The 72,089-nt window shown below is 46.5% G+C and overlaps 1 protein-coding gene and 1 non-coding gene across 2 annotated transcripts; one reads left to right on the forward strand and one right to left on the reverse strand.

The window, feature by feature from the left end:
* Nucleotides 1–17,958: 17,958 nt before the first annotated feature.
* Nucleotides 17,959–38,833, reverse strand: LOC144118660 (serine/threonine-protein kinase PLK1-like). Its single transcript, XM_077651530.1, has 10 exons — nt 38,642–38,833; nt 35,960–36,067; nt 34,299–34,415; nt 29,091–29,404; nt 28,055–28,254; nt 26,912–27,031; nt 26,117–26,197; nt 24,830–25,139; nt 19,809–20,052; nt 17,959–18,216 (listed from the first exon to the last, which is right to left on the reverse strand). Exons 1-10 carry the CDS (start codon nt 38,753–38,755, stop codon nt 18,031–18,033), a joined length of 1,794 nt encoding a protein of 597 aa, XP_077507656.1. The 5' UTR covers nt 38,756–38,833; the 3' UTR covers nt 17,959–18,030.
* Nucleotides 38,834–71,757: 32,924 nt separating this feature from the next.
* Nucleotides 71,758–71,829, forward strand: TRNAE-CUC (transfer RNA glutamic acid (anticodon CUC)). Its single transcript has one exon. It is a non-coding gene; the product is annotated as a tRNA-Glu (tRNA).
* Nucleotides 71,830–72,089: the final 260 nt, after the last annotated feature.

Genomic DNA, 72,089 nt, shown 5'->3' on the forward strand with positions numbered 1-72,089 from the left:
TCTTTTTTTTTATTGTTCTCCTCAGTTGTCTTTACTTAAATTCCGGTTGAACAAGGAAGCTGGTTGCTTGGACCAGCGGGCGTTGCCCCGGTGCATCTGCACAACATTTCGGCCGTAAGGTTGCACTGCGCGAGGTCATTGACACCAAAAAAAATCATGAAAATGAATTCCTCACTTTGGTTTTGTTCTTGGTGTGTGTTCACAGTGCAAGCAAATTGCTACAAACAAAATGTCTTAGGGACTGAAGATGCCATGATGCCAAACAAAAAATAAAAATAAGTTGCGTGATTTGCTCGTTTGGAAAAAGAAATTTCTTGTGGGCCGTAGTGCGATGATTTGCTTACAAAATTTCGCTGTTCTTTATTTCCCATTGGAACATTATTTGACGACCGCCACATTCATCTAATGATTGGACAATTAAATACAAATTAAGTCAGAGGCAGATATAGGTCGCTCAATTGCTCTTGTGTGTGAGTGTGAGCGTGCATGCGTGTGTGTGTGTGTGTGTGTGTGTGTGTGCGTGTGTGTGTGTGTGCGCGCGCGCGCGCGTGGTTTTGGTTTTATGGGGTTTAACGTCCCAAAACGACTCAGACTATGAGGGACGCCGTAGTGGACGGCTCCGGATAGTTTCGTTTTCAGTTCCGAATGTTAAGGTAGAAAGCGCCGGGTTGATATTGGAGAGACACGGGTTCATACTCTCCTAATGTCGGGAGGGACGAAAAGAAACTATGTCGTTGGAAAGGACGATAAGAAGGGGAGTCAACTTGAAGCAAAATTGAAAGTAAAGTTAAATGCTTTTTTGCACAAGCCCTATGAATGCCACTCGCTGATTTCGCCGATGGTCTGAAGAAGCATGCTGGGCCTGCAATAAACTAAAGCATTTTACGGTCGCGAGTGGGCTTTGTAACCCACGACGCGAACAGGTCAGCTTCGTTGGCAACTGCCTTAGACCACTACGCCATCAGCGCTTTTTTAATTCTTTAATGGCTACGCCATCGGCGCAGTGTTTTTTATTTATTGCATTGAATTTCAATAACACTGACAGACTTCTAGCCTTGCTAAGCCAGGCCGCATCGGATTCAGTCATACATGCAGGTGTTACTACGTCATTGCCGCACCCGGTAATCCCACGTGTTTAAATGCCAGTCTTTCGTGCTCGGTCTCGCTCCCAGAATGTCCAAAGTGTAATCTGGAGTCAGCGCCAGTTGGAGACAGCGCCTGTCCTGTGTACTTCTTCCTGTGTCCTTGTGTTTTTTTTTGTAGCGCTATAAAGAACTTCGAGAAACTAGGCTTCACCAACTAGCCCCACAACGCGTTTTGTTATGTAATTTACTATACACAATCCAATACTACATAGAAAGCTGGGCGCAGGTACTCATGTACGGGCCCGACCCCTGCCGGGGCCCTCAACTCCAAGTCCAAGGCCGGTCCATGACCGAAATTTCAAGAGCGAGTCCGGCCCGGGTCCGGTGAAACAGCTTATTTTCCGGCTCGTCCCGAGCCCGTGAAGTGCTCTAATTGCCAGCTGCAGCTCTTTGGCACGCTGGCCAAATCCACGTTTGCGAGCAGCGTTGTGAGTCGAGGCTAACGCCAACTCTGTAAGTGGCCACGGGTTTATGGAGAGCTTGTTCTTATTTCAGTGCAACCACCTCCCGGATGCGGGAACAGCAACAGGTTTACGTTATTTGCTTTCTTTACACACAGAGGAAAAGTTAAGAGGTAAAGTTAAGCTAAGTGACATGTACGAAGAAGCAAAGCGGGTCAGCGAGCAGCCTCGTAGTGTGGTTCGATCCCACGCCGAAGAAAAGGGAGAGTCCCGCCAGCTGTTTGTATAGCAAGCAGATGTTGACGTTGCCGTCGATTCGGATCCTTCGTGTGATGAAAGAGTGGCCGCGAGAAATACCGCAGTATTAAACCACGATAACGCCAAAGTGATGTTATAAAGGAAGCTTGGTTTTATCGTGTGCCATCCAAGATCGTCAACTTTTGCAAACTTTCAATTTTCATTAGAATTTAAGAGCTACGTTCTTTTTGGTTTGAATGCAACTGCGAATGAAGTACCATAAGCCCGAGAACACAAGACGTTTAGCAAAGTCTGTTACTTTTCTGAGTTGTAAGAAAATGAGAATAATTATTGCGAGAAGAGCATGTGATTAAGGGCCACGCGACATAGCATGGTCTAAAACGTAAGAACTAGGCCATGAGACGAGACGTAAAGCAGAAGTAGACAGAAAGAAGGCAGACTTTCAACCGCCATGCAAACGTGCCACCGAGATCATCTGAAACAGGAGATTGCACTTGCAGAATCCAGTCCGAAGAAGATGAGGAAGATGGTGCAGTTATGTTACCAGAGATTCTTACTGCGCTGTAGGAAACACTAGAGAAACCACTAAGCAGCGCGCAACAGTTGGCCGACCCGTTTTTTTCTGTAATTCATATGTGCTGCCGGTACATACAATAATATTCGATTGATATTAGGGACTCCGCGTTTTTTTCAATTTTACAAAAGCTTGTTTTGCCTGTTTTGAAATCAGCAAGGTTAAATTTTCATGTCGCGTAATATTTAATTCAGTGCGGGTCTCCCAACGACTCCACAACGTGAGGGGCGTAGCTTCACTGTCGACTATAGCGGCATTAGCATTTCTCATTGCAATGAGCATAGCGTGAGAGACACGTTGAAACGCTCAGACATCTAACGATTTGAGGCGTGCAGACTGGATAAGATACTTTGAAGCAGGCTTAGCAAAAGAATCTAAAATCATTACAAGTAAAAGTACCAATTGAATTCGCGAAATAACTATTTACGTACCGAAATCAAATTGAATTATGTTGTGGTTATAAATTTTTGCGTTGTGCTAGCCTTCTTCAAGCTATATTCTTTGCTTACAAACCCACAATAGTGAATCGAGGCATCGCATTCATGGAGTGAGCAGTAAGATGATGTTGGTGTGGGTTTAAACTCTATAAACACGTATTTTGGTTTAGTAGGACAATGAGCATGCTGAAAGGTACACTAGAGTCCTATTTAACTGAAGAGATCATGGCAAAAAAATTTGGCATGAACGATAAATGACTCTTCTACCAAACTTGTTTCCTGGACTGTTTCTTTCCATTTGATGCGGAAGAATCAAAAGCGGGCAACATGCTGCCGCTGGAGGCTGGTAAGTTACGCATGAGATCAGATGCAGAAAGCTTTTTCGTGATGTGGAATCCACTGCAAGAAACCAACCAGTGAAGGGTGGGATCTTTGCTTCTTGTTTGACCCACGCCTGACCAGCAGTTGAATTCCGAAGATGGATAAAATGAACCTAGCCTTTCTTGTTTTTATTTTCAGATGGTTTAAGTTTTGAAATATTTCAGTAGGACGAAATTACGGATGCATTTGCCCAAGACTTTTCTCATGTACTTTTCTCGTGTTTTTCACCGAGGGTTACCGCCTTTTTTTTTCTTACAGGAGATAACATCAAATATTTTCCGGGTGCCGCATTTGTACGTATAGCTTCCATTGTTTCGTTGTCGACTTAGACATCTGGACACGCCAAGAAGCGCTGCTCATAGGCGTCTGAGCGTATACAGAGGCATTAAAAATGATATTGGCGAGAACTTTATGGCGCTATTTTTATCAGAAACATTGAACCGATATCAACTGATATGTTTTTTTTTATCAACCTCGCGTGCATCAAAATGCCGCCGAAGGCCATTCTGCCTTCCCAGCTCTAAGCAGAAAGACTGCTCCTGGAAGCGCTTCGGCATTCAATGGTTAATATTTCAGGAAGTGGGTTGTTGACGTTCCCCTTAACTCGTAGTGCTTGCGCGGGGATGTCTAGAGGGAACGCAAAAGGATAAACGCAGGCATAAAAAAAAACGATAACAAAAACTCTGCGTAATTGACAGGGATCGATTGCTTCTTGAATCCGTGGTTAGTTTTGAATCGAAGGGCGAATTCACAGTTTTGGCCCACATGGTATTCTTGAACGACTAACGTCATCCTGTCCAATGTTTCTACCTTATCAAAGTTAATCTAGTAATTTCGTGTCCTATTCTGCCCCTTCCCATCAAACCGAATAAGGCTTATCTTCAACTCTTTATACAGTGCTGCATATCTGGGCTGCCAGCTTGGATTCAAAACAGTTACGCTGACGTGCAGTACATTTCCATTAAATTAAGTTAAAAATCTTCTGTGGTATAAAAATACACTTTGGGCTCTTACCACTGCTTTTATTTTTCATTTCCGGCTGAAACCTTTCTATTCGGCACCTGCTAAACCAGCGCATACAAGAAGTTCACTTTAAGAAATGTAAAAGATTTGAGCTAGTAGCTTGTGTTTATTTGAAGTTCCAATATTTTCATGTTGGGAAGTGGAAACACAAAATTCCGACTACCTGTTTGATCGCTAACCTTGTGGAAGAGCGCAAAAAAAAAAAAACAATCCGTTCTTTCTGGTACGCCACCAGTGCAGAGTACTGCAAAGGAATTACTTCTACAATATGATGAAAACTCTGAAAAAGCGGCATTGATACCTGTTCATTGCAAAGCTGCTCCTTAAGATCCGTTATCACATCCCTTACTGCGAAGCATTGCGCTTTACTCTTATGGCGCCTTCATAGACATTAAGCGCCCGTGTGTTTAATATTATCACGGGCAGATAATGTTCATGAGTAGAAGCCGCACTGCGAAGGTGACGATAGTATTATTAAAATAAATCAGCAGTGCTCGCACGACGTACAGCAAGAATGAGTATCAACAGGTATCATTATTTCAGTGCCCTCAAAAATGCAAAAGTCCTTCCGCAAAAAGTAGAGCAACAGAAAAGCTGAACAAAGAAAACCGAAATAAAAAAAATCGTTCTATGGACGTTTGCGCATATATGCGCACGAATGAGAGCATGTGTGTTTCTTGTAGAGCGCGTTATGAAAGAGATAACCCTTGTATTTTTACTATTATTGTGAGAGTCACATCTGGAATATTGGCCCGCCTTATCATCGCTACTGCCTTGCTACATAACTCTGTTCATTTGAGCGCCACAAAAGACCACCAACTTGGCGAGAAGTAGAAAACAGCTAGAAGATCTTGTCATGCGGCCTCTGAGAAAACGACATAGTGCAGGTGCCCACGCATTCCAATCGCAGATCAATATCGCGAGTCACGCACGCCTCGCTGACGCATACGCGACGTCTTTCCTCTCTACAGCGTGCCAGCATCAGCTATCTGCCGTATGGCTGTAATCTTGCGGGCTACTTCGCAGCCGGCCTATATAAATAAGCAGGCGGCGCAACGCTCTCACTCAGTGAAAAAAGATGAAAACGCTGACGAACGTGGATGTCGCAGGCCTTCGGCTCTAAAATCAACGACACATGTGATCAGAGCTCAGGCCGACGTCAAGGTGTCGTCAGCGTCACAATCATACGAGAGCGTCTCTTAAGAAAAGTAGCGAGACGCGCGCCAGCGCGTGCTGTGGCAACAAGACGTTATGGACAGTTCTCGCCAGGATTCATGCCGTCGCTGCGGAGACTCCTTCACATCGGGAGCCGAGAAGGAAAATAAAATAAAAGTCTAGATTGAGAATCACCAGGATGTTTAAAGATGTTGCAAGTAGTCCGTATTTTGCAAGGAAAAAAACGTTGTTTTTTGGTGAGGCGAAACCAATATTTTGGGGCAACATAGCATATTTGCCAAGCCGGTGCACTCAAGCCACCGAGCCAAGCGCATCAAGCGCATTGCGGGCGCGACAATAGCGAGAACAAGTGCAGATTCGTTGCGTAAGGACTTGCATTCTTATCTCCATGAAACCGGTACTAAGACGTCTGCAAAAAATTACCGAAAATTTTTAATGGGAGCTACATAAGCATTCTTATGTGTGTCTTTCTCAGGAAAGAAACAACCGGTTTGGTAAGGACTTTTCGAGATTACTGCGCCGTCTCCAATTTTGTTTTAGCGCCTGCGGTAGTAACAAAAATCTCACTTATTTCTCATCTTTTACATTTGTTGCGCTGCACCTCTGGGACTTCGTACCTGAACTGTACCTTGATTTTGTGCTTAATCATGATGATGAGTTTATATAACGCAAAGACATGAGGTATATTTGTTAACGCCAGATGGGATCAAAGACCCATATTCAATGTATTTCACTCTAGATAATCGGAGCACCAGGCCAGGGGAAAGCTTGTAGCCCCTGTATCACTGGTGGGTATGTATCAAGCTGGCCTGGGGAGCGAACCCCACACCTGCCGCGTGCAGGGCGGATGTTCAAACCATTAAGCCACCACTGCAGCCCGTGTTGGCATAATACGAGCAAAGTGATAAATATTGTGTGTCATATGGCTTTCTTTTCTGTTCTTGCATCATTGTTCTTGCTCAGTCCCGCCTAATTAGCTTATTTCGTGCTCCTGTTGCGTTTTCGTGGAACCCAGAGAAAACGGCTTTGAAAAAAGAGCGCTGACTGTACAAGGGCTCCCGAAAATGTGCTTCTACGGCCCAAGGCTTTGCCATCGTACACACTCCTCTGTGCCCCGCATGCTCTTTAAGCGTGCCGGTCGCTAGCCATCCTCGTATCCCCGGCCCGTAAAGTCCAGGGACCACAAGTATACAGCCATTTTCAAGTCTTAAGCTAAAGTTTTCGTTACGCCGCAACGTAGTGTGGTGCAGAATGCGAATACTTTAGATGCCCGTGTCAGAAAAACCGTTCTGCACATAACCTTATAAATTTATCTGGAACGTTGTACCGCATATTTCATTGGTTTCTCGCATCTAGAACACTATTTTACTCAAGAGGAGCCAAAGTTCGACTAAGTGGTCGCAGCCTATGTGGAACCCAATTAAGCTTGTAGGTAATAATGAATGTACTGCCGCTAACTGCCACTCGTGATTCCATGTTCTGATCACGGGCTCACCCTACCTCACCCACCCACCTAATTCTCTGCTGCATTTGTAAACACTTACTAGCAATAAACTTTTAACAGTTATGCCCAGTTGAGAACTAAGCTTGAAACAACGTACTTTCATGCTCTCTCAAGGCCGGCACGTAGGAAATGAAGCAGGAAGAGAACAAATGTCGGACATTAAAAGCGCTTGAAATACGCAATATCTGTTCGCCTCCTAATGTGGTGTGGCGTCTCGTTTGAGCTACGTGCGCCCTAAATCTAGCCGAACGAAAGTACGAGTGCTCGTGTTGCTGTGAGCTGTCTGGCCGGGAAGCTTACACTATTCGCCATTGATCTCTTCTGTTATTCTTCCCACTTCTCGTGCTCCCTGGCTGCTATCCAGCCGTGCGACCTAACGAAGTTAGACAACTTCGATCCGTAGTTCTCCGTTGCGGGTAAGAAAGCTCCGGGAGGGCGAGAATTGGACACGCTTGGCCTGGCCCAATTCTCTTGATTAGTTTGCGCGCCGCTCTTTTGCGGCTGAATGTTTTCATCTCTTCACCAATAGGCTCTGCACTTGAACTAGATATTAATGCCTCCATGTCGCATAATGATATTAAAGGACTGTTGGAGCCACGCTGTGACTCATGGTATTTACACCGAACAGTCATATAGGTAAGCCGTCTCCCTGTCTGTAGTGCGCTTATGTGCGGATAAAATAGTGCCGTCGGGAACTGTCTGCAGCACAGAGCGTTAGCTACGAATGTAAAGAACACTATAGCGCTGCCTATAATGCTCCTGTAACATAGCGAGGATTGTAATGAACTTTTTTTTCCGGCGCTATTCTGTTACTGCCAAGTTCGTGCCAGTACCTGTGCTGAGATTAGTAGCTGCAGCAGCGTCTTCACTGGCACTGAAATTGTTGCCGGAGCTGCCTTATAAAAACAACCGGATATATTGCATGCTGCCATATGATTAAGATAAACATTCACCGGGAAACCAAGAAAACACGCTATTCTCGACGAGTTACGCGTAGCATTCATCGCTTTAGATACTTCTCTTGCGTTCTGTGTTAAAATTGGAGGAGTTGCTCACGAAATATGCACATAACGTGCTTAGCGCTTTTGCGTTTCCTCTGGTAGGTGGTAATGCTCACCGCTCTGCGCTGTCCGCATAACGACTTCTACATACACGCAACAGCAAGTACGAGTATAAAGGTAGACGCGCATTGTCCGATTTTTTAACGCTACAGCGTTAAAAACACGACAGTGTTGTCCATCAGGGTTCTGTCGAGATACTCTGGATTGGGCGAAAATGTAGCTACATACCACATGGAGCGGCAGAATGAAGAAAAGATTGAAGCCTTAGAAAACTGCTCATTAGAACCTGCGTCATTGGGACCTATATGTATATAAAGTAAATTGATTGCGCTGAAAAGAAAGTTAGTGTAATTAAATGTCAGTGCAAGTTAAAGATCCCCAGGTGGTCGAAATTATTCCGGAGCCCTCCACTACGGCACCTAATTCTTCCTTTCTTCTTTCACTCCCTCCTTTATCCCTTCCCTTACGGCGCGGTTCAGGTGTCCAACGATATATGAGACAGATACTGCGCCATTTCCTTTCCCCAAAAAACCAATTATTATTATTATTATTAATTAGTCGTGAATCCAACCCCCGAGACAGTTACTGCGCCGTTTCCTTTCCTCAAAAACCAAATTTCAATTTTTTCTTGGGTTGCGAGTCAGACATGCTAACTATAGCCTATAGGCTCTATGCAGGCACGTTCGTATGGCTTGGCTAAAGCGGGGCTTTATGCAGTCATGCGTAACCTGTGGACACTGAAGGAGCAACGAAGGTGTGGGAACGCGGATGAAGAAACTCGGCATCTTCGCGCTGACGCACCGAGCTCTGGTCGACAAGCCTTTCTATACAGTCTATGTAAATAGAACCTGCAACAGTGTGGTGCAGGTGCTGGTTCGATCACCACAAACCCCTTTTGACATTGCTATAGGCCAACACTCGACGGACTGCCCCTGTTGTCGGTGAAAATGACCCAATAATGCGACGCACGTCAGCCACGAGCAGTGGCGCCCACTTGGCAGCCCTACCGCGAGCCTCGGACCTTTCCTGGAAAGGCTGGCGAAGATGTGGATGAGTGGCTGACTAATTACCAGCGGGTGTGCAGATACAACCACTGGGATGCCACAGTTAAGCTGAACAATGCTGTTTTCTTTCACGGTACTGCGTTAGCATGGTTTGAAAATCATGACGTGTCCTCAACGAGGTGGTACCGCTTTGTGGAAGAGATCCAAAACTGCTTTAGAGATGCCAATGCAAAGAGTAAATGCGCTGAGGAGCCTTTGCTTCAGAGAACGGAAGTGCCTGGTGAGATGTACATGCCATACACAGAGGGGTACTGAAGCTCTGCAGAGTAGTGAATCCATGGATGTCCAAAGAAGACCGAGTTGGCCATCTCCTAAAGGGCTTCGCAGAGGACGTATACAGTTTTCTTATTAGTAAATAACACATGGACACTGCCACAGTAATTATCAAGCATTGCCGCACGTTTGAAGCTCTTAAGCTGCGTCGCATTACTCTTAAAATTCAGCCGATTGCATAACGTCCCCACCGTTTCAAGCTTGGAAGCATGGATTTCCATGAGCCTGTGAATGCTGTGAATCCCTATGACGTGATTCGCCAAATCGTCCGTGACGAGCTCTCCCGGCATGAAAGTCTTGGGCGCCGCAGTGAAGTTCTGTATGAGAGCAGTTCTGTGCAGGCAGCTCCTGCCCAACGCTGCTCACCTTTCGGTTTGTCCAGCGACGCCCTACCTGTGAACCTCGCATCGATTCCAACGGATCACCCGTTCCAACGCCAGTGCGCCAGCTCGTCCGCAACGCCACCAGGGGCTGGAGTGCGATGGCTGCTTCGACACGGCTACGAGCAGTGTTATCTTGAACATGATCGCAACTAAGCAGTTTGTGACGGATGTGGTCTGAGTGAAGGTATATCCAGATTTTGCCTTCGCCAGGGGAGAGATTTCCGGCTACCAGCGGCGATGTCCGAACCCTCGCACGAGTTTTAATGCGCATGTTCCTGAACTTAGTTTTATAATATGTATGTTGGGTGGCATTTCACATGACAATAGTGACTCGCACGATGATAGCAAGAAGAGCCACTGACAGGGCTAATTAACGCCCTCGCGTCATACCCTTGAAGGGGGTGCTTAAGTGCCCTTATTTTTTATTTATTGATGTTAATACTACCAACGAAGCAAGCGGAAAACCGCGGCGACTGCGAACGATAAAGAAAGATATTGATATCTACAAGCGAGACCATTTTGAACACGCTAACAAACATGCTATCTTAGTGTGCAGTTAAAGAACTCAGGTGGTCGGCATGCATTTCCACTACCGAAAAGGCTACGTGGAGACAAAAGGGGGTAGCAAGCTTCAAGAGACATGTTTATTGAATGCCTTTTTGCCTTTGGGCTGGTGCCTTAAGCCGTCAACTGCACTGCTGACATTGGCTTCAATTTTTAATAGTAATTAGGTTCCGCGCTATGTTATTTAAGCAATGTGGCTTCACAACTCGTGCGCTCTTTCTTGCTAAAGTGCCTTACAAGCGAACAAAAGCTATAAATGTGAAGCTTTGTCTATTGCAAGCACTGGTATTATTAACATAGCAGGCACTACTTAAAGCAAGCTATTTCACGTGACCATGAAGGCGACAGCGAAAGCTCCCATATTCCTGCATCCAGCAAGCAGGCGAACGCGGCAATCGCTAGTCAATGCCTATTTGCGACACATGCGTCGGAATGGTCTACACCGTAATTAGCGAATAATGAAACCAACCCTTGCTCAACATGCAATAATCTCAAAGCGTTGTAAAAAGTGTTCATTTGCAAAAGAAGCCATTGGCATGGTGATGATCGCGACGTACTATTGTTCCAAATACTAAATACGACGGCGCATACAGATGTTTCGCTCACAGGACTGTCACTTGCAAGCAGCGCCAAACATTTCAAAGTGTTCCGACAGATTTGCCGACAAGTTTTCCGACAGCTACCGGCAGGAATACGAAGGCGTTATCGCGCTTCGAGCGGCAAGAAAAAGAAAAAAAAATAATGGAGTACGCCCGGTCGACACGGCTTAGGAGAAACGCTGGGGCACACGCGGATGAGAAAAAAGAGGAAGCTGATAGCACAAGTGTTTGTGCGGACGTCGCTCCGTGTTTTCTCCTGAATTCTATAAATACGTGCAGCAGTAGCGTTGCTCCTAGCTCCGAAAAAGGTGCACCGTCATCAGCCGTTGGAAGTGATTCTCCAGCTCTGCCGATGTCAGGCTGTTACAAGTTGGTTCGCACCCACGTGGAAATGGCGACAGAAGTGCCGCCTTAATGGGTACACGTCCCACGTTTCTACTATAGTTAAAACGTCTGGAGCTGCCCGTTAAAAAGCGAAAAAAGCTGCGAGGAGTGCCAACTCAAATTGCCGTTCTGTTTCGTTATTCTGAATGCATCTGAAGCGAGGGATGCTGTATGCTCGCGCAGTGCATCGAATTGGCGAGACAATGGGGGCCGGAGCCATGCCGCCTCGCTTCGGTCGTTCCGTGGATGAAGTGCCTTGTCAACGTCACTTGGCAGACTCGATTACGGGCTTCGTTGACGCGACCTAATTGTGCCCCGTGTTCTACAGAGGCTAGCAATGTTAGCGACAAGAAAATGTCTCGGCTGTGTAAATAAGGCAGGACTGGAAAAGCATAACGGCAGCGGTGGTGATGTCAGTGGCGGCGTTGCGGATAAGCCAAATAAAATAGATCTTACTATTATTACTAGGAATGTAAAATTGAGCACAGGTAATTAAAGGCGGCGTCCGAGCAGGAAATTGCCTCGTGGAGCTTTCCTGCCGAAGGTCAGCTCGGTTGGAAATATCAAAGCCCTTCGAACCTTGAGGCGACATTTGTGGAATACTTGTGGATACATCGTGAAATACACAGTGCCGGCAGCCGGCAGTATCATGGCTATGACAACACCAGCGTAAAATAGAGAGACATTTCAGCTGGTAATTGCACCCGAATTGAATTGGGCACAGCATGCCCCCTGCTCATGGCAAGGCAGGTGGTTACATTTTGCGCATGCCGTAGATTCCCACAATCGCATGTCAATGCGACCATGCGCTCTGGCTATAATTGGTTTTTGGGGAAGGGAAATGGCGCAGTATCTGTCTCATATATCGTTGGACACCTGAACCGCGCCGTAAGGTACGGGATAAAGGAGGGAGTGAAAGAAGAAAGGAAGAAAGAGGTACCGTAGTGGAGGGCTCCGGAATAATTTCGACCACCTGGGGATCTTTAACGTGCACTGACACCGCACAGCACACGGGCGCCTTAGCGTTTTTACTCCATGAAAACGCGTCCGCCGCGGTAGGGTTCGAACCCGGGAACTCCGGATAAGTAGTCGAGCGCCCTAACCACTGAGCCACCGCGGCGAATCGCTCTTGCTATCAACTTCAAATTTCAAGACAATGTCGAGTGTGGTGTAGTGGGGTTTCGTTGACGCAAGGTGCCAGTGCAGGTGAAAGGCGTAAGCGGCGCCGGGGGCAGCTTGCTTGTGTCCGCTATGGGAACGGATACCATGTCACTTACTAGTTCCAGGATGACGTTGGAGGCGAGGATGGAGGCACCTCCACCAAAAAAATACGGGATTTAGAGGCGGGTTACGGCGGCCAACACAGGCAGCAGTTAGGGCACGGCAGAAGAGAGTGGACAGCCGGAGGCAGCAGGTACAGCACGAGACTCGCGCCTCAGTCGCCAGTCACGGCGATTAAGCGTGACTGCTTAGGGTGGTCCTCATATTCTTCTTGCAGCAGTAATTCATTACTAAGGCGAAAGCCTTTCTAGGCTCATCACTGTTTGGAACACCTCTCCGCAGGAAACGTGTACAAGAAGTGTCCGCTCCACCTCTCAATCAAATCAAATGCCACCCATGGTAATAAGTATTAATCAATAATTGACATAATAGATCATTAATGATGTCTGGTAATCAATATAAAATCATAATTATGGTTTAAAAATTAATGATAATAAATGACAATAAGCTCTTGATAAATAATTAACTCATTTTCAGGAGCGTTCTAGAGAACTCGACAGGAAGCCACAAAGACTTTCGCCTTGATGCACATGAGGTAACATAAGCACTACTATGAATTATTACACACCGCTAAATTGTAACAAAGAGAGAGATAGGAAGTAAGAGGAAGATGTGACGCCGGAAACTGCAGTTATAAGTCAGTAAATAAATACTGAGACCCTTTAACTTCGGTGTGATCTGCACATTGTTAAATAAAAAAGCAGCGGGGTCTCTGTGCCGCTACTTCGCATCTGGTCCCCTTAATGATGAAACACTTATTCCATCAGAAGTACCAGTCCTCTAGGCTACTGAAAGGGAACGAAAGGTCACCATTCGAGGTTGAGAAAAAAAACAGTCATGGTTTTTTGCGCGTATCGACATAGATATCGCACATCGAGTGAGCTGAATAGCGAAAGCTTCGGGCTTCGCTGGTTTTCCTGCAGGGAAACACCGGCAGGCGCTTGTTTTCGGAACTGTGTGTCACTGGGAATTTTTTCCACATCCGGCTCCTTCAGAGAATGCGCCTCTGAGTGTGAGTGCTAAATTTTGTCTAAGCTGACACCTGATGCCGTCAATAAGTATTGCCCACTTCCGTCTCCGAGACCACTAAATCGTCGACACACATGCTATTAAAATGATTCCCCTATTCCATTTTTAAATTTAGTGCGCCTGAGACCGTGTTTTTTAACCACTTGATAAGGCTTCTGGCCAGGGTTGCGTGATGCTGAGAGTTTGAGGTTGTTGCTGGCTGCTAGTGCGACTGGACTTGCATTAAACTGTGCATAATATTTGGGCGTAGTGGCTTTCAAGAGTATTGCCAATTATGATGTTGTAGATCACCAACGCCTACAAGCTGTACAAGTCGAAAATGTTCGCCTACTTCGTTCTTGGGTAGCTGGCATGTAAAGTTGTATTGAGTCAAGTCCATGTCATGTGCTCTTGTGCACCATCCTAAAAGCGCTGCTAACATAAGCTTGATGTAATTAGAGCTCGGCACCCGAATTAGCTTTCGTAACTGGTCTGATTTTGTTCGTTGCTCGAAAACGATAAAATAATGGGTGGAGGAAAGATGGTTTTTTCTGAGAACATGGAATTACTTCAGTGCACGAACATAGATTGCACCAAAGAGGCAAACACCAAAAGGTAATATCTCGGAATAATTTCATCAAGCACAGTGCGCACGGCGTACACAGGCTGCGAGAGGAACGGTGATGTCGTACTACTGCCAGGTTTCACTAGTGCGATTGCTGTGCGCACTTATTTCAACAAAAACGGCCCCCTCCTACAGGACGGTACAATTTCCGCCCCTTAAAGTCGCATCACATCTCGTTTAATTGTGCGAACAGACGCACGTTCCGGTAGCAATGTACGTGAAGTAAACATTTTTGTGCGCATAGGACAAAGGTTGCGACTGCATGGTTACGTAGGCTTTCGTCAGCGGTCTAAAACTTTCTATATTTGTTACGTCAGTATCAGTATACTTCGGAATGCAGAAAATACTGAGATGCCATTTAATTTCTCCATCCCGTTTGCCTTCTGAGCGTATAGTATACAAGCCAAGCGGGACGATTTCAGCGGGACGATTTCACCGGAACAAAGAGACTCAAATCCAAATATCTGGTCCCCGCCTCATCGTGTCACGAGAACTAGGTAGCAGCAGGGGTCCCGAAACATAAAATACTGTGCTCTGTCGTGTTTCTCTTCATTTAGGTCGGCAACACAGACAGGAAAGCACACGTGGCCTGTCCGCCTATATGCTTTTATTGCGCTAGCACTTAGAGCGGCGATTGCCCGCATTTAGCCATTCTGTGCTTGCACGTCAGACGCCCGTTTCTCGCAGGTGGCAACCTGCCCAGGTGTATATATATTGGGAGCAACTGCTTGCACAGGCGTCTTTATTCGGGAACAGCCGGGCACTCAGCGCGCGATCCCAGGAGCCCGGGCAAGAGGTGATGATGATAAGGATATACAGATGAAAGAGGTGAAAGTTGGCGTACAGCGCTCACACAAATATTCCTCCGGCAGGAAAGCGTCCACCCTGGCCGCGGATTAAATAGAAGAGGGGCGACTGGTGTAGAGCTTCATACGCGATACGTAAACCACCTCTTCGGAGCGGCGACGGTGGTCGATGACGGGTGCGAGAGAACAACGGCGTAGTTAACGGGAGATGTTTGCTGGACTACAGCATAAGGTCCGAAGAAGCGCGGTAGAAATTTTTGCACAATCCAGGCCCGGCGGTCGATGTTGCACCGTACCATGGTAACTTAGGCTTCAAACAAATATCTCCCACACAGTAACGCAATTACCTCAGGGGCATGATCACACCGCTAGCAGCTAAAATCCTTCAAGACAGCGACACCCATGAATATAAACCCACACACAAACACCTAATTTGGGTACCAGGCCACCAGAGCACCCCAGGGAACTAGTGCGCACATGCCTCAGCCTGAGCATCTCTCCCTCGGGCACCCAGTACGGATGCCGTGGAACCTTCTACCCCACTACTAACGTACACCGACATACTTCAGCACTTAATATTATCCCATCGGGTCTACACTCTACCCGCTAAGACACTAGACAAATGGGACGAACTACACCTCGGAAAGGTACACACCAACTCTTACAACAACCCACGAAGGCTACACGCAATAGATTCGGAATCATTTGACTCACAATGAAAATTCTACGGGGAGAAGGCGGACCTGTACCGTATGGTATGGGCCTGCCAATAAAATCAGGCGGTCACTATCAATGACCAGCCAACGCAGCAGGGGTTGGAGGCAGCTCTGACCAGCTCGGACGAAATGAGTCACGAAATGAGTCAGCCTACGCCAATGGGGTTCCGGGCTGAAAGCTCGAACCGCTGCTGCAACCTCCTAAACTATTTCAGTAAAATATTTTCACCACCACGTACAGCGTCACCAGAAATAAATTGCAAGGAGCGTTGTCCTGTGTCCCTCTGTGTCCGAGTCCTTCGGCTGGTTTTTTCTTTAGAACTATGTGCCAACTGGCCGAGCTCTCTATCCTACTAAAAAAAGCAAAAGCGCAGTTATAAAGAACTATGTTGAAAAAGAGTGCTTAGAGTGATATAAGAATGCAGCACTATACTCCTAAAAGTACGAGCAATACAAATGGAATCTTCGTCAAAGTAATGAATCAACTTAAAAGTAAGTGATCAAAACAGATGTTATGTAGATACAAAAGCGCACCGTGGAACTGCACATTGACACAAAGTAAATATGATACATATTGCGAGGACACGGCGCGAACGTAAATGACGACACAAGAGGCTCGAAAGTAGTTGGCCTTCATGTCGCTGCAGGTCGCACCGCAAGGCAGACTGTGAGCACCACGCTATAGATGGCGTGCCTCACGCCGAAGCTCACGGATGAAAAAAAATCCTGAAAAGAAATAACAGCAAAAAAAAAGGCTATCAACCCTGCAATACAACGGGAGCTGTAATTCACGAGCAAGCGACAAGCGCCCTCTTCATCTCACTGAATGTGCTCAAGTTGTGTCAATACAGGCAAGAGCAGAACATAGAGCCCTCAATTCAAAAACAGCAGAACTCTATTCGGAAGAGCTCGCTCAATATTGTGGTAGTGCGAGTTAAGAAAATGAATGTAGATTAGCTCAGCCAATACAGGATATACAAAGCGAAAGCTGTCGGCGTTAGTTGTGTTCATTGGCGTTGGCGCTGGCAATGTTCTAGACACCTATGATTTTGAAGGAAGGAGGGGCGCGTAACTGGCTACCTGGGTCAGTGGACGCCTCAGTCGCATTTGAGTCACGTGGTGGTGGTGGGAGAGAGATGAGGGCTGCATGCATTAGCGCTGACAACGTTGCGGCAGACAAGCGGCTCAGCAGCAATAGGCCGCAGCGTTCATTGGGGGACCAACCTTTCGCGATGAACCATTAACAGCCACCTGCCAGGGTGGGCGCGCTGTCTATCCATTGTGCGGAATGCACTCAGCGCTACAGACGCCAAGCCGCGTCTGCTCAGCTAGATCACGTGGACAGGAAGCAGCCTCTCCGCGGCTGTGGAGCCCCCGGCGCAGAGACGGCGAAGACTCGGCGCGGCGGCGCAGCGAAGTCACGTGATGCGTTGCTATGGCAGCAGCGCAGCAAAAAGGTTCAAAGTCAAACTGCAGCTCACGGCGAAATCTGCGCCGATAGGCCAGTGAAGCTTTCGCCTTAATAAAGTTGAATGTAGCAAAAGGCGGGAACGCAACTGACAGTCTGAGCAATGAGGGCCACGGTCCAACCTGCATACCTGTTTAATAATAATAATAATAATAATAATAATAATAATAATAATAATAATAATAATAATAATAATAATAATAATAATTGGTTTTTGGGGAAAGGAAATGGCGCAGTATCTGTCTCATATATCGTTGGACACCCGAACCGCGCCGTAAGGGAAGGGATAAAGGAGGGAGTGAAAGAAGAAAGGAAGAAGAGGTGCCGTAGCGGAGGGCTTCGGAATAATTTCGACCACCTGGGGATCTTTAACGTGCACTGACATCGCACAGCACAGGGGCGCCTTAGCGTTTTGCTTCCACAAAAACGCAGCCGCCGCGGTCGGGTTCGAACCCGGGAACTCCGGATCAGTAGCCGAGCGCCCTAACCACTGAGCCACCGTGGCGGGTCCTGGGCACTGCAAAACTGATGACGGTGACGCAACACGCCATAAAGGGCGTCGCGTGGGTCACTTGCATTGAGAACCACGCGCGAATGAAATTAGCGTTTATGAGTATGAAGGTAAGAGAGACGAATATGGAAGAGATTTATCGCTAAAGCTTATTGTAACAATACATGAAATTGAAATTGGTGTTTGGGGAAAGAAAATGACGTAGTATCTGTCTCACACCTCGGCGAACACCTGAACCGCGCCGTAAGGGAAGGGTTAAAGGAGGGACACTACAATACGCGCATGTGAGTCGGTGACCCCATGCGACAGGCACCCTTTATTCTTGAACCTACGACGGGCACACTGCTGCCAGCTTGTTGCGTAGTACAGCGACCCTGCTCTGCTACCGCTATTCAGAGGCCATTTTACCGAGCAGAGAGCTTGTGTACTGGAGGCCCAGTAGCAGTTTTGGTGGACAGCCTTGCTGAAGAGTTTTGAGCCGATAAGTGTGGAAAACACGATCCGCATCGATGTATGTAACCGCGGCCATCAACGGACATAGGATAATCTTCGTGTGGTCTTGGAAAAAGTTGACCTGCGAAGAAGCAGTACAATGACAAGTAGTTTTGCCGTTGTAGGCTATTAAAGTTATTACCATTCGAGAAAAAATTTGATAAGCGCAGTAACACCGCATATCGACACCTTGATCCACTGAAAGTTAGAATAAAAGAACAAAATTTCAATGCTTCAACGCTAGTCCTGCGTTGCCTATTGCGCCCGCTTCATCTTAACTTTGCGCAGTGCGGGATACGATGTTGTGCAAACGAATGACATAATGTTAACCGATGACATGATACCCAATGTTACCCAATGTTATCCCGTCAACCAGTGACATGATGCTAACCATTAGCATCATGTTAATCAATGGCAATGGCACATTTCAACGTGAGTACAAGAAATAACTTTGTGAAAACATAGTGAAAACTTCGTACGCTGCTCTCGACAAAAACTGCCATACGCAGAGACAAGGCGGTACTGATTTCATAAATAACTTATTTAGAATGGGCCGTTGGTTGGTTTATGGTGTTTAACCTTCCAAAGCCACTAAGGCTGCGATTGACGCCGTAGTGGAGGGCGAGCCCGGATAATTTCCCCCACTTGGGGTTCCTTAACGTGCACTGTCGTCGCACAGCGCACGGGCTTCTATCATTTCGCCTCCATAGAAATGCGAGTGCCGTGGCCGAGATCGAACCCGCGCCTTTCAGATCAGCAGACAAGCAAAACAAGCACTGAGATCATGTGGCGGCTAAGGGTTTAGAATGAGGAGCAGGGCACCACGACTGATGCCTAGCAAGAGTTCTCTAAAAAGAAGCGTTATAATACTAGTTTTCAATTAAAATACGTATCTAGATCCTTGCTTATTTAAAAGAATGTTTGTGCAAGAAGCAACTGTATAGCATACAGTGGCTGTGCAGCAGCACTTGACGAACCAAACCACGCCTAACCGGAATAAATTGTGTTGCCGCTTGCGGTCTTTTGTTTTTTAGTGATCTGTCTTGATTCGTGAAGTACAGCTTTCAAATATGATATCTGAGTGAATTTTTTTCTTCTTTGCTTCTGCTAAGAATTTTCCGCGTGGTCTTCCAAGCCGCCTACCATCGAAACGACTCCATAAAAAATACTGATTCTCTTCAAGAAAAATGGACGGGACAGTTAAGCTCCGCCATAAGGGAATGACGCGATATCCTTAATGCGTAAATGCCCACATACGCGGAAATGATTATGACTGACCGCTGGGGTTTCCTTATTCCTTTCCTTTACTTCCTTTACTAGCGCAGTGGTGCAGCGGTTAAGCGATTCCCGACGTCATGGTCGTCGCCGTGGCTGTGTTTGAAGACGCCGCCTAACGGGGCAGTTACTTTGGTAGGTGGCTGTTTCAAACACACTCACCGGTGGGGCTCTGAGAGACCCAGGCTGCGCTTCCCGAGAATCCTCTCTCGAACAATGACTATTTTAACTGCCACCTGCCACGGCGACCAGCTTGTGATGACATCACAAATTCACGTCACAGGTGGGCCGCCTGCTTCTCAAGGGATTTTTCTCTAGGGATCGCGGCCCTTACCACGATCGCTTTAAAACATGCAGTGATGTAATATGAACCGAGAGAACGAACGCGTTCATCTTTACCTGTACTGTCCCGTTAGTCAGGTAGAAGGACATGGCGTGACGGGTTCGCAGACATGAACCCAGGTAGGGCAGCCGAACAAGGTCATCGCAGTCACGCGGGCTGACACCTAGGCCTGTCTTTGACAGACCCTTCATAAACGTCCAAAAGTATTTCAGCAGTGTAACTTTCTTCTCTAGCGTTGAAGGGTACTGTTTCATAGTATAGTTGTACTCAAGGCCATTCTCGTCCACGTATGTAATACTCCTGTAAAAAATAGGTGTAAGCGTCATAAATGAATACACAGCGGAAAAGTGCACATTTTAAGCCTCCCGGTGTTCTTAAAAGAAGGAGATTGAATATTATACGCCCTGATGGTAAAAAAATGAACTTCATTAAATAGGGCACACTGTCAACAGGTAGAGCTCCAGAAAGACATTCTGGAAGCAGCGATTAGAGGTCTATTTGAAACCATTCAAGAGAAGCTCCGGCCTTATAATATGATGCGGTGGTCAGCTTATTATTACAATTGCCTCCGTTCGAAAAAGTCTTGTCAGCTGACCTTTTCGTGCATGCCTGCGTGTTGGGTTTCATGCCGCAAAAACAACTAAGGCGCTAACGTGGGGAAAGTTCGTTTGTGCCATTAGAAGAATTGAATGCCTTGAAAGTTGGTTTAAATCATTTGCTTCTTTTAGAAAGCGGCATATGCATAGATGTGTTCGTTCTGTAATAGTGTAAATTGTTTCTTGTAGTGATAGCTACATTACGGTAGCATTTCGAGCCTTCAGCGTGGCGGCGCCGCCACCCTCGCCACGCTGTCACGTGGTGCGGAGCAGCTGCCGATGGCGCGGCGCCATGGCTGATCACGTGGTTCGTCACGTGGTTGGTCACGTGACCAAGTTCCGCTCGGCCAGCTGTAGCTATCGCGTCACTCCAGGTTTAACCTGAGCTAAACCACCGCCAATTGTTTCGCTGTTTAACGTCCTAAGCATGTATATAAAATGTGCTTTACTGTGACGATATGTCCGTGTGCTTAACTGGTAGGTTTGTTTTGTTTCATTACCAACATGAGGTGTGCAGGGTGTGTGTTCAATGTGACGGCGGCAAAACATGAAATATTCTTAATGTCTATTTCGTATCAGTCACCTAGGATAGGCTCTACTATGTCGAGGTTGTTGTCTCTGCTTTCCCACTCAATGTGCCTCTCGCTTTATAGCTGATGCTGTATTACTGCATGCAGTCTTTGTAGGCGATGTTTACTGCCTCGGCATTTTTTTTGTCCACCATATACGTCCGCTCTTTCCTTCTGTCTGATTCTAGCATGATTAGAGGCTACGGTGAAAGATATTGCAGGTGGGGAGACAGCGTCACACGCCGATGGCAAGTGAAGAACCACATTTCGTCTAGTTACCACGAAATGAATCTTTGCCGAGCGGCTCATTTGTGCTCTTAATGTGTACACGTTGCACGGACCTAATCCGGCGCAATCATTTCTAACTAGTAACTCTCGCCTCGTGTTGTCTCGTTTTTTTTTCTCTCGTTCTTTGCCTCCATCGTTTGTCGCCGCCCCATGCGCCTTTTACGATGCTCACAGCCTGGTGAACGCGTAAAAAAAATAACCCACGTGTGTGGCATGGTTGCATTAAACTGTGGCCGGCAGGTCAAACTGTAAGTTAAACATGTCTAATGACGGCATCAGGTTTCTATGGGAACGAGATTTTTCTTATATGTTAGTGTTTCTGCTGGCGAAGTTTCGCTGAATGAGTGATAGAAGACGCCGCAATCAGAGGTCCGAATTGGAGGAGGGAGAAAGGTACTTGGGCACTGGCGTCCAATGCGTTTCCCATGCTATGCTATCATTTGTATATTTCTCACCAGGCTAGGGACAAAGAATAATGCGGTCCTTATTCTGTGCTGTGGCTGTTGTATTATCGAGATCTCCAGTCAGGGATTGGACTGTAGCTGAGCGATGTTGTGCTTTTTATATGCACAACGATTCAATGTAACTAATTTTCTATATTTCTTCCAGGATTTTCTCGATCGCTTCATTCATTACTGCACAGAATTCGACTTTAAAATTTGATGTGCATAATATTAATTGGGCTGCTTTCTACTATATCTCTTATATTATTCTATTGGTATAAAATGCGATGCAGTTCTCATAATGTCGTTTTAATAATCAGTGCTCTTGTGGGGCTTGTTTCCTGTGGAACAGTGTCAGTGAAATCGCAGGCAGGTCGTAACTTGGAAGGCAGTGGGTTAGCTTTATGAACGATACATGGTAGTGCCTGATAGTGCATCGCATTAGCACCGGTCGGAGTGCTCTGAATTTACTGTAAAATATTGTTGCCGAGGGGTATATGGTCAAAACGGGGCTGCACGGAAGTCTCGGCAGCGACCGCGTTTTAACGATGAATCCATATGCGAGCTTGGTTCTTCTGTCGGCAAGAGGTGGTTCATTTTTTTCAACTTAAAGCCTATATATGGGTGACGTCCTTTATACTTCAGTTGAGAGACACAAACTTATGTTACGCAGTTGGTCCAGACAATTTAAGTATGAATGCCTGGCTGAACCATACACAATGCACCCCTAACCTAAATGGAGAGAGAAGCTCACCAGAGATTGGTAAATATGTAGCAGGCGTGTCCTGTGAAATCCACGCCAATTTTGTGAGAGTACCTTAAGGAAATTCAGATTTCCAGAGGATTTTAATGCACTGATGGCGCTCAGGAAAGTTGGTGTCCTGTTCAAAATCATGCCTTAAATTTTGTGCTGCTCCTTTGGTAGAGAAATTGCTTTAATTTCAATGTGCGATTAGTTTGCAAGTCACGTCTGAGCCAGAACAATGATTTTTCCGCTAAAGCTTGAACAGATGTCAGCACAAGTAGGTCGCTCATTAATCATCATTTGTATTTATTTCACACATTGATGCGATGCCGAACGTGCATGAAATTTGGAGGTGATCTACATATCGAAAACGTAACGGAGTTGTAAATAATTTTTTTTTGCAATGTAATGCAATGTCACGATGAAAAGTATTGCAGCTAAAATACAGCCTTGGTATTATCAGTCTCCTGGGCGAAATGCATTGGAAGGGAAGCACGTATGCGAACTTTAAATGAGCGGCCGACCAGAAAGCCGAAAATGTTCAGCCTCCTTCCGCGACCGCCTAGGCTTCCTAGGGTGCGGAGGTCTTGGATCCTTCCCCTATTGACGTAGACCATCTTTAGGTCGAAGACTGCAATACTCTATTTACTGTGTACATGAATGCCCCATAAAAGACTGTCAGGAGACTGTGTTTCGAGTAAGTGGCATTCTTTTAGCCTCTTTGAATGAAATGTTTCTTATGTATTCTGTGTTATAAACTATTTTTTTCCAGTCTTCCAGAAAATGAGGAATGGAGAGTGCGGGGCGTTTCCAGTCACAATTTCGTTTGTGTGGTGCAGCGTTACACGTTGCCATAGGTTTGGCACATTACGCTGATGTTTCCCAGTCAAGGAAACTCTGAGAGCCCTGGCCATGCGTTTGGAACTCTGTCGGGGATTTGGTATACATATAGTCGGACATGAATTTTCATGCAGCCTGCTTCAGTCGAATCAGAGAGCGCACTAGAGTTTAAGGTGAGGAGAATATGCTGGGCTTTGCATTCCAATTTTCCAACATTGACGCTTTTTTTGTAACTAAGGTCCCCTTACATTTCTTTCTTTTTAAGGTGGAAATGAATCTCAGAAAAGACACCGCGTGCTGTTGAGTGATGTGTGGAATGTAATCGTAAAGTGGATTTACCTGAAATATGCACTGTTTGGGAGCTTTTATCAAGGATTTCGAGTAATCGGTCTCCACTAGCTGTTTTGGTCCTCTTGTAGCTTGAGGCAAAGGAATCTGTCACACATTTCTCAATGAACGGGGATATCATTTGAGATTTTCGCGTACTTCATATTGAACAACACGGTATTTTGGGACGGTTACTTTCTTATTCTGGAAAAACTGCAGTGCTACAACGATTCAGCAATGTTTCAAAGGACAGTCGCCAGAAACGGAGATGGAAGCATTATTGTAGTTGGGCAGTGATGTCAGCCGCCCACCATAGAAACCGACGAGGCGACAAGTCCGTGATTTAAAACCAAGCAGTCCTCACGACAGCCGTACATTCTAGCTATAATAGAATATGGCTTAACTCAGGGCAGTTTGTCACACGAGGTTAACCCCAGCCAAGCAAATATGAAAAAAGCAAAGAGTTATGAGACAAGAAAGTTTCGAGAAAGAGGATAGGAAAGTGAAAGATGGAGAGGAGGTTCCCCCGTTTGGGTCGGCTTTGGGAGAGGAAGGAGTCTACGGAAAGTGACCGCAAAAATGGTGCGTTGCCTCCGCCGAGGGACATTAAAGGTCCATGCTCTCTGTGTCGACTGAACCACGAGGATAACCTTTTTCCTGTACACAGCGAAGCAGCATGTGTGGCTAGACGTGTGCTCGGGAACCTGCTGGGTCAAAACTCACCATCACCAGCAGATGCTCTTGGGAGGTTTTCTATGCGTGAAATAGGGTGGAATAAGAAGCACAAAACGTGATTTTTGAAAAGGTGCTTTGTACCATTTAGTGTCTTTAAATAACGTGAAACCCTGTAATGAAGGATTCTGTTAGAATATTAGCTCATACAGACTGCGTAAATCAAGATATACTACCGTTTGCCAAGACTCTCTGCTTACCTCAAATGGCCGACCAAAAGTGAACCGCCACGCTTAAAGTTGGCTACCGCTCACAGTTCATGCCATTCTTGAAGAGACCAGACTGGTCTTTTAACGTCGTAACCGTTTGTCTTTAAGAGCTCAGGTAGAGACGCTCTCAACCATGAAATAAAAAAAAAGCTAGAAGGGTCACTTAAGCTCCGATTTTATGCTATGACGCGATAGAGTTAATGGGTTAATTACCATTATGCGGAAATGGTCATTTTTTACTTCACATTATAGGTTCTTGGGAGTCGTCATACCGCTCCTGACCCAGTGGTGCAGCGGTGCAACTTTACGGCCACAGGGATAGACTTACATTTCGTTGTTGAGCAGGATGAGGCGCGTGTCGTCATTAAAGTGCACGCCTGTGCTGCTGTCGCACAGCTGGTAGCCTATTCCGTGCCTATCGCTGTAATCCACCCATTTACTAATCCAGTAGACTGGCGTAGAGGCAGGGTCCTCCGCCTGGTCAGGACGTTCAAAGGAGCGCTCTGGCGGCTGTGCTCTGAACAGCTGGCGCAGCAGACGCTGAAGGTTCTCCAGGTGCTGACGTCGATGCCCTTCTGGCTGCGCAGGGCTCTGCATACCTGCTTCAGGTGGTGCTTGAGCTGCCTTCGATCTTGCGGCTGCACCGTTGGGCAAGCCCAACAATGAAATCAAGGAATGCCTACGGCGGCGCGTCTGCACTTCAGCCGAGGTAAAATCGTGACGAGCATTTGAGCAGCGCTTTATTGCGGATTGAGAACCCCTTAAATCTTAGGCTACAAGTGTGCACAACAACAGGAGAATACATAATTGTGGGCAGCATGGGAACTTAGTGGTGTAGGGCGGCGGTAATGTCAACAACACTGTCATCAGCTCGTAAACTAACAGAGACACTTGGCAGAATAAGTGAACATAAGCAGATCACGATGTGATTGTGACAGCATTCCCTGCATGCATGCCTTTGCACGACTGAAAATCTGGGTACGTTTTTAGTGATATATAAGAGAACCGACGAGCATGAGTGCGTAAAGATCGTGCAGCCTGCATACGAGAGGAAGACGGTGCGCATGCCACACTTCTGACTGCGGCCAAAGCTGCCAGGTTTGCAGCTCCTCTTTTCTGCAGGCGTCCGTGTAGAATGAGTTCTCGCTCTTTCAACATCCACCACCCTTTCTCGTGTAATTAATGTTTTTATTGGTCGAGTTGCGGACATGCACTTCGCTTGAGATGCGAATGGTTAGAATATAATGTACCAACAATTTTAAACTATCTGTAGAGTTATTTTTACAATTTTAACATACAATTTACCTGCTTGCCACTTATGTAATGTTATGCAGACGCGATAAGAAAAAGGCATAATATTAGATCCTTGCTAGTGAGATCCGCGATAAGAAGGGTAGCGTCCAGCACGCATGCGTACATACAAGTTGTCCCTCGTCTACGTCAGACACGAAATTTTCTACTCCCACTCAATACCAAAACGACGGACGTGCTATATGCGGAATTTGGCACCGATAGCTTAAGACAGAAAATTAATGTCATCTCATTTGATCATTACACTAATCGGCAACCTGTTCCTTAAGTGCTCAAAAGAAGACGAACAAGAAATGTTACGCACGCTGCTTTGACTTTAGGCTTTGCGCCGGCTTTGCCTCCTTTTTCAGTAGGTTCTTCCCACCAGTGACCTTGGCCTCCGGCTCTGTAAAAGCAATGTCGTGCAACGGTTGTTCTATTTGCGTCTAAGGTCTGACAGACCAGAAGTGCGATGCTCTCGTGCCCATCTACATTCACATTTACGATAAGGCAACGACAAAAGTGTCCGAGAATCTTTTGCCTTTGCAATCGTTCTGTGCCATCGCTCCTTTTAAATAAGTGCTCCAAGAAGGCCGCGAAAATGTCTGGGCGGAACCAGGACGGGATATTTTTTGAGATACGCGAAGAAATATAGATTCTTAAAATACACTTGCAAATTTGAAGATAATTTAGAAAAAACCACTTCAAGTTTATTAGAAGATCATTTGTCCGAATAAAGATACGCGCCAGGTGGAACAGGCACACCATTCGCATGCACTACCCCATGACGTACATGTATTGCTTTAGAGAGGAATACAATTTTGTTTACAGTTTTCACAGGGCTGTAAAACTTTGACCTTTTATCTAACATGCGTCCTCGTGCTTGCCATCATTATAACGTTTGAGGTCCGGGCCGCCATAATAACAGGTTGGGACATAGCGTGATAGAGCCCAAACTTGCGTACTTGGCTGTGAACGTCTATGGCTCAGCGACCACCATTTTGTAGAGGTTCAAGTGTAAGTGCATTGCGTTTATCTACATATTGCATATTGTTTTCGGACTATTAAGAATCCTTATTTTGCCGTTTTGCGCGAGAAACGATATTGTTCGTCAACCCACCGCGTTCTTCGTTTCTTTCCAAGAAAGGCCGGCGGCCGTCAGTGGTCCTGGTGGTATTAACGGTCTCAAAGCGCGGTGGTATCGCGAGGCAGGATGTTGGCAGATGTGATCGTATTGGCCCTATAAACGGAACAAACAGGAATATCAATAGCTTCACCGGGCAGTGCAGGGAGAAACTGCGCATAACAGCGGTTTTGCTACCAGGCAACAATGCCTACACAAGACAACTGGCTGGAAATAGTTGTAAGCATTGATAGCTGTGGCCATCGTGCATATCCGCTACCAAGACAACAGCAAAGTCGCTCGTGTGTTCTTCCACAATTCCTTTCCGGCCATGTTTTCCTCAGACTCGACTCTTCAGTCCTGATTTTTCAAGCGTGTCATGTTCATTGCCCTACCTGGATACCGCATAGCCATTGTGAGGACCCATAAAGAATCGATTCACTTTTGGTGGCAAGTTCAGTTAAAATTTCGCCGCTCTCGTAGAACAAAATTTGTGGACCATCGCTATTTTCTACTTCCGTGCCAGTCTAGGTCATGACATGACATACCAGCTCGATTATGACTTACAGTGTACAGGAAACCTTATCTTAAACACATCGCTTTATAACTGAAAGACTGCTTTCTAGTAACTGATGTAGGTAAAGAATACGCTTCAGAGCTGGAAAGGTGAAAGGTGGCTTTCATTCCAGCCGCATAGCCGGATATTATATCGCGTTTCTTCAACTTTCATAATGTTGCGACGAAGTGGAAGTGGAAGTCCAGGTGGCCTCCCGCGCTAACAGAGAACCACAACAACCTCTTCTTCTTCGTTCGTCCTGTTCACGCGAGAGGCCACTTCGTCTTCCACTGCCACTTTTTCGTAACAAGATCTCTTTATACAAATAGTTCATGCTGTCTCTTGTATTTTGTTACCTACACTGTTATACACTGCTTCACAGCTCTATTTCAGAGTATGATAAGCAGCATAAAATACGATTCTTGTAGTGGCATTGCTTTCTTTCTGGCTGTGATAGTTGACTACATCTCTCTTTATATTAATAGTTGGTTGCGTCAGCGCGTGACACATGGTTAGCGAATGAAGAGAAACTAACACCCGCATAAAATATCCCTGCACTGAGTGAGTATTGAAAAGAAACATACCTCTGTTAATGAAAGCATCCTCCAGGATGGCGTTGATGCTAGGCCTCTTTCCTGGTTCCAGCTGAAGCATCCTCTGGATGAGGGCACGCGCTGGGGCGCTCACCGTGTAAGGGATGCGGTACTTGTTCGCTTTTATGAGGGCATATGTTTCTTCAAGGGTTGTAGCCTCGAACGGTGTGCGGCCCACCAAGAGTGTGTACCTACAGAGAACAGTTCCACTGCAATCAGACACGCCACTCTGGATTAGGTGTACAGCGACGCATTTTGCTCCCTGACAGGCTGGAAAACTGGCAAATGTAAGAACTGAACGCAAGCACTATTCGCGAAAAGTGCGATGCATTAAAGAGAATAGCAGATTCAGACGCACAAAGTGTGCAGACTAATCTTGCAGACTAACCACTAGAGTGGTTTTCATATGCGGGCACCATCGCTTCGTTGTCTCTCAAAGTTCCTTTATTCAAGCTTCCTATTCATGAGTGTGTACGAGACTTGGCACGGCCTCGTTTCTCAATGTTTTTTTTTATCCTGAACGTCTTGTTTCTAAAAAGGTTTGCAATTATTTAGAAAAGAGCTTAAGGTATTGTTGAATGATACATGACACACTTTTTCTTTCTCTCTCCACCAGTTGTTAAATCTACTGCCTAATTTCCTCAGATCAGTGCGTGCACAAACCAGAGAGGTCACGTGAACTAGGCGGCGCAGCTAGTCCGCTTTTCTGGAGATTTTTCGCTCAAATCGCCGACAAAGCTGACGGCGACAATGACGCCGTATTTCCTGCAGAACGGGAGCCTTAACGCTATCGCGTCAAAGTGTGCATTGCTAATGATCAAACAGACCTATAACTTTCTAAAAGCTTTCTACTCGAAATACCCATCTAGCCACTTCTGCAGTCACATGCATCTTGCATAACCGCTCAATTAATTGCGGCCCAATCTTGATAAAAACTGCATCTTGTTTCAAATTTTTGGCAGCCCTCTAGCGGTGCTGCACAGTATTTCGGAAGGAGTGATGAGGCCCAGTGGCGTATAAGACTCACAGAATGCATCCGATCGACCACACGTCGACCTCATAACTATGCCCCTTTTTCGACAGGACCTCCGGGGCGATGTATCTTGGAGTTCCACAAAAGGTCTTCCTGCGCTGACCCTCGAAGCCGATGCGGGTGGCAAGACCAAAGTCTGCCACCTTGAGTTCCATCCCCTCGTTGAGCAAAAGGTTGCCTAACTTCAGGTCCCTGTGGACGACCCGCTGCTCCCTCAGGTACCTACAGGCGAGTAGAAGCTGGCGCATGAAGTATCGTGCCTCGCCCTCCGTCAGTGTTTTCCGGCGCCGAATCACTTCCATAAGCGACTGGAAAATAAAGCAGAAAAACGGCTTACAGCTAGCTCCGCAAAAACCCTGCAGCCCAGAACTTTTTAGGATTGAAGGAATTTGGCTTTGAAATAATGCTCATAACTATACCGAAGAAACGAGTAAGCTAATTACCAGTAAGCTAACGCTATGACCACGCGTTGAGTTGTCGCCTTTCATAAGCGTCAGACAGCCGCTGTCGAGCCTAATTACACGTGGACGGAATATTTACAGTCCGCAAAGTTCTACATTCATGCACTCATGCCCACCTATACGTTACTGAGCCCCGCCGATTACTCATTGGCGATGCCATAAAAGAGTACATGAAAAACTGTAGGGGACATTTAAGATAGCCTTTTTGGGTTAATGCCCATATATGCGGAATTGGTTATCCCCTGCCTTACATGCATTGATCGCTTGGAGCCCTCATGCCATTACTGGAGCAGTGCTACAACGGTTAAGCAAAGCGTCCCTGCACCGACGACTGCACCGGCAGGTGGCTGTTTTAAACTCAGCCAGCAGCGATGCTTGTGAAACCAAGGTTGCCCACAAGCTCTCGCGACCAATCATTATTGTAACTGGCGTCAGCCACAGAGGGCAGGTTGTAATCACGGCACAAGGAAATGTGACTAGGTGGGTCACCTAGGTTGCTTCATTGGAGATTTTTGGTCACGACACCACCGGCAAAAGCCAACGCCGGGTTTCCTGGTGATTGGGACACTTAACTAAACCTCTTTAATATATGAAGAAAACCCTAAAGGATTTACACATAATGTGGTACATGCATGACATGATTTGAGCAGCAAGTGTGCATGTCAAGGGGAATATTAGTTGCAGCTTCGAAAAAGTAAAAAGAAAATAGTAAAGCTCCGCCTTAAGGGCATGGCGTGATAGCTTAACGATTTAATGCTCATATATGCAGAAATGGTCATTTTATACTTAACATTCATTGATCCCCGCAAGACCTCATACCACTCCTGGCGAAGTGTTGCCACTGCTACTGCTCTGCATTAGCAGGCACTGCCAACCGTGGGGCTTGTGCGACCCAGGTTACTCTTGCCGAGCAACGGGGGACACGAAAGAACACCACACGTCAAAACAGCATGCGTCAAAACCGCGCACAGAAACAGCAAAACGACAAACAGCACAAGGAAAAAAACAGCACAGCGAGAAAACAGCACAGGGAAAAACAGCACGGGGACAAAAAGCAGCACGACGACAAAACTGCACATCCGAGTACGGTGTAGCGCTGCTGGAGGGGTGAACTGTCATAGCCATAACCGCAAATGTTCCCGTTTCGCTGGTTCATTAAAAAACAGGGCAGGCTCATTCATTGTGCGACAGCGTTGCTTGAAGGGTGCATATGGGAGAACTAGTGGTTATGTAGTCCTTGCTTGCTTGGTTTCAATGATCTGGTTTCTTTCTGTATTATTTAAGAAGAACGTGGGCAACGAAAGATCAGATAGCCCGGGAATCTGCTCGTAATCTTCAAGGCATAGTGGTCACTAAGCATCCTGTGAAACGAAATTCCCTGCATTTATTCTACAACATGGCTTCAGCAGCCTTCCACCTGTGTTTGTTAGGTTAGATGTGCAGCTTTTAGGTCTTTCTTGTGGTTCCTGAGCAAAGAGGTTAAAGTTTGTCGAACATTCATGATTTAATAAAATCGGCTTCTAGGCGAAAATGGTATCTGGTCAAATGTGGCGAAAATCTATGTTTCGAGATAATTATCTTCGACGTGAAAAAACGAGCTTCAATATAAAATTACACTTAGAAAATGCACGCTCTTGCATGATTTTTAGGTCAGCTTTGATCCCATTTCGCTATAAGTAAAGCAACCGACGGTCAGCCTAGACAACCACTGTGCAGCGTCCTAGTTAAACACTAAACAGCCCAAAGTTGTCGTCTGGGGCAATCTTGCCATCTTAAAAGAAAGCATCACGTACAGGATATTTTCGGTGTATGAAGGCCCTGTAGCTCACTGCAAACGAAATTGCTGAAGATTCAATTGCCGAGAGGGAGAGTTTTGAATAATAACAACTTTTGGCACACCCAGACTCCTATGCGTCGGGCTTCATTGTCAGAATTCAGCATCATGATGGCCAACCAGGAGAATCGATCCTTCTAGAACAACTTCTTCAGCCTTATTTATTTTATTGCAGTCTATAATTGAGATCGCTAATACTTCCCCACCCTGTTTTTTCCCTGCGCTCTTCTTTCGTCATAATGTTTTTTCGCTGCGCCTTTTCGTCCGGCGTGCTGTTTCGACGCGTGCTGTTTTGTCGCTGTGCCGTTTTTTCCCTGGTGGTGTTTTGTCGCCGTGCTGTTTTGAGTGCGCTGTTTTGACGCATGCTGTGGTTCGCCCGCCCCTGGAATTTTCGCTCACGCTCAACGACGCCGACGGCGACGCCGGCTTTTGTGCAACACAAGATCCTTAAAGCTATCGTGTTGAAAACTCCGTTTCAATTCGTCACTCCCCCCACTTATGCGTTGTAGTGAATGTATATCTTCGTATCTCTGATAAAATGAAGCCTCCAATCTAATCTTCATTTGAAGGGCAAAAGGTTGCAACAGTGGGAAGAGGGTTGAACACTGATCTCCACTAGTGGGCTGGATGCCGCATCGGGCACCCGAAAGTGAAGCCATCGGAAGTTGAGTTGCATGTCCCGGAGGTCAGCCTTTGGCAGTGCACGAAATCGGACCTCAGCACGGTTTTTCAGTTTCAGTTCTCGTTTTCCACTTAGCATTTTGTCTTTTCCACATTCTCGTCTTTTTTCGGGACAATGCCTACCTGTTGCGCCGCAAACTGCATGAAGAGAGCAGCAAAGTCGTCGGGAAAGACGTTTCAAAAATAAGGGTCCATTGAATCGCTATGGGACGACACTAGCAGACGACAGAAAGTCGCTGCACACAGTACGTATGGAGCCTCGTCTACTCAACTGTGTCGTCCCGTTGCACTAGCGTCGCCAACTCTGCTCTTTGTTGTGACGCATGTTGTCGCGCTCTAAGGCCAAGTTATACCATCACTGAGGGCTAAATTTAAGAAAGAATGGATGGAAACCTTCATTAGGCAGCCGACTTTGCAGTGCATCATTTTACCGAATTATGCTTAGACCAAACCGAAGCGAGGGCGAGGCCACAATCTGGTGAGGTGCCGTCGGTGTTCTGCTGGTTCACATTAGCGCGCCCAAAAGGTATATGTTACTGCTTTTTAGACGAAGCGTATCAAGAACTGTTTCGTGCTGCAGGAAAGTATGCCTGAATGGGCTGTTATTCGTGCGATGCTTGGCACAGTTTACTTCAAACGGCGCTTGTTACATTAGCTGCTGCATTCGTCTTTCTCGTCAGTCGTTTCTCTCGTGCTGTGTAGGAGAAACATGGCTGTGCTATTGAGTTAGATTAAAAGCACGTTCGGAAAGCGATAAACATCACTAAAGCGATAAAAATCACCTGCCGCCGATGAGAAGAGACATCGTCAGCCACCAACCCGAAACTGAAACAGCGGCAGTTTGAGTTTCAGGATTTCCGCACCATTGCCTTTTCTTTGCAACACGAAAATTCGTTTTTAAGATGACCTAGACTCATCGTCATTCCACTACTTCCCCTAATTACGCTCGGAAGACACGAACCAGATCAGAAAATAGTGTTTAATGCACGTACCCCTTTGCCGCGGCATGGTGAGACCTACATGCCTGTTTTCTTTGGTTTCTCTGTAATTTCTGGGTTCCCCAAACAATGCACACATTTTTCGCATTGAACTTGCTTGTTACTTTGATATTACAGTAGACGTTACACGAAAACAACGCGAAAAACTGAGAACAGAAGGGCGAAAGACGCGACTTTCTGCATATAAATACACAGCAGACATCCAACTTCCGGGACAATGCAACCGAACTTCCGGTGGCTTCACTTGCGCCCACTTCGGAAAGCAGGAATGCGGCATCCAGCCACCTAGTGGAGATCAGTGGGTTAGAAGCATCTCACTTGTGCTGGCGCACCAGTTTTTAAAGTGTTAATTTCTTGGCGATATTTCTATCTAGGAATCTAATAAGTTCTCATAAGGCTGCCATTGCTTTCTCCCCTAAGATTGGGTGTCAAAAAGTATTACTGTGAAATAATTTTTTTCACTTTCTCAAGGTTTCGGTTCGAAACAGATGTGGTTTACTTTGACAGGATCACATAGTTCGCACAGGGGACTGCCGTGTTCCACGAGTATGAAGGTTTGTGTAAGATGCGTATGTGCAATGCGAAAGCAACATAAGATGGCTTGAATAAAGCGCATCTGGCGCTTACACGACTTCTATTCGCAGCTGAGTTGTGCTCATTATGCCAAATGAACTGCCATTTTTTCAACCGTTTGCTCTCTGCCAGTTTCAAGCAATAGCTACATAGAGAACACACCGTTAAAGCACGAAGGGACGGTACGAAGTAAGCGGCAGGACAAGCCCTTTTCCGGTCCCTTGTCTCATGCCCATCCTTTCGTGCTTGCATGCTGTGGTTTCCAGGTAACAATGAAGTACCAACATGTCCAAACCTATTCACTTTTCAACCACTCTTTGTGCTATATATTAATTTAGTATTATTTACGTTGGTCCACCGTTGTACCACATGCGCCGGCCATTTCGTTACCGGGTATGCTGACATGGCTCGAAACTCAGCACAACGTTAATTTTGCCTGCATGTTTTCCTGTTGCTATATTGTGGATGATACCTCCTATTAATGGTTGGACTGCGTTTGCACAGTGCAGCGCTTTTGGAACGCTTAGCGAGTCAGTGCAGATTATACAGTTCTTACACTACGAATTCCGTGATGGAAAGTTAAGAACAAGGAAAGCTTGCACAGTTATGAGCACCAAGCGGGGATGATATGAAGATGCGCAAGAAAAATTCATACCTGCCTGCTGCACAGCTCCAGAATGATATAAACGTTCTCTTCATCTTCGAAGCAGCTTTGGAAAGCGACGATGTGTTGGTGGTTGAGAGACCGATGAATTTCGATCTCTTGGGAGACCTGCACGCATCAAGCAGCGTGTTAGGGATTATTGGACAACGCTGCACAGAGAACAAAAGGGTAGGGAGAAGACAAGCAAGCGATATCATGCGGCGTCTAGAGGCAGACGTCAACCTCGCCTTAAGGGTAGGATTGAAAGAAAAGGGGAACGAATAAAGAAGCAAACTTGTACCGCAGCTTATGATCACCTGGGCACCTTTAAGATGAGAAAGCATGCTCTACAGCACACACGCGTATGTTCCATTTCGCCTCTATCGAAACGCCGCCTAGATTGGTCCCTCATCCTTGGCGTGAGTAGCTAAATGTCGCAACTACCAGCCACAACAGCGGGTACAGGGAGTTGCATGAGCAGTGAAAAGCTAATGCGAAAGGTTGCAGATGGAAAGGAAAGCTGGTGGGGAGTGGGGGGTTTTGCGCTAGAAAGGGGACAGCGCCGTGGCGGCTACCCACTGTAGTCCACTAAAGGAACAAGAATAAATCACATCATCGCATTCGGTTGAGAACAAAAAAGTAGTGAACTAGTGCAGGTCTCACAAATTTTATTGGTGCGTGCATTTTGACGTGCCTGATGGCGATCTTTAGTGATGCAAAACAACGCGCAACCTCTTCGGCATTACAAAGGAGTGACATGATGAGGGGAGTGATTGTATTGGTAATGCGTGAATAAATTATGCAAGAAATCTTCGCGGTAATAACGTCAATTTTTGTAGCCAAGCATTTTAGCTTCGTAGATAATACCTGAGAGCATCCATGTGCTGTCGGTAGTAAATTTCGCATTTAGCAAACATTTACTGATATTTCCTGTAAAGAGGAACGTTATTTTTAGGCCGTGATCCTTATGCGTGGGCTTGAAGTAAATAGCCAGCAAATAAGCGATATGTCCTGCCTTAAAGAGGAATGAGCTGCACGAATAATGCATAAATACGTGGGAGCCAGATATGAGGGATGTACCGAAAGCAACACAAAAGTAGACATAACGTCTCTATTTCCTGACATAGGTGGTCCAAATTATACTTGTTTGTAGAGTAACTCCTCTATAATACTAATTATTTTTGTTCTGCTGGTCAAATGCGCTTTTTTTTTCAGCTGAGTAAGATATCTCTTTCACTGCATGTATCTACGGCTCGTCATGGACAGTTTGACGAAGGAAAGATGCAGGCTGTCCTACATCGAGAGAAGGATACTGAATGTTTACGGAGATGACGCCGATGAAAACAGCAACGTACTTAGATGAATTAAGAAGTTTAAACAACGAATACCATCTTTCAAGACAAACGACGCAATGGGAGAACATCTACTGCGACCCCTGAAACGAATCTTCAGTGAATAGAAGAACTGATACTAGCACAAACATTTTGCGTGTTATAGAGACTGTATTCAGTAGTGCCATTGCATGTAGAAAGAGTTGCTCTACAAGCATGCAGAATTTAAACGGTGGATGTCAATTAATAAAAAAATATACTGAGTTAATTACACTAATTACAACCCTCATATATTAGTGTATCAATCCATGAGCGAAGGCCGATGCCGAAAGTTATACGCACCTTCTCCTTATGGCCAGGCTTCAAGAGAAGCTCTTTAGAAACAACCTTGCCTGCGAAAGTCTTATTGGTTTTCCTGTCCCGAAATTCGTAGCACTTTGCAAAGGCCCCCTAGAAAGCAAAAGAAAAAAAGTTGTATGATCAATGGCGCAAGGAACGAGGACGTAGAAAAGAAAAGGACAAATACAGGACAGACACATCGCAAAAAAAAGGACCGAATATTCAGTTGTGCACCCATTGAATGAGACAGAATGAAACGGTAGGTACACTGATACGTGTGGAAGCAATGCCAAACGCAATTACCTTCTGCGACAAAAAACACACTGCCTCCGTTCTAACTGTGCATATGAGAGTTTGGTGACCCGCCGCTGTGACTCAGTTGTTAGGGCGCTCGACTACTGATCCGGAGTACCCGGGTTCGAACCCGACCGCGGCGGCTGCGTTTTTATGGAGGAAAAACGCTAAGGCGCCCGTGCGCTGTGCGATGTCAGTGCACGTTAAAGATCCCCAGGTGGTCGAAATTCTTCCGGAGCCCTCCACTACGGACCTATTTGTTCCTCTCTTCTTTCACTCCCTCCTTTATCCCTTCCCTTACGGCGCGGTTCAGGTGTCCAACGATATATGAGACAGATACTGCGCCATTTCCTTTCCCCCCCCCCCCAAAAAAAAAAAAAAACCAATTATTGTTATGAGAGTTTGGTTTGGTTTTATGGGGCATAACGTCCCACAGCGACTCAAACTGTAAGGGACGCCATATAGGAGTGCTCAAGAAATAACTTCGACCTCCAGTGGTTCTTTAACGTGTAATGACATGGCACAGTGCTCAGACCTATAGCATTTTGCCTCCATGAAAATAAGACAGCCATGGCCGGGATGGAAACCACGTCTTTCAGGTCAGCAACCGATCATCATAACTGCTGAGCCATCATGGAGGCGCTAATGAAAACAGTAAAACAGCGCCTCTGCGCTGGGTCACTCGTGAGCATGGCAAACCGTAAAAAAGAGTAACATAATACCTTTGTAAAAGAAAACAGGGTGACTAGTATGCTGCTGTTTTGGCTCACGTTTTCCGAGCTTACTTGAGTATTTGAATTTTCATGATCCTTCGTGTTCTTGGCTTAAAACGTTACAGACATCGTGCCCGCCCTAGCTGTAGTGTGAAGCCCAAAGTCTTGCTAGCTGCAACTGCTAGTAAGGGTGTACCCGAGGAGATACACAGGCACAGGCTGTACGCGGCGGTTATCATCACCATCAAGCTGAGTGAACTCATTGAATATGATTTTTGCTGTTCCTTGAAGAGCCGATGTCGAAGAAGTTGTTGAAATTTTGCGGTAAAAGAAATTGAATCTTCCGAGCCCCCAGCCGCATAGTGCGGATTAGAGAGTCGAAGAGAAGTTCATCGAGTGATTGAATCAATGTAGAAAGGCTGTCCGTTGCAGTTGGAAGGAGTGGTGTGCACGCGACAGAAGCCTTTCCCAAACGCTCCTGTAATTCTGACGCGCTACGTGTCGAGAAAACGGTGCGACGGATGCCAGCAAATACCGCAGCGTTCGATCGCACCCAGGGGCGGTATGCGAGCGTTGAAGCATGATCCAATAATAATAATAATAATAATTGGTTTTTGGGGAAAGGAAAGGGCGCAGTATCTGTCTCATATATCGTTGGACACCTGAACCGCGCCATAAGGAAGGGGTTAAAGGAGGGAGTGAAAGAAGAAAGGAAGAAGAGGTGCCGTAGTGGAGGGCTCCAGAATAATTTCGACCACCTGGGGATCTTTAACGTGCACTGACATCGCACAGCACACGGGCGCCTTAGCGTTTTTCCTCCATAAACACGCAGCCGCCGCATTCGGGTTCGAACCCGGGAACTCCGGATCCGTAGTCGAGCGCCCTAACCCCTGAGCCACCGCGGCGGGTGAAGCATGAGCCAAAGACCTAAATTTTGTTTGCGGTCTGCTGAGGGCTGCAACAAGACGGGTACGATACGTCAAGGGCTTCCCACAGAGCAGTCCACTTAAGTTTTTTACCACCGCCACCACTTTCAGAACGAACCACTACCGTTGCATCGGCTACCAGAATCACACAGGGGAAAAATCTTGCAGGCGCGCTACAGGCGACAAGCATCACAAGATAGAAAATGAGCTGGTAATCCTCACGATTGACTCCAATAGCGAGCCAGCCAAGAGGTGTATTAGGCAATGAAATGCGCTAGAAGAAGACTGCGGAGTTGCGAAGCAGAGAGAGGTCTTCTGCCAACACGCAAGCAAGGGGAAACAAGCAAGAAATGTTCGGCTCGATTTGGTTTGGCTTGTGGGGTTAAACGTCTCAAAGCGACTCAGGCTACGAGGGATACCTTAGTGGAGGGCTCTTGAAATTTCAACCTCCTGGGGTTTTTTAACGTGCACTAACACCGCACAGTACACGGGTCTCTACTATTTCGCCTCCATCGAAATGCGACCGCCGCGGCTGGCATTGAACCCGCGTCTTTCGGGTCAGGAGCCGGGTACCATAACCACTGAGCCACTGCGGCGGCACGAACAAGCAATGCGACTGAACGAAATTAAGCTATACAATTAAACGCCGTGCGCCTGAAGACAATGTTCGCTTGCGTTAGCAGTGCCGCGTCGGAACTTAAAGATAGAAGACAGTGGTAAGGAACCATTCGATGCAAATGGTGAGTGCTTACCTTCCCTAGGAATTTCCCACGGGCGTATTCCTTCTTCGTTATTCTATCAACAACAGTATCTGGAACGTCTGTGCAGGCGGCAGTCGTCGACGTTGTTGGCCTGGCGGATGCCATCGTGTGCAAGTGAACCGCACACTTCGAATCAGCAGTACTAACAATCCGACACTGTCCAAGCTAAGGGCTTGAAATGGCCACGAGTGATCACCGCCAACGTTTTGCAGTGTTGGCTAAGGGCTGCAAATGCGTTCGAAACGTGTGACACCGGTCGATCAGAAGGCCGTAGAATCCGCTGGTTGGCTCGCAGTCGGCGCGAGGACATATGCAACGTCACAGTGTTCCCTGGGTCTGCCTAGAGCTGTTGATGACGTGTATCACGCGGGCTTTGCCGCGGCGTTCACTTCAACTTTCTCGAAACACCTGAGCAATCGGCTCTCTCTTTGAAGAGGTTTTTTCTATAATGGGGAAGCGTACTCACGAATATATTTGATAAAAGTTTCTCAGTTCTTGAACGCGAGAAGCAATATTGGTCTTAAGAAAAACTTTGTAGTTGCGGAAAGCGGCTGCGATTAAGGTTCTGTCACAGGTGCGCCACAATAAACGGCAACAAAGCACTCAAACAAGTCTGTAACCATGCCAAGTTTAGTCTTCCTCGCCAGGCTCTGAGCGATCGGATATGACGTCACGTCAGTATTAGTGTTTTATACCTACGGAAAGCTTCAATGTTTTTGCCAGTGTAAAAAAACTGGAGCTCCGCCCACCTACACGAACACATTTTTTTGTATCGTGAGCTACACTGGCTGAGGTTGAGCAGGTTCTCGTAATTACTGGAAAGCCGTGCTGCGCATGCGCGAGAAGTGCTTCACTAAGGCACCTCTTCCGGTGTTCCTCCTTTATCCCTTCTCTTATGGCGCGGTTCAGATGTCCGCCCATATGTGAGGCAGATACCGCGCCATTTCTTTTCCCAAAAAAACAATTTAACCTTACGGCCGCGGACCGCGGTGTCGATCTCCACGGCAGGCGTCGCATGGATCGCACCTACCGTTCCGTTGAACGCATCAAAGTGCACCAGCGTTTTAAGAAAATTTGGTTTTGGGGAAAGTAAATGGCGCAGTATCTGTCTCACTGTATCGGCGGACACCTGAACCGCGCCGTAAGGGAAGGGATAAAGGAGGGACTGAGAGAAGAAAATGAAGAAAGACGTGCCGTAGTGGAGGGCTCTGGAATAATTTCGACCACCTGGGGATCTTTAGCGTGCACTGACATCGCACAGCGCACGGGCGCCTTAGCGTTTCGCCTCCATCGAAACACAGCCGCCGCGCGGTCGGGTTCAAACCTGGGTGCTCCGGATCTTGGAACCGGCAAGATTGACTTCGGCCCGCGCCGCGGGTGGCTCAGTGGTTAGGGCGCTCGACTACTGATCCGGAGTTCCCGGGTTCGAAACCCGACCGCGGCGGCTGCGTTTTTATGGAGGAAAAACGCTAAGGCGCCCGTGTGCTGTGCGATGTCAGTGCACGTTAAATATCCCCAGGTGGTCGAAATTATTCCGGAGCCCTCCACTACGGTACCTATTCTTCCTTTCTTCTTTCACTCCCTCCTTTATCCCTTCCCTTACGGCGCGGTTCAGGTGTCCAACGATATATGAGACAGATACTGCGCCATTTCCTTTCCCCCAAAACCAATTATTATTATTATTATTATTATTATTGACCTCGTGTATCTGAGAGAAAGCAAGCAGTCTAAATAATATGTAGGCAGCATTGAGACAACTGCGTGTTACTTTGCCGATCATCAGGCAGTGTTTATGTCTGTCAAAGCAACTGAATAAATAAACAATGCGTCTCACCGAATACTTCTTCACAGCTTAACATTTTAGTCACAACAACATACTTGACAACATGCGTAACCAGCGGGGAACTACAGCTCTCGCTACGTATATCCTGGCATAACTGAGCTAAGCCACTGCCAATTTTTTCTTGAACAGAGTATAGCCAGAGAACTGCACTTTCTACACCGCTTTTTTGAGGTGTAGCCTAGCAGACGAAAAAGAAGGGCGTTCCAAACACACAACGGAATTTTCTGAGACAGCTGCGCCGTTTCCTTTCCCCCCAAAAAAAACCAATTATTATGACCGTAAACGCCGCGAGTGGTTGGAGGAGCGCAGCCTCGCAAGTCTAAAGTTTCACCGACAGGGCGACGGGAGCGATGTGGCGGTGCACCCAAGCTGCGGAGACAGCGGAAACCTTACCATGTATGAAGATGAAATCGCTCACACAACTGAAATTAGACATTTTAGACTGCTGAAGATTACTTCGCGTTTAGGTAAGTCGCGTTCGTTTGGTTGGTATCACCGCTGAGCGACCCATGCCAAAAAACATAGGTCTTTTGCATACATGTTCACCGACGTGTTTAAGTATGTTAGTGCGAAGGTTCCTACGCTTACAACATCATCTTTCACGTCTGTGTAACAATACGGCGGTGTGTCAAAGCGGTAGGTCAGCCCGCTGGCTGAGAGACAGCCGTCGATATATTCGCACCCCACATGCCGCGGAACGCCGGTTTGAACGCGGCATAGAACGCTGTTCCCTTAGTCACGACAGAAGCAGGGATGCTTCATACTTCACTCGAGGAACTCATCGTCGAACCTGCACCCGGCGATGAACTTTAATAATAATAATAATAATAATAATAATAATAATAATAATAATAATAATAATAATATAATAATAATAATAATAATAATAATAATAATAATAATAATAATAATTATTATTATTATTATTATTATTATTATTATTATTATTATTATTATTATTATTATTATTATTATTATTATTATTATTGGTTTTGGGGAAAGGAAATGGCACAGTATCTGTCTCATATATCGTCGGACACCGGAACCGCGCCGTAAGGGAAGGGATAAAGGAGGGAGTTCAAGAGGAAAGCAAGAAAGAGGTGCCGTAGTGGAGGGCTCCGAAATATTTTCGGCCACCTGGGGATCTTTAACGTGCACTGACATCGCGCAGCACACGGGCGCCTTAGCGTTTTGCCTCCACAGTGGCTCAGCTCGGCTATGCCAGGATATACGTAGCGTGAGCTACGCTGAGCCGCTGAGCATCAATTGCAGCTGAGCAGCAATTTCACTCTCCTCCTCCATGGATATACAACACTCCAGAAACAGCTCATACAAGCCCAAGCACAGCTGATACAGTTCATGACGGACAGGATAGAAGTTACGATGAACACACACTTGGAAAAACATGAAGCCCGCATCAATAAGCTTTTCGAACTTATACCTCATGAGCAATTGAATCGCAAGCAACGCGCAGTTCAACCCGCTGCCTGTCCTGATCCAGTATCTCCAGACCAGCAACATGGCACAGAAGAAAAGCACGCGAAAAGGTCGGCGGCGCCGCCAGTCCACTACATCAAAAGAAACAATTATATGGTAATGGAACTGTCGCAGGATACGCCGAAAACAAGCGCAATTAGCAGCATATATCGCAAACTCCCTTAATCCTCCCCCTGTCATCGCTGTGCAAGAGACGGACACAAATCGCATTCATATCCAGAATTATCACACGGCAGCCCTTACGCCACGCACGGCAATTTTGACACTCGCATCCATGCCGGTGCTAGACCACACACCGATAAACACGCCCGCAAGCAAGGACACTCAGTATACCGCGATAGAGCTCAGCTCACCCGGGCACACACATGGCCTCACTATTCTTAACAATCCCAAAGATAAAGGCAGAGTTATTCCGGGCATCCTGGGCTCCTTTCGTTCCTCAAAACTCCTTGTGGTGGGTGATTTTAATGCACGTCACACGCACTCGGGATACACCTCGGATACCCCCAAAGGTATCCTCATTTCTACTGCAATGGCTGATTACAACCTTGGCCTGATCACAATCCCCACCGTACCCACTCGGATTGGCACAAGTGTTACCCGCGACACCACACCCGATCTCACATGGGCCACACAAAACATAATCGTTCAATCTCACACGGTGCTCCAAGAAAGCCTTGGGAGTGACCACTTTCTATTCTCCACTACTGTTGCTTACGATTCCAAGATATTCGGCCCTCGTTCACAGCGCCTCACTGACTGGGATAAATTGCGCTCATACTTGGCAGCTGATTCTACCAAACCCCGTACTGTCACCGACTGGACAGACCGTCTGGTGGAGGCTATCCAGGCGAACAGCAAACGCATTAAAAACACCCCTGCGGCACGTCAGGTTCATCCGCATCTGGCACATCTATGGGAGGCCCGACAGGGACTTCTCGAGCGCTGGCGTCACCAGCAGCACAATCGTAAATTGAGACTTCGCATAGCCGATCTCATTCGTGAGGCAGAAAAATACACGAACACCTTAGCCCGCGTAAACTGAGCAACCTTTTGTAACGACCTCAAGGGTACATTAAGCACTAAACGCACGTGGTCCTTCCTACGCGCTCTCTTAGATCCAAAAACCGCTAAATGTGAGACAGAAATAAGCACACAACGTCTAATACAACTAGATCTTCAAAAGGGCACATACGTAATTGGGCAACTGCGGGACACTTATACACCCCCCTCCCTTCCGTCAGCAGATCCACTTAATCTACCTCCACCTAACCCGGAACTTGATGCCGACATTACCTTAACCGAAGTCCGCCGAGCACTCTTTAGTATTCACCGCTCTACGGCGCCGGGGCCGGATGGCATAACGTACAAGGCACTACTCAATCTGGACGATGTCTCGCTTCAGGAACTCACGGAGCTCTTTAATAACCACTGGCACGCTGAGACGCTCCCGTCAGCCTGGACCCATGCCAGCATGCGATTTATACCCAAACCGGGCAAACCACTCAGCCTTCAAAATTTGCGCCCCATCTCCTTAACGAGCTGTGTCACAAGCTCTTCGAGCATCTTATTCTCAACTGCCTGCAACCGTTCCTAGAAACAACAGGCTTCCTCTCCAACGTTCTATTTGGCTTCCGTCCAAACATTTCGCGCAAGACGTACTTCTCGCCATTAAAGAGTCTCTCTTTTACACCAAGTGCCGTACAGCCGCTACGCGAGCCATACTGGCTCTGGATATTCATAAGGCTTCCGAAACTATAAGCCATGACCACATCCTGTCGACATTAGCCGCGACCGGCTGTGGCATCCGCACATGGCAATATGTTCGGGCCTTTCTTCAGGGACGCACGGCAAACTCTATCTTGGGAATATCGCCTCCCAGCCTTTCCCTCTGCCTATCCGGGGAACCCCACAAGGGGCAGTCCTATCACCTTTACTTTTTAACAATGCCCTAGCGCCACTGGCGAAGGCCCTTGCTGCTATCCCAGGTCACCACACAGCAATACACGCAGATTATATAAACCTCTGGACAACGGGAGGATACATTGGAACAGCCCAGGATATTCTGCAATCTGCTCTAGAGATCACCACCACCAAATTAGCAAACACAGGCCTCCGTTGCTCGCCATATAAATCGGAACTCTTGCAGCTGAAACCACTGCCCAGTGACACCCCCCCCCCGCCCTCATTGAACTGCACATGTACAGGAATCCAGTGCCCATTGTGTCTCAGGTGAATATTCTCGGCCTCCTCAATAACAACACACTCGATGCTACCCCCCCCCCCCCCCTTCAGCTATTGCAAAGACAGACCAAACAGGTGGCTGCACTAATCAAGCGGGTGGCTGCACGCAATCATGGGCTGTCTGAACGCGAGACCCTCAATATGACCAATTCATTATTCATTTGCCGCATTACATACCACCTACCATACCACATACTCACTCAGCGGCAAACACAACAGGCAGAAGACATCCTAATACGCACGGCTGTCACCTCCGCCCTACGTCTTCCACGGACGGTTAGCACGAAACGCCTCCTGGCCACTGGTACCCACAATACCGTGATCGAATCAATAGAGGCTCAACTCACCAACCAATTAGTCCTCCTGAGTCGCACGGAAATAGGGCAATGCCTACTACGACAGCTTCCGTCTCAATACACCCATTCCAACCCCAGCAAGTCCTACAGCTTACATGATTTCTCTGGGCATGCAGGATCACATATATCAGAAGCCCCTAACGCGCAATATGAGCGCTAGCCTCCATCAGGGTAGGCGGCAGGCTCGAGTGAGCTCTTACAGCAAAACATACAGCAACAGCTCCGATATCCTTTATGTCGACGCGGCAGAAAATTCTAAAGTAGGATTCTTCACGGCAGTCACAGCCTATGAAGACGGCACTGTGGGGCCGCCGCCATTATCCGAACTAATTCACCTGCAGAGGTGGAAGGAGCCGCCATCGCACTTGCTCTGGCCCACTCCATCATTGACATAAACATAACCGAAATTTGCACAGATTCCCAGGCCGCATTCTGCCACTACCTAAAGGGCGAGGCGACTCCGGCCACACACCGTATTCTGGCCACAACCACCTCTCTCGACCGAACGGTTCCTCTGTCGTGGATCCCTGGGCATGCCTCGATCCCCAGTAATTAGCGCGTTCATGCGCTGGCCCGAGAACTCTCCTCCCGGACCCCGGACGATCAGGCACCCAACCCTGCGCAAGAGGCCCCATCGGTCCTTTATACATATAATCAAATCACTGCATTCTACGAACTCAGCCGCATGACATTACCCCCCCCCCCCCCCCACAGTACTTTGTCGCCCTCTTCCAGCGCCACATGGCGACAATTACAGACGGGCTGCTTCATTTCACCCTATCGGCTCTCATGATTTCACCCCACCTTTCCTCCTCATTGTAACACCTGTGGCGTGCCCAGATCCACACTTTTCCACTACTTTTGGGAATGTCCTTCCCCACAGGCAGTAACCCCCATCCCCAATCGCACTCATTCTTCCTGGGAGGCTACCTTACGGAACGCTCAGCCCGCCGGCCAGAAATGGGTGGTGGATCGGGCCTTATGTGAGGCACAAGCCCGTGGACTCCTGGACCAGTAGGAGACCACCCTAGAAGATTTTTTCTTTCCTTTTTTCTAATAAAATTTTTTTCCATCCATCTATCCTGCCACACTGGCAAACGCGCCGCTATATGTATACCCCCACTGATACCTCTGCGTATGCGCACAAAATGAGTGGCGCTGTCAAGTGGCTCCGGCGCATCGTCAGACGTAATTAATTGTATCAGGACCCACGTTACGCTAATGCCTGCACCTTGGCCTCCTGTTACTTTTGTTAAATTTTTTTTGTCTCACATTAAACGCCGCGGTGGCTCAGTGGTTAGGACGCTCGGCTACTGATCCGGAGTTCCCGGGTTCGAACTCGACCGCGGCGGCTCCGTTTCGCCTCCATTGAAACGCAAATGCGCGCGTGGGCTGTGCGATATCAGTGGATGATAAAGATCCCCAGGTGGTCTAAATTATTCCAGAGCACGCCACTCTGGCTCCTCATTCTTCCTTTCTTCTTTAAGGCCCTCCTTTATCCCTTCCCTTGCGCCGCGGTTCGGGTGTCCACCGAGATATGTGAGGAAGATACTGCGCCATTTCCTTTTCCCAGTATCCTCGCGCATGCGCAGCACAGCTCTCCAGGAATTACACGAAACTGCTCAACTTCGGCCAGTGTAGCTAACGCTACAAAATTGCTGATGGCCAAGCTATGTTAGGCCACGATATACGTAGCGAAAGTGCGGGTACTTCTGCATTGGAAGAGTGCATTCACTAGGTGCGCCTTTATTCATAGTTAAAACTTGAGCTGTTGTGGCGGACTCCATTATACAGAGATCGCCACGGCAGGTCAAGTTTTAACTATGAATAAAGGCGCATCTAATGAATGCACTCTACCGATGCAGAAGTCTCCGCGCTTTCGCTACGTATATCCTGGCCTAACAGAGGTAGGCCATCAGAAATTTGGTAGCGTGAGCTACACTGGCCGAGGTTGAGCAGTTTCACGTAATTCCTGGAGAGCCGTGCTGCGCATGCGCGAGGATTTTGGGCAAAGGAAATGGCGCAGTATCTGCCTCACATATTTCGGTGGACACCCAAACCGCGGAGACCAAGGAGGAAATGTTTTAAAAAGAGTAAGGAAAATGGTGCCAGCGGGTGTGAAGACGTTTTTCTTCAAGTTGCACACTGGTACGTTGCCGGTTAGAACATGGATGGAGGAGAAGGGAATGTTTTTACCATGGGGCGCTGACTGGTTGTATGTCACATACCAGAGTTAATAGAACACGTCTTTATTGATTGCTGGGATGCGCTGTTTTATAAATACGATGTAATTCTTTATAAAGATGTAAATCTTTATAAATACGATGTATATTTCCTTCTTGGCCTGCACAGCATTTGGCTAAGGAAGATGGGTATACGACACTGTGATGAAGATGCGCGGTCTGTCCGAGATTACTTAAAAGAAAACATATTTAAGCTGCGTGAACTGTACAAAGAGCTATGTTTTGAAGATGAATTAAGTTATCGAGTTGATGGGAGAGTTTTGTTCTTTGAAACAGTTTTGATTTTATCACGTTAGTGAAACGCATGTCTGCTCTTGATGTTTGGCCCCTCACCTCTTTCATTTCATTTCTTCACTCTGCCTGCTATCCTTTATTTCCGCTGCCCCAGCTCAGGTGCTTCGATATCGATGGCAGATGCCGGGGCTAGCAAAAATCTTTTCCTTCCTTTTTATTATTATTTTAATAAAAAGCACTTACTACTACTACTTCATGTTTGAGAACGTAGCGCAGAACATGTTTGTGATGTGTTGTAAACTGTCCAAACAGTCAATAAAGACAAAAAGAAATAGCTGTCCGGGCGGAGTGGTAGCGTCTCCGCCTCAAACGCCAAAGTACCTGTTTCGATTGCAAGCCTCGGCACAGATTTTTTTATTTTATTCAGTGAGTGTGAGGGGGGTTTCAGTGCCTCCCATAGATGCCGCCACCGAATATGTTGGTTAGTGGTTAAGCCCAGGCTCTGTTAAGGCGCGTTTCTACTCCTGCGTAACACGCGCGCGCGCGCTGCACGGTGACGTCACGTCGGCCAAAGCGAGACCCTCTCTACTCGATATGCGCTTGATCGCCAATGCGTTCGGCGGCTTCAGGGCACTCTGACCGCTCTGGCGGAGACTTGGAGCACGTCTCTATTGCGCGCCGAGTGCGCCAGCCGCCAGTGGCCCAGCCAGACCGGTTCGGCTCCGCGGCGAGGCGCGCGTTGTGACGTCATGTGCCTCCTCAGACCACTGCCACGGCGAAATCGCAAGTCCGTGGCCAGTAAAGCTTTCGCTTTAAAAAAAAGAGGCGCCGTAGTGGAGGGCCTCGGAATAGATTCGACCACCTGGGGATCTTTAACGTGCACTGATATCACACAGCACACTGTCGCCTTTGCGTTTCGCCTCCATCGAAACGCGGCCACTGCGGTCGGGTTCGAACCTGAGAACTCCGGATCAGTAGCCGAGCGCCCAAATCACTGAGCCACCGCGGCAGAACCCACTTTCATGACCTGCTCATACGATGCCACCATGACCTCTGTGAGACCTGTGTAATTTCCTTTCCTTAAAACCAACTTCCATTTCATTTTCTTTCCCTTACGGCCGCAGTACGGGTGCCGGTCTCCACGGCGTGTCAGTACTGTGTAGACAGCATGTAGACAACTGCGTGTTACTTTAGCGATCGTTGGGAACTGTTAATATTTTTCAAAACAACTCAATAAATAATGTTTTTCACCGAATACTTCAATGCTTAACATTTTAGTCACAACAACAAGCTCGACAACTTGCGTAACCAGGTGGAACTGCAGCTCTTGCTACGCATATACTGGCACAGCTCAGCTAAGCCACTGCCAGTTTTTTTTTTTGTCGTGCATGTTCTTACCCTTGATGGGCACATCCCACGCGCACGGACGTGCGCTTGAGCCTGTCTACGCATGCGCGAGAGGGGAGATATGAGTAGATGTCAGATATCCGCGCCTGCGCTCGGGCGCTTGCACGCGCGTCAGAAGCGGGGTCCGGTTTACAACAATAGGAGGACCACGGGGCTCTCGGGGACTTTTGTTTTGTAGCGTGAGCTACGCTGGCCCATGTTGAGCAGTTTAGAGTAATTCCTGGAGAACCGTGCTGCGCATGCGCGAGGATTTTGGGGAAAGGAAATGGCGCAGTATCGTCCTCACATATCTCGGTGGACACCCAAACGGCGGCGCAAGGAAAGTGATAAAGGAGGGCGTGAAAGAAGGAAGGGAGAAAGGAGCCGTAGTGGAGGGCTCCAGAATAATTTCGACCACCTGGGGATCTTTAACATATGCACTGACATCGCACAGCACGCGGGCGCCTTTGCGTTTCAATAGAGGTGAAACGCAGCCGCCGCGGTCGGGTTGACTGACTGACTGACTGATGTTTCTGAGAGGAAGAAGGAAAACGAAAGAGCACTGGCCTGCCTAGTGGCTCAAGCCGATCCGCGCTCGCTGCCGCGTGCTGAAAGTAGGAGGGGTAAAGTATAGGAGAGCAAAGGATGAAAGAAAAGACGCGCCGCGCCCCGGGCTGATACCGGAGGCAGCGCAATACTGGGCCGACCCGTGCCAGAGTGCTTCAAGCCAAGCACTCTGCCATATTCAAAAATACGTTTAATATGTTAGGTCCAAGGACCCGCTGCAGATATTAAATCCAGCATCAGATATGAGCCAACCTGTGGTTAGCGGTCGGGTTCGAAACCGGGAACTCCAGATCAGTAGCCGAGCGCCATAACCACTTAGCAACCGTGGCGGGTGATGTGAGACAAACAAATTATAATAAAAATCAACAGGAGGCCTGGGTGCAGGAATTAGCGTAACGTCGGTCCTGATGCAATTAAGTCTGACGCTGCGCCGGAGACGCTTGATAGCGCCTGTCCTTTTGTGCGCATGTACAGAGGTATCAGTGGGGGTATATATAGAGCGGGGCGTTTGCCAGTGTGGTATAGCCATGAAAAAGGAGGCCGAAATTGCTGCTTAGCTGCATCTGATGCTCAGCGTAGCTCAGGCTATGTATCTGGCACAGCCGAGCTAAGCCACTGCTAATTTTTTTTCAGGGCTTGAAGCTCTTCCAGGTTCCCTCAAATTTCTTCACGGTTTAAGTTGCCCTCTCAGCGCCTCTCAAACACCTCTTCTTCACGCCTTGAAAAATCTTTCCGTCGGCGCGAGAGCGGGAACGAGCCAGCACCGGGAGTACTGTACCGGGATCATGGAGGTGCATGCCCCTTTTCGACGCCCGTCGCAGCGTGGCGCTGGGCGTGCAGGCGCTCCGCACATACACGAGGAAGTGTATGGTGGTAGAAACACACTGTTTAAATTAAGGGGCTCACATGGAGCAATTGCCGGCAGACCACAGTGTGAGTAATCCCGCCTCTACACAGAAACCACCACCACTGCTCTTCCAGCAAGCTGCACAGAGCATGAGTATATAGGATTGCTTCTTGATTCTTTTACGTAGTTATGAAACGAATCCATGTAGCGTTGTTTGCACTTCTTTGTTCAATTATACTAGCCCGAATAAAAGAAAAAAAAAACCGTTTAAACGACATCGTAAGGAAAGTATTCACGCGCGACATTTTCTAATTACTGTGCTGCCAGAGCAGGATTTGGCCACCCTGGTGTAGTACTTGGCCACAACCTTCTATGATCAAACCAATTAACCCTCGGCCCTCAGTCCCCAGCGGCTGCAGAGCAACTGACCACGGCGGCGGTCAGACCTGTGACGCAGCGGAGGGTGCTAAGAATCTCTGGCTCCGGACAGGCCGCCATTGGAATCTGAACCTGGCAACGTTTAACGCTAGAACTTTAGCTAGTGAGGCCAGCCTAGCAGTGCTGTTCGAGGAACTAGCGGGAATTAAATGGGATGTGATAGGGCTTAGCGAAGTTAGGAGGACAGGTGAGGCGTATACAGTACTAAAGGACGGACACATACTGACATCCTAGTCGAAATCAAGAGAAAGAAATGGGCTTGGGCAGGGCATGTAATGCGAAGGCAAGATAACCGCTGGTCTTTAAGGGTAACGGAGTGGGTTCCAAGAGAAAGTAAGCGTAGCAGGGGGCGGCAGAAGGTTAGATGGGCGGATGAGATTAAGAAGTTTGCAGGCAAAGGGTGGATGCAGCTGGCAAAGGATAGGGTTAATTGGAGAGACATGGGAGAGGCCTTTGCCCTGCAGTGGGTGTAGTAGGGCTGATGATGATGATGATGATGATGATGATGATGATGATGTGCTTTGCCGAAAGAAAATATGTCGTTTGTTTAAGTGTAGGCTGCACTTTTCTCAACGTGAGTTGTGTGTGTTCTGAAGTGTACAATGAAACTTTCCTGTGATGTTAACCGCAATCTTCTAGAAATGACAGAAAAGCAAATGGCAAACTATTTACCACATTTACTCGCGTTATGAATCCGCTTCTTTTCGCGAAAACCAAAATTTCAGTCTAAGTTTTACACTTTTGCAATCTAGATATCAGCTTTCTCAAAACACACACACTGAGCGAAATTCCGAGAAATAGAATTGTGAAACCTGCCTCACTCTCATTTTTCTCTGTCCTGTACTTCAAGAAACGAAGAATAGATAACAAGTAAATGCATTGTATGACATACGACAGCCAAGGCTCCTTCAAGAGCTTCTTCCCCTCCCTCCCGCAACCGGTCGCCCCCGCACCGCGTAACAATTGCGCCATAGAATACCCAACACTCCTTCCTTAGATGCCTCGAGAGCCGCCTATGTGTGCCGGGAAAAAGTCAGCTTTCAACAGACCTGTGTCTGCGTACGCCACTGGCGCACGCGTTTCTGGTGTGGCTCGCATAGCATGTGCCTTGTGACCGGGATGGGCAGCAGGTGCTCGTCTTGTGCAAAGCCAGTTTAGAAGAAAAAGTTCGCGATTTTGCACATCGGGCATTTCCCCTTGGACGTCAAGCTGTTTAGACCAGGGATAGGTGTCTCCCTGCTGTAAAGAAAGTGAAATAATAATAATAATAATAATAATAATAATAATAATAATAATAATAATAATAATAATAATAATAATAATAATAATAATAATAACAATAATAATAATAATAATAATAATAATAATAATAATAATAATAATAATAATAATAATAATAATAATAATAATTTATTTCCATCACCATACAGTGTTGGAGGGGATGGGAATAAAAGCGGTTATCGCTCGACAAGGTCCCCACCCCCTGTACAGCAAGTGGGCACTGGCATGCGACGGCGCTTCTTTGAACAGACAAATACACAATCACCAGTGTGTGTTGAAAATAAATACGGGTTGAAGCAAAAAGAATAAAAGCAACAAAAAAACGCTGTTATAAAGATTATAACGAGAGCAACCAATACATGAAAAAAATGTTTAAAATATAATTACTAAGCAAGTGTGTCTTCAGAAATAAAGTAGTCGAGGAGGTCAGAGCAACTAATGTTTCCTATGTCAGTATTTGAGGCAATTAATATATTCAGGAGCGAGGGAAGTTGGAAAGTTACCATTTCGCGTCCATAGTTTGTTCTCACTACAGATACTATACAGTGTGGTTTGCGAGGGCGTGGGTACGTGCACTGAAATAACTGAATCGGGGCTAAGTCTGATATATTTGTTATGCATCTTCTTTGTTCTATTTTATAGGTGCGCAATAGTTTATAAGCATACAGGTTTAAAACGTTAATAATCTTTTGCCTGGAAAGTAGGTTTTTATCTGAGTATCTATTTGGCAGGTTATGAACAATCCTAAGGGCCTAATTTTCAAGAACAGCGAGTTTTTTCAGACTCGTTTGTGTAGCAGTACCCCATACTAATGAACAGTAGCTTAGATGTCAGCGAAATAATGCACGATACAACTGAAGTTTTACCTTTTGTGGGAGACAACATTTAAAACGTGTCATAAATCCTATGGCTCGAGATTTCTTTGATGCGATATGATTTATGTGGTCGTCCCATTGCATATCTTCGGTGAATATTACATCATGCGGTTTGAAAGATTTTACTAACTCAATATGATCTCGGTTGTAACGGAGCTCACCGAATTCACTGCACTTTTTGTTTTTTGGATGAGAGAGTATTGCCTTAGATTTTGTTGCATAAACTGAAAGAAGTTTGTTATCAGACCATGTCTTCATTTTTTCCAGGAGTATGTTCGCATTTTCCTGTAACTACCAGAACCGTCGGATAAAAACAAACTGGTGTCATCAATGTAAATAATAAAGCGAGCGTTATTATCCCCATTAATGATGTCGTTAATATACTGGTTGAATAGCAATGGTCCAAGGATACTTCCTTGGGGCACCCCGCAGGTGACTATTCGAAAAGTTGACTTGTATTAATTTATTTTGACATACTGTTTTCTATTGGACAAGTAAGATTTAAGTAAGAGTAACGCTGTGCCTCGAATTCTATAACATTTAAGTTTTTTCCTATTGGCAAACTTCCTCAATATATATTCCTTTTGGTGTAAAAGAGTAAGTTCCGTTGAGCGGTTTTTTCTGAAGCCATACTGGCAGTCGGTAATTATGGCGTGTTTATTTAAAAAGCTTTCAACTAGTTTAAGAATCAGTTTCTCGAACGCTTTGGAGAAGACGGGCAAGATCCTACTTGGTCGATAGTTTCCAAAGCTGTTTTTGTTTCCTTTTTTGTATATGACTGCTACTCGAGCAATCTGCATTCTTGCAGGGAAGATGGAAGTTTGTATGCACAGGTTGTATATGTGCTCCATTGGCGCAGCGATGATGCTGATGACATATTTAGCTAGACGCATCTGGATATTATCCGCATCACACGAGAAACTGTTCTTTAGGTCATTAAAGTCGACAAAATTGCTTTTGTAGAGAAAGAACAATGAAGGGGGGAAGGGCGCCTGTCAATGGATATGCGAGATGTATCAGCAGAGGGGCTCAAGGCAGGAGTAAAATACTTATTAAACTCTGCTGCGAGACGGTTACCCGTGTATTCTATGCCATTGTTAGTAATTTTATCAGGATTACCAGTCTGTGAAACGCCAGAGTCAAGTGACCGCATTTTACGTCTGAGTTTTTCAGGGCGATTAGATGTATTTGCGAAGTAGTTCTCGTAATACTTCAATTTTGCCACCAGTATGTCAGAGTTTAATTTATTTCTATACTTCTTGAAGCGGTCAAAAATAAGGGTATCTTTCGTGTGAATAAATAGCTAATATAGTTCGTGCTTTTCTTTAATACGCGTATACAGTTCGCGTGATATCCATGGCTTTCTTATTGTTATAGGTAGACTCTTTATTTTTGAAACGAAGTATATGTTGTAAGCATGAGTAAAGTTGTCAAGAAATATGCCATAAGCGCTCTGTGCACCGGATTCTTTGTATATATCGGACCAGTCCATACCTAGAATATGCACTCGAAATCTTTCTAAAGCTCCTTCTGTTATACATTGGCACATAGCTTTTCACGAGGGTCATGCTTCGGAACCTCCTTCTGGCAAAACAAATATATGCCCATATGATCGCTTATGTCACATCGTGTAACTCCTGAATAAATAAGTGAAGAATCAATATTTGTTAAGAATAGCTCTCTGCATGTTTGGGAATTGGGACTTATACGGGTTGCTCTGGTTATCATATTTCTAACGGTATAACATCTAAGTAAGACATCAAAATCCACACTGCTGCTGGTTGAACATTACATATCTATATTAAAATCGCCTCCAATGATTACATCGTATTTATTCCTAATTACAAAACCTAAATAAGATTCCATTGTTTCTAGAAACGGGCCCATATCACCAGACGGTGGACTGTACACCACATGCATTACAATGCTTCCTATTTTAACTGAAAGGATTTCAACGTCATCCAACAGGTAACACAAATTGGTCAAAATTTCGCACTGAAAGTGGGGATTAACAAGTACGCATACACCCCCTCCACGAGAAGTTTTTCAATTTATAGAAAATGTTGAAAATGAAGGCAATTCAAAAGGTATCGCTGTCGGTCTGGCAGGTCTCCGAGATACTAATTACATCGAAAGGGAAGCCAGAGGTATTTAACAAGATAGATAAGTCATCTCGCCTGTTCGTGACTGACTTGGCGTTTAGATGAAAACAATTAAGTATTGACGGGCTTTTCAACTCAAAACAGACGCTGCTACCGATTTCGCACGGGAGAGATGCAATTATGCCATGATGTTTAGTTTCCGACAGGCCTCTTGTGACAACAGGGGAAAAAAAACGCGAGCGTTTGCACGTGATCGCGGATCCTTGACCCTGTCTATCCCTGGGACAAGCCACGGCCGGTCTCGAGAGGGGCGCGCGCGCTCTTTCATACGGCCTTCGCATTCGCTGCAGAAGCAATGCGAGTTTTTCTCCGGGAGTTACGCCGCCCGCTGCCGCTAGAGGCGCGACGACCCCACCGCTCGCTTCCCGCCTGCATCTGCGGCGGCGGGTGGCTTTTGCCTGGTTTCGCGCTGTAGTCCGCTGGTTCATGGTGAGCGCAGCACCGCAAAAAAACAAAAACAAAATGCAGATGCTTAAGCTGCGTATCTGCAACACATTCTACATGTGCACAGATTCGTTGCAACAAACTTTGCTCGATGAAAACATTTAAAATGAGGAATCACTCTCCCATTCCTCACAACTATGTCGAGCATTTGTGGTTTTAAATCCAGAAGGAAATACTGTGAACACTTCCTCTCGTATATATCATGGTCAGTGATTAAATGACATGTTAATGCTAAGGGGAAGAGAATGAAAACTCAGAGCGAAGGTTTTGTGCTCGTCCTATAAAAATGTACTATATCGCGGAAAAAAAAATTTGTACGACGCTTCAGCCGTAAATACGATAGCGCTGGAACGGATGGCTTGAAACGATACTTTTGTCGTTGAAGTGTCAAATAAATTGATTGCTGGGAGGTGTACATAGTACTTAATTACGCCGATATCGCTTTTCGCACGTCCTGAATGAACTTTATTTTCACTCTCAGATACATCACAAGTTCCTTAAACGAGGTGCCTGTATTGATATCTAAAAAATACTAATTACTAATGTGCGAGCAAGTAAGAAGGATTGTAATGCATTGTTTTGTGCTTGAAGCCAATGGCACGTGGCCTTTCCGCTTTCGTTGCCAAACGAGAGGCCACCAGATTTCTCTGGAATGACTGTAGCCGCGTGCAAGTCTCTCGATCTTCATGTTCAAAATTGTCGTAAGCGCATTAGGCGTGTTCCAAATTCCTTGTCACCTTTAAATTTTGCAAGGCCGAGAGCGACCATCATTCTGGCCTTCGTTGACCGAGCACTTGTTTTATCCCTGCGTCGCCGAACTCCTTTCTCTGTGAGTGCACGAGTTAGCCAAATAAACAATTTTCGAGTTGGACGCGAGCTTCCTTGTCGTCAATCTGGCGTGACTATCGCTATCAAAACAAAACAGAAGCAACCTGTAGAAGTTGCGTATGCTGCCACTGATATTGAGGCGTACTGAGTATTGCAATTTCACAAAGTTTGTATGTCCAATGAGTGACTTCAGCTGCCATAAAGAGCTCCATTTTTTGTTGTCCATTTATATGCAACCTGCGGTGTGTCCAGAAACTGCCTAATATATTTGGTTTAAACATATTTGTAAAAGACGTCAAATTATACACTTGAATGCCCAATGCCCTCTTTTCTTTTAAATTCAGGGGCTTAGTAATTACTAACATGTAAGCATTGCAAATGTTCATTTTTAGTTCCTTAGATTGTAAGCTATTCCAGCTGGTATAACGCGCATTGCTGTGGGGTTAGTGGAGCTCCGTTAAGTTGCGGAAAACTCCTTTTTGTGGTGCTACTTTGTTTCCGTAATGACGTGAAGAAAGTTCATGCTCACGGGAGGTTTATCGAAAGCGATGACGAGGCTACAGATATGCAGGAGAAAGTCATTGCCTCTTATATAAGGCTGCTCGCTCGTAAAGGCCGGTTTTTCTTAGACAGAGCACAGTTAATAACTAATTTTGCCTTGCAAGCAGCTCATGCTAGCAGTTACTGTAAACAATTCACTTAATTTTTGTGTCGCCATGGGTGGGGGAGGTCGTGAGGCACCGCCAAACTTCCAAATGCCTTTCCAAACGGAAATATTGGACGTCGCGTGCTTGCAACGTGCTCTGATCATGCACCCAGGGTTGGGTTCCGTCTATAATCTTCCTTTCGCGAATGACATGACGCGTTTTCTTTGATAGCACCATGAATTTTTGCTAATACCGCTGTTGTGCAAACTTAAAGCAGCTGCGCTTGAAATTTCAGGAGCTATATTTGCTCCGCAGAATCCTTTACTCTTTGAAACTTGCCATCCAAGTATTGCATGCCGCATATCATTCTACACACTCATAAAAAACCTACCGCAAGACGAACTGTAGAAGCTGGAAGCCTTGCTTTTTAGCCAAATATAAGGGTAGGACGTGTTGACGTCTGTGCTCGAAGCATACGTTCGAACATACAAAGTCGGGCTCAAGGAGAGAGCGCGCAAACGTTAGGGCCGTTGTACGATCGTTTCAAAGCGCCTTCCGCCTCGTCCGCTTCGCGAGCGGGCCTGGCGGATCTGCCTCGTTCGGCGAACGGATGGAAAGTTGGTCAACTTCAACTTTCTGGCGGACGAGCGCATCCGGCCGACGACCGGATTGCCGCTATTGGCTGCTTTTCCCGTGACGTCAGTGACGTCCGAGCCCCTCCTCCCTCCGCCTCGGTTCTGCCCTGCCGGGGCAAGATGGCCGGCCGTCGACTCAACTGGGGAGCGCGGCCTGGGCAGTGGCAGCGATGTCGCGAAGCGTGTTATGTTGGCCACATCTTGATATTACCAGTGTTCAGAGCGACTGCAAACTTCGCCGCGTTCAGCAGTGGCGAGCGATAGTTCCACTAGTTGAATTCTGTAATCATCTACGTTGACGGAGTTGACAGAGCGCCTCTTCAAAGCGATGCAAGACCTGTGCAGTGGCGGTGTCACGAAGTGTTTACTTCGAGCTGTTTGTGGTTTTTGCATGCGTTTGTAATTCCTGCTGCGGCTCTGCAAACCGACGCAAGACCTCTGCAGTGCAATGGCGGTGTCACGAAGTGTTTATTTCGAGCTTCAACACGCACACCATGGTGGTGCCGAAGCGCAGCCTACTAGGCCTAGGTGCAGGTCGCCGAGGAACGGAAAAAAGTACCACGTGACCACGAAAAGAGGTTATTATTTGGGGGGGGGGGGCGCTCGTACGGGAAATAGGTAGGGAAGGGGGGGGAAGCGCAGTGTGCAGGGATATCGGTGTTTGGAGAGGGGGGCAGGAAAGGAGGCAAGGGAGAAGGTAGTCGGGCGCATACCGATCTGTCCCTTGGGATGCGGGAGCCCGTTTCGGCGCGCGGAGCGATGCTGGCGGTGCGCTCGCGCCGGCGAGGTTGCCATCAGCCGGAGAAGGCTATTGGACAGACGGATATGCCCGGCGCGCCAATCGGCATGCTGGGACCATCCGCCTCGCTCGCAAGCGCCAAAGTGATCGTACAACACCTTTCCGCCTCACGTCCGTCTGGCGGCCGAAAACTGGCGGACCGCTCGCGAAGCGGACGAGGCGGAAGGCGCTCCGAAACGATCGTACAACGGCTCTTAATCCGTTGTTTCAGATTTCTCCCATATGGCAAAGGGGCTGAATACGCGGTCTTTGCGTAAAACGTAAGAGGCAAAATATTAATTCTTGACGGTTACCACTGACGCGATCCGAACTGGGAGCGAGCGCGCGTTATACTTCGGAGTGAATGGCGGTCGCAGCGGCGGAGCGGTGGGGCAGTGGCGACACCACCGAGGTGCGGCGGGAGGCGGAATCAGACCCCTTGGAGAAAGCCGTAAGAAAAGCGCGCGCTCCCCTCGAGGCCGGCCGTGCGCAAGCAAAGTGAGGGAAGCTTTGGTTTACACAAAAACCTGTTTCCTCATAAGTTAAAGCAGAATTCCAGAAATACAATTCTGTGGCAAAGATTATCTTGCGACAGGCGTCTTGTGACAAAAGGGAAAGAACGTGAGTGTGCCACCGTGATCTCGGATCCTTGACGCTCTCTTTATGCCGTCTAGTTCGCTGGCATGCTGTCTGGATGGCATGCTATATATAGAGTACCATCGAAATGCTGAACCACATTCGTACATACCCTGCAACTACAGCCGCACTTTTCCTTGTTTGTTGCATGATTTACCAAAGTATGCGATAGTATTGTTCAGTGAACTATTTTCACGCGACCACAGATATAAGAGCTGTTACAGGCAGAGTAAACTGGGAACTGGGAAAAGCTACAGTGAAATAATACAAATTCGTTCGAGTACGGGCTATGAGGGACAGCGCAGTGGAGCCTCTTCGAACAAATTCGACTCCCTGGGGTAAATAGCCGGGGCATTGTTGCGTTTCGTGCCCGCTGAAATGTGGGCATAGCGGCTGGGTTCTGAGCCGGAATTGTATCATTCGGCGCCTTGTGCAAGACTTTGCCGCCCCCTCTCTCTCTTTGACTGTTACTGTGGGACAGTTTCTTTTTGATTTTTATTGCCAGTCCTAACGAATGCATTGCGGGGGGGGGGGGGGGGGACACTTCTAGTTTTCATGATTTTAGCATTCGTATTGTAGTATTTGCGCTGGCGACGGTAGAACACTTAGTTGATCTCTATTTTATTTCGCCCTCTAACTTATGTCCCTTGACATCCTTTGACCTTGCTTGTCGCGTACAATTTTTACACGTTTTCATAGCATTTTGAGGATGAAGATGAATCGTAAAAGAAAGCTGCTTGAGGTAACGCAAATCATCTCTTATACCGGTAAAAAGAATAATTTATTCCTTAAAATGAATACAGCACAGCCTCACCGGACAGATGCAAACGCTGCTCAAAGGAGGCCTTCAAGCCAGTGGCGTCAGCCGATAGATATGACATCGTGGCTAATCCTGTTAATCCGTGGTTTAATCCTCTTGAACCTGGCGGCCCCCTGCGATGCCACTCTGAGAGGTGCGGACCAATTAACTGCGATATCATGACAATCGGCCGACGCCGCAGCGTAGAAAAATGCTACAGACACCATTGTTAACATTTATATCTACCACTATGAGCTGCTTCCTTGATGAGGTCCATATAAATGCGCTTTTTCGTAGGACATAAGTGGAAAAATTAGTCACTTATTTATTCCCAAAGATGGGAAAAAGTTGGTAGCTTGTATTATCTTTAAAAGGGAAGTTTCGTACCTCAAAAGCGAAGCCTGATTTCCGCAGTTGTATCCCACAGATAAGATCCTGGCAATACATCATACACGCATATTACAGAAGTCTGATTGAAAGAACACCGAAAAGAAGTCGTCAATAGCTGTTGTAATGAAAGTACCAATAGTGATCATGCGTGATATTGTTCATTCATACTAATTTATTTTGTAGGTTTTGAAACGAGCACATTTATTAAAATCAGCACACAAAACCAAAAGGTTCTGAACCCAGGTTAGAACCTTATGTGCAAACTCCAGTCACCATATTCAGACAAGGCTACGAGTCACTAATTTGAAAGCATTATAGATGGACTTGACAGTAACAAGCTCACCTTCTAACCAGAGGCCATCTGCTTCTAGACTCCAAATTCTATGTTATGCCCGACGACAGCTGAACCGCTTCAGAATGTTTCTGAGTAAAGCCATATAAAATCTACTTACATAAGCTTTAAAATAACAAACTCAGACACTTATATCCGCGAATACTTTTTGATGCCGGCTGTTTGAATGCCGCCACGCTCTTTCAAAGTAACAAAAATTGCTAAAATTTAAAAGAGCTAGCTCTCATGGCATATTGTATCGCGATCACATGCGCAAATAAACTTTTTTAATAATGACACAGGGCTGACAGTTTTCAAAGTTGCTCCACGACAAGCATATATGAACACCGGTGAGAACTTTATGTAGCTGCGTTTAAGTTCATCGTAATAATCTTCTTTATTTAAAGCTCCGGTCGAGACACTGGGATCGAGCTCTGGCATGTGTTCTTTTCTACAAGACATAAGTCACCCGATAAAAACGTAAGCATCAAAATGAACGCAACTTCATCAGTCCGAACCATTCCTGCAGCGTAGGCTGCCACCGGCGCCATCTTCCCTATTTTAGGCAATATCAGGTTTCATATTAAAAGACCTCAGGAAACTTCTTGATAAAAGCTATGCCAGATCGTCGCACACCATTTTAAGCGGCATATATCAGAGTACATAAAACCTTCAAGCATTTTCGATATCTGTCCATGTTACGGCGCTATACAGTTTCAAATTCTGAGAAATTAAGCGAAATTTGGCCCCCTGCCATAGGCAGCATCGTATAATATTCGAACGGGCTTGGAAGCTCGTGTATTACCAGTACAGAACTGAAACTTGGGCACATTTCTCAGCTAAGTGTATGTTATACAATACCCTGCAGCAGTTTTTGTAGGTGCTTTTGTGCACGTTATACGATTTCTTTGTACCCCTTCCATTTCAGTTACGCTCCCTGCCGCCGCCGCTGGCGGCAGGTGGCAAAAGTAGTAGATGTCCCGGAAAGCTGGGCATCAAAATAAGCGCCGCTGAAAACCCCTTTGCAGTGCATGTTTCGTCATTTCATTTTGTGATCTATAACGACGACCAAAAAATCGACTGTGGTTCAACTCGGCTGAACCTAGTAAGACGAGCGAAAACTCAGTTAAGCACGGTTAAACATTGTTTAGCTTAGATTAAACTTTCTTGCATTGATTAAACTTTTTTGCGTTGCACTTTAATAATGTGAAGACTGTCTTTGATCCGTGATGTATTTTGTAACACTGTTTCAGTTTCGGTCACCACTAGGTCACAACCCGGTGAGAACCTGTAGGCCAGGCATTCAGCTCTGTGCTTTTTTATTTGCCACGAGCGTATTGCTCTCTCCTTTGCCAAACCAATCTGACGCCTTTCGAGATCGTAAAGATCAGGTCCCGCTCGACGGCGACTATGCATCGTCCAAGCTCTAGTTCCGGCACGTTGCTCATCCATGACTTTGTGTGAAGGTTATCTGAGGCCACACACTTTTATGTAGCGAACATCACGCGATTTGCGGTACTTGCGAAAGTACCGTCGGCTCCGCATACGCAGCTGTGACGAGCCGCAGCGAGTCACAGGATTCGATAGTTGCAAGCGAGCGAGCGCCCTCGGCTCAACGCCCGCAGCTGTGCCGAGGCGTGGCGAGTCGCGTGGCATGACGTCATAGCCAAGCCTCTCATCCTCCTGGTTTGAAGGTCAACTTTCATTGCCAAATGACCTTCAGCTTTGTACGGGAGCAGTAGAGCTTTCGCTCTAAGCGTTCAGCGGTTGTCTCCTGTTCCCGAGGACGACCATGCTCGGCATGACGCTATTGGCTGACGCTCGTGCAGACAAGTGCAGCGCCTTCACGTCATAGGTTTAACCCCGCCCTCCACTCGCCTGCACATGCTTCCACGAAGTGAATCCACATTAGTAAATTCTCCGTTGTTGTCGCACGTCTGTAGTGCAAACTTCTGAGAAAACTTTTTTTTGTGGCGATTACTTTCCAGTTGAACTTGGGAAGCACCTCAATTGTAAATAGGGAAGCACCTCAATTGAGGAATCACCTCAAATCTAGGCAACGAGCGCTAGCGAAGAGCCTTTTTCTCATTTAGAATTAGCTCTCCAGGAAGAACACCGGCAGCGACTTTCTTTTTTTCCTCCACGTGCAGATCGCAAGCTATGCGATCTGCTCCGACAGGGTAAACAATTGCTCACGTGGTGATTTTTCTCCTTCCATTTGTATGTCTTCAATTTCATGCAATGTTGTTTTTTAAAGGAAGTTTCTCAATATTTCATCCAAGAAAGCCAGCAGCCGAGTAGTTTCTTCTATGCTGCGCGGATCGTCTAGAGATATAGAGTCCTTGCTCGTTGAAGGTTAGCAACGCGGCGAGCTGCCTTTGTTGACTAAGAGAGAGGGGACGAGGCGAAGAAGGTTTCAATTTACTGGAGGAGTTCTTCGCATTTCCCTTTTCTTCCTCTCTTCCCGGAAGCATTTTCGCGCCGTTTCTGCGCTTGCCTATGTTGTTCGCAGGTAGTCGATATTGGCTGAAGCGTAAACACAGCCGAAAAGCTTGGTTTCTGTCCTTTGTTGGAAGAAAGCTGTGGAGCGTGGAGAAGTTCTAACGCCGTTTTCGGGACTTTCCGACCAGCAATATACTGGATGTAGCCTGTTATTGATGCGAGAGTATTATACAGATCATCGGCAACGAAACCCAATCGATGACCAGAAAAAATGGCGTCCTAAAACGCTCGTCAACAGGCAAAGAAGAATAAACTTTCTTCCGAGGCTGAGGAGAATTGAACTCCGGAGATTTAAAGTGCGAGGCCAACACGCAACCCATAGTCAGCAAAACCGCGTTACTTCTTGGCGAACAAGGGTGGACCTAATGTGTGCGTTGCCTTAGGATTCCACGCTAATCAGTATGTGTGTCATTAGAAAGTAAAAATAAAGATAGAAAACAAACTGAATAAAAAACAATGTTTTTGCTTTCAAAGCACATGCCTATTCTGCTAATCCTTCATTAATTCCATGTCCCTCAAGGAAATACTTAGCATTATAAAAGGACAGAAACGCCGAAATTTCAGGCTTTGCATTCTTTTGCTGATAACAGTGGGCAGGACATCAGCTATGATGCAACCGAGGTAGATATGCCCAAATATGTTTTAAATGTACAAATGACTTTTTTCGTGCTTTCAGTCTCGGCTCTGACTTCGCCGGCAATGACACATAAACCGATCACGAAGTATCTAATACTGCCACGTGCGCTCACAAAACAGAGTGCGTAATCCGCAGTGAACAGCACGGGCATGGATGCGACATCGGCGCTGTCGTTGGTTGGAATTAAGAACTTGGATTTGCATCAGCAATTGCTTTCATGATTTGAATCGAATGAATGCTTTTACTACATTCCGAGGCTTAACTCACGCGGCAGAATTTTTCGGGAGGGTTAAGCTCGATGGTGGTTTTTGCAGGGTGGATGTAAAAAGGGAAGATATTGGAGGGTGGCGGTGCGTGTGTATGTAGCCTCCTACCAAGGGTGTGGCAGCGGGTAGCTGGCTGACTGGGGGTGCGTCTGCAGGGTAGCTCAATTTCCCACCGCGTCTTTGTATTCCATGTCGGATTCTCTTTTCGTTCCGATGCTGGGTTGGCTTCTAGTGGGTGGATGCATTGTGGAAAGGGAACGTACGTGGCTTGGTGGTGGGTGCAACTTCTGGAGGGTAGAGCTGAGTGGGTGGGAGGTAGATGGTGCTTCTAGAGGCGGAAGCTGGGGAAGTATCGAGTGGGAGGGTGGATCGAGGATGCCGCTGGGTGCGCGGGAGTTGGCTGGCACTTCTAGATCAAGAATTACCCAGCCACACTCGAGTGTCACTCGAGTGTGGCTGTGGGTACATCATCTGGAGCTTAGGCTTGACTTCAGTAGTCATCATCCTTCACAGGAGATGATTCTGAACTGCTTTCGCATTGACAGCTTTGCAGCCTTTACACGATGCCTGTCACCGAGCGTGCCTAGAGGCACGCGCATATGCGCTCTGCCGGAACCACACCCAGCGTGCGTATATGTGATGAAGCATGGAAACGAAAGGCGTTATCGTTCAGGAGCGCGTTTCTCTGAACTAAAATACTGGCACGATTTAGTTGCAACTCGACGGGTGGTCGGCGCTAGTGTCTGGTCGAGCAGTAAAACAATCACAGCGACGCCTGAGAAGATTAGGTTTCTTACCGGCGACAAAGAACATTGCCACATATTATCGGAGCGTCTAGTCGATTGGGTGGACACCACTCACGCATTTGGTGTCTGCGAGCAGACGCCAGACGCGTCTGTCGTTCTGGACGGCTGGACAGGCGCAGTCGCACGTATACGTTTCTACGATCTTTTCTGTTTCAACCACAGCCATAACATCAGCGACAGAGCCATAGCTAGATAGTAAACCATGGGCCACCCCCGTTTGCGTCGCCCTCAATCCTTTTATAAACGCTTCGCGTCTGTTCATTGTTGTGCATCTAGCTAGTGTTCGCACAAATAGAACCCCGATATTTGAGTCGCTTCCACGCCGTCTGGTGTAGTAGTATTGGTTTATTCAAAACAATAAAAAGGAAGGAAATATTTTTGCTAGCCCCGACATATGCTATCGCTACCGGAAGCACCTGAGATGGGGCAGCGGAATTAAGGGGATAGCAGGCAGACTGGAGAAATGAAATGAAAGAGGTGAGGGGACAGCCAGAAAGGATAGACGGCGAGAGGTACTATGTACAAGTATTTATCTATAAATTAACATAAGTACAGGTCGGGCGCGCGGGATGTCCATGAACGAAAAAATAGCTGTGGTTTAAACTTTGGCTAACCCTAGTGTGAAGCGAAAGCTTCCGTTGCGTGGCTACGTTCTCAAACGCCACACACTCTTCCGAAAGGATTGTCTTTAAAGCGTCGATGAAATGCCCGATTCCCGATGGGGCAGTTGCCACCTGCCACAGTGGGCAGATTGTGATGACGTCAGTAGGTCACATGACCTACTATGTGACACCTGGCAAGACACCTAGTGACACCAGTCACGTGACTGCACTGACGCTGCTCTCTTGGAAACCTAGCATAGTGAAGCTTCCGCTTCAGAAAGAAAGAGAGCGCGCGCGCCGGAAACGCTGTACAGTACAGCTAGAGTGGAGCGTCGAGCTGATGGTCGTCCATGGTAGCGCGCGCGGAGTGTTCGGTCACTGCGCGTCAATAACTGGCGGAGAACAGGCGGGATGTCAACTCCGTCTGTTCGAGGAATGCACAGAGGCAGCCTGGTGTCGTGGCTTGCGAGCGATGGTTAGATAGGAACGGTGTAACACAGAGTCCCACACGCTGCCTCCGGCCATCCAATGTTTTCCAATGTGCGTCCAGTCAGACGGAAAGCTTCGCAAAGTTTCTTTCAGGATTGGCGTCCTACCCCTAAGTTGGCGTCATGTTCGTTTAACGTTAGCCTTAGGTAAACTGACATTCCTGAGAACGGGAGCTAAAAGAATCTCATGCTTAAACCACGTCTGATCTTAATGTCAAGTGAGTTGCATCTGCAGCACGAGTCTAATTAAGCCGAAAAGTTTCCTCCCTTTCGCCTTGGCCGCCGTGTCAGCGAGTTCTTTAAGAAGTATCGAACAAGATGGCAGGCCATTCAGCTGGGTTCTATATGCTTGGGAAATACGCTTTCGGATAATTGGCTCTTATAAAATATTTTGTGTTCTGTGAAGATTGAACGGAAAGGAAAAGAAAAAAAGGCATCACTGACATCCACGATTATTTATTAGCTGCTACTGTAGTAAGAATAACAGGTGCTTGACAGCTGCATAAAGATTTCAAGGACTAACCAGTCAATGAAGAACTGCCCTTTTTACCGTATTTTTCAAGTTTCTTGGCAAAAACAATAACTTACACTTATAATGAAAAATAAAAACACGGAACGTGTTAGTGAAGTCTTTAAAAAATTATGAAAAGCTCCCAAAGCCTCTTGGAAAAACGCCCAACTGTAGTAGGTGACTGGAGAGCGCATCGGATAGAAAGATTGGGATCAGGACTAATGAATAAATGAGCGCTCAGAATTTGTAGCCGCAGGGCAAGGACAAGGAGTGGACAGCGTTTTTTTTTTTTTGTGGATGATTGCAAGCACGTTTCTTCTGTGTTTACTGTGTCAAACGTTTTCGATTTGTGTTGTGCTAGGTTTGGTGGCAGGTAAGCAGCTGAGGTAGGGAAGCAATAGAGGGCAACACTTAATGCCGGCAAGAAAACGCGTGCAGCCAAAATCTCTCGAACGACACACCGTTACCATATAAATGCGATAGTTAAAAAAGCTCTCCTATTTTCTGGCTGGTGGCTATCCATTTTCTCTTCATTTAGATGTAGCTCCTAAACACACAAGCACGATCTTTGTACACGATTGATCGCTATTGCTTCTAAACATATATGTACGCTTCATTTTGAGCTCTCGTGGTTATCGGAAGCCCGGTAGCGCAAAGCGGACGTGTTCAAAAGGAATGCAAGTTTTAGTCCTTAGAATTGCAACAGCAGTTATTCCTCGAGTGAAAAGTAAAACTATAAGGAAGAACAAATAAGTTTGACACCTGTAGCAAAACGTCTGAAATATCCGAGTGACTGGAATTAAATTGAATATTAGGACGTGTAGCAATATGGTGAAATTTTTCGCAAAAAAACATAAAGCATAGAATTGAGGTTCCCATGAGTACCATTAGAGAGAATTGCATAGTAGGCTCACTCCCATGCTTCAATGCTAACGAAATTCCTTTAACTTTGATTCGAACTTTTCCGAGCGCGCAACCTTCTGAAAAGTACTGGGAAGAAAGAAAAAGGGACAAAAATGGAACGCCCGTGGCAAATGTCCAAAGGGGGCTCGTGTGACGATCGGTTTAATCACCCTTTGTAAGTATTTTAATTTTTCGGAAGGCAGTATAGCAACGAAAGGCGCGGTCGACGTCTCTTCAAACAGGCTCGATCTTAATAAAGAGGGAGAGGTGGAAAGATCGCCGCCCATGGGTCAAAGCACGATTGAATTCTGCAGAATCTGGACCTCTGCGCCGGGCACAAGCAGTTGATTACGATAGTGCAACCGGTGTGTTTACTTGCTTCTATTTTTTTAGCAGAAGACAGAACTTGAACGGCTTTCTCAATCGGTCTAACTGAAGGCTCTAAAGAATCACTTCACGTATTCGTTTTCTACATGCTCGTTCGTATGCAATTTGAGGTAAGGTTCTTTTTTCGGCTAACTTCTTTCTGTCCCTACTTTCTCTGAGAACATGCACATGCGGCTTGTCGACCTCTGAACGGAAGGCTCGAGCATCGGCTTTTGGTCTTTACGACGGCACCTAGAGTACTTGTTAAGGGTTTTGCAACCGATTGTGATTTATGCACTGCTTAGAGTCTGGCTCCATCACAGAGGAGTTCCTAATTATTCGAGCACATATGGAGGGGGAAATAAAGAGGAAGAGAGAAAAAGATTCGCGTGGTGCCCTTGCCTGTGTTATTGCTCAGACTTAGTTTTAAGCCTTTCTGTGTTGGTCTTTTTATACATAACAACGCATTAGATGCTGCATGTAGTCTGAACCGTAGCGCCTCTTATTCCTGGCATTTCCTACCCAGACTGTCAGTACACCAGTGCCCTGTCGCGACCCGGGGAGAGTAAATCGAATTTCTTTATTTTTTCTTTACTGTGTACGCGCAACGTAGAATTTGGTGCCTGAAAATGTGGCTGCAGCAAGATTAACGCAGCACGCATTTCTGCTAATTCAAATTATTACATTGAATTCATATTTCGGGTGTGCTTTTGTCAGTGGCCCAAGACTCATGCTATGCATTTGTTTGCAGACTTGTAAACGTGTACAATGCACCTATTTCCAGAGCCTAGCAATTTAGAATGGAGGCAAAGGGGCGGCAGAGTTAACGCCTTAGGTCTGCCGGGATATGGTCACTTGCCATTGTTTTTTCCCTGTTTTTATGCAGTACTGGAAGAGGAAAATTCTGTTGAAGATCCTTGAGAGCAATAAGGTGAGCTTGTGAACAGTGCAGTGCAGAACATAAAACTTCGGTGCTTCTTGGAAAATATTTACAGTTTTGACATATGGAAGCAAACATTGGTGCTGATGGTGATACCAGCCGCAAAGCACTTCCGGTATCAATGGCGCGGCGTTTGAAAAGGCTTGTGCCAGTGCAGACGTCGCGTGTCCTGCAGAGATTGAAAAAGCGTTTGTAGTATGTTGTAGTAAGTATATACTGAACTATATATACTAAACTAAATGCTATAAACTATTACATCAATCTTGCGTTGTTAAAATCTTCATTCCTTGGCCTACTCAAATAAGGTTCTCAGTAGCCGGAGAAGGAAGTTTGCTTGCTAGACATACTAATGACGTTATAACCACTGAAGTAGAGTCTCTTTAGTGTAGTGATGTAAAAGATTCTGAGTCATTATGTATACTATCATTAGGAACGGGATTGTTTAAAATTAGTGCGTATTTCGCCACGCGTTTTTACGAGCTGCTAAGAGAAGGAACAATAATAAGCAAGTTGGCTAATGATGAAAACAAGGAAAGGTGGCGGACACCGGCCCCTCACGCAAGCCTCTGGTGGGTAAGTTCCACTGCTGCCTGACACGGGAGCAGTGGCGCTGTTCCCTGAAGACTTGTTACTATTCCCATGCCAAGTTCGCGTATTTTAAGGAAGGAGGCAGTGATCGGAGGTGAATGTTTTTGTGTGTAGAGCTTGAATGTTTGCCGTTTATTGGGAGGTGCACTGGATACTCAAATACGTTTCATTGAAACATCTCAAATAGTTTGGAGATGAATTTTACAGGAATAGTTGTTAGGTGTTCGTCCGGGGCTTTCTCGTTGGCGTCGACGCCGTGGTCAGCGTAACCGGTGGGTGCGTTAATGTCATGGCCGACATGGGCCACATAAGCCTACGGGTGGCTCTGTTTGGAACAGCCGCCTGTCAGTGCAGGGGGGCATCACTCGACCACTACAGCAGGGCCTCAGCAAACTATGCCCAGAACTAAACGCCTGAACGACTACCGCTGATCATCACGTTATACAGTCGTAACCGTCCTGTAAGTTTTATATGCTTCATTGCGATGCCAAACTTCCAGAAAGCCTGGCGTGACAACAAAACCTCCAGTCACTCTCAAACTTTACCCCAAAAGATGTCTGGTGCAGTGACATACTCCAAATATTTTTAGCATTCTAATTTTTCGACACAATTTTATATCCACGCTTGCGTAAAGCAATCTATATCGTCATACCAATTAGTGATAGAAGGGAAAACTGAGAAAGTAATTCAAAAATACGAGAACGTCACTACACAAAGAATTTACGAAGTAACACAACGCAACAAACTGCAAGAAAATTCATGAAGCCATTGTGATGTTATGCTTCTCGCAACCAGGATAGTCAGGTCAAAATTGGACCTTAAGGGTATGACACGATAGCTTAATAGGCTAGTGCTAATACATGCAGAATTGGTCATTCTCTACTTAAGGTTTACATATCCGTGCGAGTCCTCATATCATATCCTGGCGCAGTGGCGCAGCTGTTAAGCAATCGCTTCCATCGTTGGAGATTACGCAACCGAGGTTGCTCTTACCGCGCGACCTTTATCGACCAATCATTAATTTACCTGCAACGGTGCACATTTAGCTCCGAATCGGAAGGGGCGGGTCGGGAGGACATCGCAAGGCTACGTGACCTAGGTGACCCAACTGCTTCCTAGGTTGCTTCTCTGGGAATTTTTCGTGGATTTTTTGTTGACGGTCAACGACGACGACGCCAGTTTTGTGCGACACGAGCTCCTTAACGCTACCGCGTAAAGGCACACTTTAGAGAAAACTTGCATATTCACAAAAATTTTAGCCAGTTTTTTGTTACCTGCGGTCACGAAAATATTTTTCAAAGCCTTTGCTGTGATTTCCGGATATAACTGAAAACGCCTTATATATACAAAATACGGGTTTTTTTCAGAGTAGATTTTTTCGAAATTTTCGTGATTGGAAAACCACGTCGCCTTAGAGCTTTGGTTACCAAAAAATAAAGAGAGTGTGGTCATAGATTGGCCGAATGAAGTCTTATTCATGCTGCTTGTTGTTTCAACAGCGAAAGCGTGAGTATTCTTAAAGATTTTCATTCTGTCAAGCTTCATTACTTATATCAGCAGCGACTAAACATGAAATAATATTCGGTGGATGACAAAAGAGTGAAACAGGGCGGGCCTTCACAGCTAGGTGTGAGACCAGAACGATAAATGCGGCACTCGTATGAGACACTCTAGAGCAATTGCAGTGATATGACAAAAAGGTGCACTATGATAGACTACCAGGCATCTTCCCTTCCCCTGTCTGAGGAATGGACAGAGTGAAGGAATCGACAACCCTTCCCGACAAACGGACCGACTGTTTACAGCCTGCTAGATAAAATTACACTCAAGGGTGTTTCACAGTATGCTAGCAGTATATGTCAGAAGAAAAGAGACCTGGATCATGTTCTTTCTTCAAGTGCGAAGTCATGCAGTTTTTAGTGAGGCCATATTACGCGAAGTATGACGAAAGACATATGGTGGCTAACTCGACAGAGCTCTCTCGAAAGAGCCATTTTGTTAAAAGATGGGCTTCATATATTTCCGGTATTTTTGTCCAGTGGATGTCGGCAGCTGGCAAATTTCACATCATTTAGACCTCCCGTGCAAGAAGGGCACATTTTTTCACTAGCTTTTGTTCCAGAACACTGAAGTAGATTGGCGTAAAGGATATGAACAATACGTTGCTGTGCCATCTTTTAACTTAGCAGCATAGCTTTTAAGCTACTTTAGCTTGCTGTGATACACTGTTGGCTCTACACTTCCAGGTAACGGCGAATACATGAACAAAAGCGCCTGAGAATGACTAACCGGCTCACCGAAAAAGAACAATGTTCGTGATGCCAATTGCTTTTTGTTCTTTAGTTAATATGCAAGGACAAGCGCGGAGAATATCAGCGTTTGCTTCTATTGACGGCTCTTTAGCAATGTCCTGTGCAGTATGAACTTTCGCAATACCTCTCGTTAGTTATAGCCATGCTAGAATAAAAAAAAAGAAACTGAGACTTTTAACCGCTTACAAGGCTAAGCGATCACGAACTCTTGTTCATTTTTATCCCGAAGCTTTGAGAACTTTCCCGAAAATTGTCCCGGATATATTCTTATAGTTGCTTTGTATACTGTGTTTGCACTTACGGGCGAAATTCCTGAATAATATGGCTCTTAGACTGGGCTGGTTCGATTGCTCAATAGTGGCACTAGATGCACAGTCATTGGGTAATTTTTTTTTCCAGTTCGTGACCTCTTATTCCAAGTTGTTTTCTGTTGGGAAAAGGCCGTTGAAATTATTTCTGCGCCTTTAATTGGTTTCCAGCATATATTTAGCATTTTCTAGTGTCTCACATGGATACCAGTCTGGATACAGCCACCTGTAGTCATGCGGAAAGACTTAAGGTGCCAATAATTCTCATTAGAGCAGCCCTTTGACATGCAGTAAACAGGCGCGCTTGATCGTCGCTCTGCAGCTGAGCTGCTGTACGCCGCCTCCCCGTCGTTTCCACGCCGCCGAGCGTGCCTCCGCGTCTTGGGAAAACGTTCCGCAGCTGCAGCGTCGAGTGTCTCCGGCGTGGTCTAGTGGCTAGGATACCTGGCTCTCACCCAGGCGGCCCGGGTTCGATTCCCGGCGTCGGAAAGAGTCGGTCTCATAGTGTAATGGTCAGCACTCTGCACTTTGAATCCAGCGATCCGAGTTCGAGTCTCAGTGAGACCTGCTTTCTTTACATGCATTTTTGTATTTTTTGGCACTGGCGAACAGAAAAGCTCCCTGTCCACAGACCTGTTCTTTCTTTTTCATGTGAAGTCTTCCATTTTATTGCTTTTTTGTTTTCTATCTTTGTGCTTGCAGAGCGAAAATTACGGTTCGGAGAGTTTGATAGCTGCTTTTTCTTCCAG

This window comes from Amblyomma americanum, chromosome 2 (assembly GCF_052857255.1).
Source record: "Amblyomma americanum isolate KBUSLIRL-KWMA chromosome 2, ASM5285725v1, whole genome shotgun sequence".
NCBI classification, from domain to species: Eukaryota; Metazoa; Arthropoda; class Arachnida; order Ixodida; family Ixodidae; genus Amblyomma; species Amblyomma americanum.

What these genes read in the sequence shown, in the direction of transcription:
- LOC144118660 (XM_077651530.1), bottom strand. Translation starts at nt 38,755, where the DNA reads ATGGCATCCGCCAGGCCAACAACGTCGACGACTGCCGCCTGCACAGAC. An exon ending in ATCCTGCTCAACAACGAAAT is followed by an intron (nt 20,053 to 24,829) that starts GTAAGTCTATCC and finishes TATTTTTTACAG; the next exon opens with GAGTATTACATACGTGGACG. An exon ending in TGACTAACGGGACAGTACAG is followed by an intron (nt 18,217 to 19,808) that starts GTAAAGATGAAC and finishes GCTTCTTCGCAG; the next exon opens with GTCAACTTTTTCCAAGACCA.